We start from the raw sequence: 71,907 nt of genomic DNA on the forward strand, positions 1-71,907 counted from the left end.
TCCTTGGACTTATCGTTTAAGCATATAACATTTATATGAGACAGCTCAAATAATAATGTTTGCCCTTAATATTAAACTAGATTAGTTTAACATGTGAAATGTCCATAAAGTATCATCATATGATTGGTTTTAGGGCACATTTCCAACAGCCCAGCCCACTGCAACAGCAGGCCCAAACTCGAGCCCAGAACATGGCATATGCAAGCAGCCAGGCCGCTCAACAGGCCTAAGCCCAACTTAGCCAACAGACCATGATGTGGTAGCCCAACGACCATGCAGGCCTAAGGCGAGCATGTGCTTGTCCAACTCGCCCCGCGACTCATTTCGATGACCCGGTCCACGACCCAATCCATTCTAAGGTCACCTCTAGCGATTCAGATTCCCATCACCGGTCCTGCGATCGATTTAAGGTTACTTCACCCCACTTTTCTGTAGTAATACCCGCTTTGGGCTCAAGCTTTATACCTGCAGTCCACTATACTTCCACCACATATAGAGAAACCCATTTTTCAGGCTCTTCCAATCCAAATGGCGAGCACCACCTGCCCCAGCAGGTTGCCAATTTGACAAACGCCCTCGCGCAGCAGACCACTTTGGGGAACCAACTCCTCGAGCACATCGAGATGCAGTGCGCCATTTTACTTTGTTCAAAAGAGATGAAGATCTGGACAGACATATGATGCACTACCAAAGTGCCATAACCCTCTATGCCAACGATAACGTTTTCATGTGCAAGATCTTTGCCACGACAGGCGAGGAGCACATCCTGCAGCCATGTTCAATCCAGAATTTTAGATAACTTTCCTTGGTTTTCACTAATGAATATTCGTCTTACCGCTCGATCAAAAAGAAGTCTGACCACCTCTTCAAGATGAAGAAGGACCCGAATGAGTCACTCCACACTTACATCAAGAGATTCAAGACAGAGAATGTGAAGATCATCGGATGCGATAATAGCATCGCATGCTTAGCTTTCCGAAATGAGCTCCCAACAGATCACCAACTTTTAGGTGAATTGATCATGGGTGAGAACTTGATCCTGACAAACTTTTATGCTTTGGCAGAAAAGCATTCCCTTTGGGATGAGGAAAAACGCTCCCATAAGCTACCTAAGCAGACGCACAAAGACACATAACCGACTCAGAAAAAGGCGAGCGATAAACCGCTTAATAACAAAAACAAGCCAGAAGACAAACGAATGGACCGATCCCTAGCAAAGGGAAACACGACACCCAAGACATACACCAAGTTCTCAGTCCCGATTAACTAGATCCTTCACAACCTTAAGGATAAACCGTGGTTCAACCCACCACAACCTATGAAGGGAGACACCTCTAAGAAAGACCAGTCAAAGTACTATGCATTCTATAGAGGTCATGGGCACACAACTAATGACTGCATCATGTGGAAAAGGTACCTTGGACAACTCGTGAAGGAAGGCAAGTGTGATCAGTACATTGACAGACCAGCTAACCGGCCAAAGCGAAAAGCAGATGTCGATGCTGAGCCCCCAACCAAGACAATCTGAATCAACGAAATCTTTACCGAATCCTAACATCTAGGGGCTACTAATAACTCCAAAAAAAGGAAGATCCAGCAGGCGAGATCAATCTATCAGGTTCAAGCCATAGATGTTGTACTTGGACCAATTGTCAGCTTCACCGAGCAGGACGCTGAGGGAGTAGACTTTCCCCACGACGACACCTTGGTTATTTATGTACAACTGTCCTACGTAATTGTTGAAAAATTATGGTGGACAACGACAGCTCAGTCAACATCTTACAACTGTCAATCATCCAAAAGATGGGCCTGAAAAGCACGATCCAACACAAAGCAGAGGTCTTGATCGGATTCAATTGACTCATCTTAACTGCCATTAGCATTATCACACTCGACGTAACTTGCTCACCGATTGTCTCATTGTAGACCTTCATGATCGTTAGTGACCCATCTCCCCATAATGGGATATTGGGCCCACCTTGGCAATTGAAGATTAGAGTTGTGACCTTGTTCGAGTACCAGAAAATCTGATTTCGCATCACGGGAGAAGCAGTCGAAGAGATCAAAGACGACCATGCCATGTCTCGGAGATGCACTGTACAAGTTCTTAAGGAGTTGAAGAAAAAGTCTTTCGCCCCAGCATTAGCAATTGAAGTGTATAAAGACGACTCTACCTCCGCCAAATAGTAATTACAGCAGACAGGTCAAGAAGATGGCGTCAAGGTCAACAATGCCCTGGAAGATGAATCAGGATGGAAACCTAAGGAAAACGCCTAAAACGTCATTCTTGACCTCCACGCGTAAAACATCATTCTTGACACGTGGGCATTTGTGGAACCCAACATAGTACTATTAGATGCTCCCACACGTAGTTCACATCCTTGGAGGTCCCAGCAGTTGAATATTGCTCACCTTCTATTGGCAAGGTATTAAAGATACGGATTAATTACCCAAATCCTATGTTTAATACATTCCTATTTAAAGATTGACTCCAATCAAGTAAGTAATCCTAATTTAAATAAATTAGGGATAATTACACTATTATCTCAAGATATTGTTTCCTATTTAATATCTTAGGAATATTTAGAGAATATCTCTCCATTAAACACTATGGCCGGCCCTATCCTTATAAATACCCCATATTCTACCAGGTGCATTTTCGTCAAGACTGAAGACGACAGAAATTTGCATCGATAATGGTGTTCGTTTATCTACTCTAATCTCCACCTTGGTCTTGTCTGAGTCCTCTTCCTCTCTAACTAATAGTTTCATTAATTTCATAATTTCATGTTTTCATGGGAAAATATCAAACCCAATTTCTTGGCAAGGCCTTTCCCCTCTACCCTGCGATCCCCAACCTCCTCCTTTGTGCTTCAATTTGATCCTAATCCTAGGGGATAAAGACAACACATTATATATTCAAATTAGAAAAGAAGATTTTTGCTCCATTGCCCCCCAAATTGAACCTGTGGTGACCTGATTCCCATCCAATGATAGACACTTGATTCATGTTCGACGACTGTGACATGTCAACAATCGTGTCGGTCGACCTCTTGAACTTATCTCTTCTCTCGTCCTCCTATAACTCTGCTTTTCTTGCACCCTCCAAGATTAGAAGCTAGATCAGGAGCCGCTATAATCATCTAACATCACCTGAGTTCGGCTTCGATACGACTCAAAGAAAAAGGTTGGTGATTGCAAATGAAAGGGGAAAGGGGAAAGGGGAAAATTTATTTTTAACCGTACGATCCATTACAGATGGTCAGAATTCGTTGACCCTGAGGATCCGGATGTAATTGCTCCGGAGATGATCCTAATCCATAATTAAAAGGTCATATTTTTCGATTCCCGTCTAAAACAAATTTGAACCATATTATTACTAAAGTGAAAGATCTTTTAACTTAAAACATTAATTTTAAAAGAACATTTTTGTTATAAAAAAAAAACATTAATGTTAAAAGAACTTTTAGATAAAAAAAAAAAAAAAAAAAAACTAATGAAATAATTTCAAAACTTCGAGTTTTAACAAAAAAATCATCTACTAACTTTATTTAATTGTGACATCCCACATCGCCCAGGGGGTGATCCTTATATGTATATTCTCATTCTTACCTAATACGAGGCTTTATGGGAGCTCACTGGCTTCGGATTCCGTAGGAACTCCGAAGTTAAGCGAGAAGAAGGCTAGAGCAATCCCATGATGGGTGAACCACTGGGAAGTTGCTCGTGAGTGCCCAAAAACAAAACCGTGAGGGCATGGTCGGGGCCCAAAGCGGACAATATCGTGCTATGGTGGTGGAACGGGCCTGGGAAGTGATCCGCCCCGGGCCGGGATGTGACAATTTGGTATCAGAGCATAACCCTGGTCGCGTGTGTGCCGACGAGGACGTCGGGCCCCTAAGGGGGGTGGATTGTGACATCCCACATCACCCAGGGGAGTGATCCTTATATGTATATTCTCATCCTTATCTAGCACGAGGCCTTTTGGGAGCTTACTGGCTTCGGGTTCCATAGAAACTCTGAAGTTAAGCGAGAAGGGGTCTAGAGCAATCCCATGATGGGTGACTCACTGGGAAGTTGCTCGTGAGTTCCCAAAAGCAAAACCGTGAGGGAATGGTAAGTTCAAAGCGGACAATATCGTGCTACGGTGGTGGAGCGGGCCTGGGAAGTGATCTGCCCCGGGCCGGGATGTGACATTAATGATAAGAACAAGAAAAAGAAAAAAAAATACATAACAAAAGCACGCCACTACGCCTCTGTCGGATACTTACAAAGAAGAACAGTATAAGGAAGCAGAGGATTTTTTTTAAACTGTTAATTGGTAGTCTTTTTCCAATCAAAGGTCCATCTCTCATCAAATCTCTTGGAAATTCAACTTCGTTTCAATCTCCAATTTTCGAACATCCAAACGTACCTCAATAATTATAGGGAACTTTAACGAAAAGCTTCCGATACTGTTCACTTTAATGAAAAACCACATATTTACGTTAAAAAGTCAATCATGATACTATTCATTTTATCCTTTATTTTATCCTTGTCGTTAAAACTCAAAGTTTTCAAACTCTTTTAATTAATTTTTTTATAATTATATCTAAAAAACTATTTTCAATTACTAAATTAAAATTCCGAACATCAAACTTCCCACTGCCGGTCGATCGGATCACGTATGCCGCCATCCAATCTCCAATAAAGTTATTAGAATTAGTATGCTAACTCAATAATTATTAAGGTTTTCGGTAGTCTTTTTCCGAACATCCAATCTCCAATTTCATGACTTCAGTTTTTCATTTTTTATTCTTTATTTTTTATTTCCAAACAATCAAGAATTAGACACTATTTATAAAATTTGACCAATAAATAGATAGTATCTATAAAACTAGACTAATAACTAGACACTATTTATGAAACTGGATAAATAATAGACACTATTTATGAAACTGGACCTAGAATTAGACACTATTTCTAAAACTAAACCAATAAGTAGAAATTATTTATGAAACTATACTATACACTATTTATGAAACTAGACCAAGAATTAGACATTTTTTTTATGAAACATGACCTAGAACTAGGCACTATTTATGAAACATGACCTAGAACTAGTGTAATACCGTTCAGTTTCATAAATAGTGTTCAGTTTCATAAACAGTGTCTGTGACGGACGCATGGGTCCTACGTGTTTGATATATTTTTTTTCATTAAAATTTTGTCATTTTCATTAAAATTTAAGTTCTTTTGTCATTTTTATTAAAATTTAAGGATTTTTCATTAATATTTAATTCTTTTTCATTAAATAAAGTTATAGTATGATTTTTTTGTTAAAATAAACTTAAGTCCAAATCCTTTTCATCAAAGCTCCTTTAGATAAACCACCATATGTTTTTTAGATATTAATGGATGGTCAACTAAATATCTTTTTATAAATATATTAAATCAATATTAATTTAATGTTGCCACTCAATTTTATCATGTTTTTTTATTGATCAACTTTTTTCGATGATGGATCAACTTTTGTGGAAGATCGATGGATCAAAGGGGATTTTGTGATTGTAACCGTTCATCGTATATTTGACCGCACGATATACGATGAATAATCACTATCACGGAATCTTCCGGATTCCTAAGAAAAGGATCTGGCGAGGATCCTTTTCCAAATTTTTCGGTCTCAAGGTCTAACCAACAATGACTTTTCAAAAAAAATGTAGCAAGACGAATTTTATCATAAATGCTCTAATTTTTTTTTCTTAGTTTTATTGTGTATATATGGCATCCCATTTGGAACTTTATTGTAGTTTATTTTCAGAAGCAATGAAATTATCAAAATGCACTTGACAGGCCACTGGATTTCCTACGTGTACATTTGAATTCTTTTCACTTTTCGTCTATTTTCTTGCCATATTTAAAATATTACTCTTCAATAAAATGCGTGGGGTGCAAAAGGGACGTATTTTGACTATAAACACGAATTTCTTGCAACAAATGAGACAAGAACACGTGTACAAAACAATATTTGTATAGATGTAAATGTAGGGTTAATCTCTGTTTACAAAGTTTCCTCTGATTCGATCTTCGAAGATGTGTACATGTATATCATTGATTCGAAGGTCACGATTACTTGATCCTAGATGAACGATTGTCGCAAGGGTTTGGCTTGTGGCAATGGAAGAACCGCCACGGGTTTTAGTGCTTGATGATTCTTCAAAGGTTTGACGAAGAACGCATAGAGCTTTCCGTATTCTTTTAAGTGTTTGGGAATTTGGATGCTTGAGAGCTTCAAAGTTTCAGAGCTTCAACGTCTGGGCGTGAATGATTTTCTGGACCCTTTCTTTTTCTTGGAGTCTCATATTTAAGCATTGCGAATGGATGGATTTGGCCTTGATTGTGAGCTTGACTAATTGACGAAAGAAACAGGACTCGATTTGTGGGCATATTCGTGATTTAACTCCATCAATTAACATTTGATTTAATTAAAATCAAATAATTCCTTTTCGCTAAGTGTTGGCGCGTATCCTTCTTGATGACTCATTCGATTTTGATGAGTCACAACATGTGTACAATTTGTGAGACACATGGTGTATGTCATGTATGCCTTGACATGTCGAAATTTTAATGTGTTGGTGAACATTTATTTCACCAAAATTTCGATGTCTACATTGACCTGTAACAAACAAGTTATGCACGTCTCAAGACAGAGGCAAAATTGTAATTTGCGCCTCGGAAATTTGCAATCTATTTCAGAACAACTGTTGGTTTGTGAGCCTCATTTTAGAATATAGATTGTCCTACTTGCATTTTCCAAGGTGCAAACCGAATATGTTCCAGTGGATCAAATCTGAATAGTTGAAAATAGATCCATTCAAATGAGATTAGGGTAAATCCGGGTCACAAATGACCTATCATTAAATAAAAAATGATACCTCGACAACAGTTTTAAACTTTTTCAACTTAAACTCTCCCTCTCCCTGACAATAGTTACCCCTCTTAAATTTGTCGTCTCCGTCGCACAAAACTCCCTTTCTCCCTCAAGCGTTTTCAAACTTCCTTCCCGTTCGAAAACTTCATACATGTTCGAAATCTAGTGAAAGTTGTACAATGCTTGTTGTCTCCGGCCCTCCCTTCTCAACTCACTGCACTTCCGCACGATGGTTTAGAAAATCAAACGAATTTAGTTCAAAAATTTTCCAGTCGGTTCCACAATATTCTCAAAAAAAAAAAAAAAAAAAAAAAAAAAAAAAAAAAAAAAACACGCACGCACGCAAACGTAACAGGCTTGACAATCTCCTCCAAACAATTTCCTAAATCAAGGGTCTTTCAAAACGTGTACCATAAATACACATCCATCATTATGGCACAAAATCTCCATAAAGTTCCAAACAATTACCATTTTCACAAGATCACATCCCACATTTCTCACAACACAAAAATCCAATCTTTAGCCACCTTTTTCTGAGCACCGCTTCGAAATCCCAGATACACCCTCATACTCTCCTCCTTTCCTCAGTCAGTTACTCCGTAATTTCCTCCAACTTGAGTGGCAAGTCACTACCCCTCTTTCAAATACTCTCCCACCACCACACCACAGGCCCTCACCACGAACCCCTCCAGAACTCTTCCCATTTTCCGAATTCCCCAATCGCCAATCCCTACTTTCAAGCTCTCCTCCCTTCTTCCCCCGATTTTTGATCCAAAAAAAGAAAAAATTACCCAGAAAAAACTCCCAAGTTTTGCAAAAAATGGAGGACTACATGCGCGGCTGCACTCGGAAGCTGGCGCTCTGGTACACTCGGACCTTCAAGCCCATGATGACCCACGATGAGCTCGAGCCGATCATGGCGACCCTGGGGTTCGTGGGGCTTCCCCCGTCTTCGTCGTCGTCGGCTGCGACGAAGGAGTACGTGTTCTCCGCAGCCGGAGGGTGGCGGAGCAAGTGGGCTCCTCCGGCGGAGGCGCCGCTGCCGAGGCCGAGGCTGCCCTACCCGAGAATCGACGGGCTTCACATCTATACGTACCGGGCGTTTATTGACGCCGTTAACTGTTCCCTCGAGATGAGCGAAATCTCCGATCTCTTCCATGTAAGGTGAGTGCAGTACCGTTTCTTTTGTTTACTCTTCCCCAATTTTCTATTTTAATTAATTAATTAATTGTATTTTATTTTATTTCTCCTTATTTTTCGCTGGTTTTATTTTTGGTGAGTGAGTTTGTGTAGTGCATGAGTGTTACTTTTTGTTTGTGAGGGTTTGTGGATGAGTGACGTTGATAGATAGGATTTGGGGTGGTTTGTAATTTTTGAATTGACCAAGTCCCCTAATATAAATAGATGAAAAATATATACAAAAATTACGGATTCGACGTGAAGAATAAAATACCGGCTGTATCTGGACTTGACCGGTAGCATAAGATAAATTTACGCATGCGGTGATAAGAATAACAAAAAAATTGACCTGGTTAATTGTAATGTTATGCAACTAGGTTAATCTGGTTGTGTTTAATCTTATCGAGTAATGCTGTTTTAGAACCTTAAATGATTGTTTGTGTTGTATTACTGCTTTGATACGTATGTGAGTCTCTCTTGTTTCATTCGTATTGAAGACGCGATACAATGTAAGATCAGTTGAGATGGTACAAATTGGTTTCTCTGATTGCCAATAAAAATTATAAAATGTGCAATTTTGGAATGGCGTCAATAAAGAGGAGTGCGAAAATTGTGTGTATTTGATTAATAATCATATCGACCAAATTAATACATGAATAATAGGGTGTGTTACTCGCACACATCTTGTTTTTTTTTTTTTAAATTTTTTTTATTTTTATACAAGCAATGTTGTGGAAGGGTTTACAAGTCCTTTCCATATGTATGTACGTAAATTAAAAAGAAAAAAAAGTAAATTAAGAATTACTGTGATTTCTAGGTAGGTAGGGACGGAACTGTTTTCTTTTCTAATTGAATAATTTAATTATAATGTCTGAAATCAACTGCAGATTATGGACTTAATTAATCTTCATGAAGTCAATATTTGATTCATCCATCAGCTTTATATTGCTGCATCTTTGCAGAGTTGTTTGTCATAAAACGCAAGATAATATATTTATTATGTTATCTGAAAAGTATTAACTTATTGAGCTTTTGATTAAACTTGTCTTGTACATTGCAGAGGCATGCCTCTCCATGATCTCCATCGAATTAGCGACAGAAACCGCAAATGGCGCAAAATGGAAGAAGATGACAGTGTGTTTGTTTACAGAGAAGGGACACTGGATCAAGCAACATTCAACCTTTATCACTCTACTAATAAGAACATCAGCAACAGCACCGCCAGTAGTAGCGGCAGCAGCATTACCAGCGATAATTCTATTGTCATTCGGGAGAAAGGGAACAATACCCCTGTCAGCTGCATTGTTCCGTTGAAAGATATCATAGTGTGAGCCTCTTACTTCATCAACATCAAGGTTGTAACTTGGGAAGAACGTAAACACAGAAAACCTCACAGTGATTCATTTTATATAAACCCTAAAGTTTTCCTCTCTAGTCGCTCCTTTTTTGTGCGTGTGCACCCAATTTTTGGCTTTCTCGTTTATTTGGTTTCAAAAGGTTTAAGGTCTATAGAACAAGTGACTATTGCCTATTGAGACTGTCGTGTGTAGCAGCGTCTTACAGGGTGAGGCCGACATCCACAAGTCTCGTTCACAATGAGGAGCTGCCATATTCGGCAGCATTGTATACAACATTTCTCTGAAAGACGGAGAGCACAGGGTCTCGCGATCGAAGAATTGTGTCTGAGTTGGTCGATGGGTAATGGATACCAAACTCAAAAGACAATTCTTTGTTCGTCATGAGCAATGTGTGTCTAGAGACAGTTCCCCTGTGTCCATAGGATCGTATAAATGTTTCAGCTCCATTGGGCTTCCATGCAACGGGCTTATGAAATTAAGGCCTGCAAAATGATATAGTACCCAGTTGGGCAATCATCTTGTGGGTTTGACATGGCTTGATGAAACCATTCATAGTAGCAAGTTAGCAACTAATTCAATCCATGTCAAGGAGAGTAATCTCTATGGTACGGATGCGCTGTCATCGTGATCATCCGTGCTAATAACAAAAAAATATATTCACTCAAGAATCAGTATTACTCTTGCACGAGAAAGACTTTTGTGAAATATGCTTCTTATAGTGTTTTAGTGTAATAATACAATGTCATATATAAGTCTATATATACATGTCTAATAATACGATGAAAAATAAATTTCTATACGTATTACTTTAGAATCAGACACATGTTTCATATAAATTGTTCTTCTCACATAAACCCTTCATCTGATTTTGAAAAACAAATTAAAAGTATCTTCGATATTTGTTTTTATCTTTATAAAATACTTGTTTCAAGGCTTTCCGCTGTCTGCCACCAACAAAGAGTGTAGCCAAATGCGGGCGCCAAACTCCCTTTCGAGTCTCAATTCCTCCCAACAGGATCCTCTCCGGATCATTTTGGTGGGGATCTTGGGGATCCGTGAATCATGTTCGTTCATCGTACATCGTGTTGTTAGTTTTTGTCAAGTACTTTTTGTATTTAATTTTAAATACAAATATTTAACATAATTTCTGACCGTAGATGTACGATGAACGAACAAGATTGACGGATGTCCAAAATCCTGACAAAAAGGATCTGGGTTCCAATTCCTCGGTTAAAAAGCAAGCAAAAGCTTCCATTTTTTTTTCCATGGTTGAGGGTCCAAAACCCTATTGACTCATTGACCAACATGCCCATCCATCTTTTTGCCTCGCAAAATGTGCCCCCAATGTGAAATGTGGACGCCATTGTTTGTCCTCAGTCCTTTGCTTCATCTCAGCAGGGAGATTCCGGTCATTTTCCACAGTAGAAAAGGAAAGCTTTCTTCTTCTTCCTTCTTCAATCCAGTTGCATCAAAAGGAGACAAAAGTAAAAGCAACCCATTTGATTTCAAGTACAAGCCATTGCTTCTGGTAGATTACTAGGCCTCATTTTCTCAAATGGGAGGAACCCTTCAACTTCAAGCTGCTGCATTTCTCCTCTGCGTTTTATTGTGCAGCAACATTGCTGCTGCACGGGATGTAGATGAATGGAAGACTGCCACTGCAACGTATTCCAAAGAAACTGATGGGTCTATTATTACTGGTATGTCTTGTTGCTTCTGCTGCAAAAGTGTTTCAATCTTTCAAGTTTTGACTGAATAAATATGCTACATGTTAACGAGAAGAAACGTGTCGATGTGGCGGTATGCAGGAAAGTTAAATTGTTTGATTGGCTTGGGATACCGCAAGAATGACATCCCAACTATTGAGTTAAAATAACTTACATTGTTTGCATCATTAATTGTGCTCTTCTTGCTTCTGGAGCAAGAAAGTTGTCAACTTTTGAGTTTTTGACTGCATAAGACACCCAAAAACTGTTTCGTGAAATTGCTTGGCACACCTGAAAACCGTTTTTTATTGTGCGTTAATATTGAATGTAAGTTAATCTTACTTTCATAACTGCCGAGGTGCCTGCTGGGAAACTGAACTACTTTACTCCATATTCGCAGTTTTTCTTACTTCTGGTGTGAAAAAAGTTCCAAACTTTACACGTTTTTGACTGGATAATTCCACTCCATGTTTATGAAAAGAACTTCCCTGCAACCGGAATGCCAGTATAGCATGTAAACTAACTTTCCGTAGTGCTTGATTGACGTGAAATCGCCACAATGGCGTCCCAGTTATAGGTAAGCCTTTGTTTCTCTCCATATTTACAGTTTGTCAAGGTCTGTTTTTTTATTTTGTTGCAGAAGGTGCTTGTGGTTATGGGGACCTTCACAGGATCAGCTATGGGAAGCACAGTGCTGGTCTGAGTGGAATTTTGTTCAACAGAGGGAGCACCTGTGGGGCTTGTTATGAGCTGAGATGTGTTGATCACATCTTGTGGTGTTTGCAAGGGAGCCCCTCCGTTATTCTCACTGCTACAGATTTCTGTCCTCCGAATTTCGGGCTCTCAGCAGACTATGGTGGCTGGTGCAATTTCCCCAAAGAACACTTTGAGATGTCTGAGGCAGCATTTGGTGAAATTGCAAAGAAAAAAGCTGATATTGTGCCAGTTCAATATAGGAGGTAATGGAGAAGGTTGGTCAGAAATTTTCAAAGAACTATTATTGGTACTCCAAAAAGCGCATCTATGATCCAACTGCACTTATAAAACATAAGCAAAAATTGCACTTTGAGGAGTGCAAGACGTCTTTTTTGGAGTGCCGATAATACCACATTTTTTTCCCTTGGATCTGATTGTGATACCTGCACTAAGCAAGAAGCTCTGTGACATTTTGTGTGCAGGGTGAAGTGTGAGAGAAATGGAGGGATAAGATTCATGGTGGGTGGGAGTTCTCACTTCTACCAGGTCCTAATCACCAATGTAGGTTTAGATGGGGAGGTTCTTGCTGTCAAAGTGAAGGGTTCAAGAACCGGGTGGATACCGCTGGCCAGGAACTGGGGGCAGAACTGGCAAAGCAATGTCAATCTTAAAGGGCAGCCTCTTTCGTTCGAGGTAACTGTAAGTAGCGGAAGAACACTCACATCTTACAATGTTGCTCCAGCAAACTGGCAGTTTGGCCAGACATTTGAAGGGAAACAGTTCTGAAACAGAGCATACATTACCTCGTGGTCATGTGTCTCCTTGTCACTTCAGTTTTTCTGCTATCCTATATAAAGTTTAGGTTAGTAGTCAAAAAGAAGAGGGAAAATGGTAGGAGAAAGTTGAAAAAATGGGAATATGAGGCCCCAGTTTTGTCTTTAGGGATATGATGATTAGAAAGTGTAGTACTTGATGGAACATGTAACTATTTAAAAGTAAAGTTATGCCCCTCGATTCTTCGCTATAATCCGACTTTAATGGTTATATTTGCTTTGTGTGTTAGTTGTTTTCAGAGGTGGTTTGCCAATTACCATGTGAGAATGCAGAGCATTAGAAAGAGAAGGAAAATAAGCAGTAAAAGTAAAACGAAACAAAATATGAGAAGGGTCGAGAAAATATTAGAGACAACAGAGGAGTTTGGAGAAAATTCTGTATTCAATCAAGTTTTTTGTAGACTGATCTACACAATGCTAACACTTACAGACATTAGTAACAGCAGGCACTTCCGTTGCCTTACCCATGGTCTTCAATACGCTTGAACGATCTTCCAGTTCTCTAATTCTCAGTTCGAGCATCCGACTGTTGCACCCTTACTTTTAGTTTGTCTAGCACTTGCTCTGCTAGTGTTATCAAATCCGTCCAGCTAACCAAACTGTGCAGCACAAGTCTTATGTTCTTGCTCGCGAAAGTACTTTAATTTGGGAATACCCCGACATAGGGAACTAAAGCAATCACACCATTTCTAGCATGCAAACCATTTACTAAGAAGTGTTAATGCAATCCATTATACCTACCGATCACAAAGCTGAAAAGTAGGGAGAAAGAATGAATTCTGGAATGCTTATGTTCCAAGGTATATATTATTCTGTCTACCAAATCGCAACTCAGAGGGAAAAATGACTGAGAACATGCAAGCAATTGCTTGCTTCTCCAAACAAAGTCCTACAAAGAACTAACTTGATCCCAACTGTAATCACATGAAAGATGATATCAAATTTCCTTTTTTTTTTATCACAACGGTTAGAGTTTCTTACATGTTTCCTTACATCAGATATCATATGATCTATCCAACACTCACTGCTGGCTCACTTCCATTTCTTCATTCTCCTCTAGAAACTCCAGAGATTCCCTGTAAATCTTTTGAGCATCCTGCCTTACAATACCCGAACGACCTGTCTCTCCCATCGACTCTAGACCATTAACAAGTATTCTAAAGGATGACCTATCAGGTTCACACCCCACCTCTTTCATCAAGTAATAACACTCGATTGCAAGTTTAGGGAGGTTAAAACTTATCAATGTTGTCATTAGAGCATTAAATGCCTCAATTTCAGACTGTAAATTAGTTTCCTTTTTCAAGCACAAGCAAAGAAGTTCAACTTGTTCAAACAATCCATTGCTAGCCATTACTCTAATCATATCGGAATACAATGAAACCTGTGGCCTGTACCAATGTTCCTTTCGAATGTCTTCAAAGACCTGCAACAAGCAATGAAGCCTATCAAATCGATCACAAGAGTAACAAATTGAAAACCTGAATCCTTCTTCTAGGAAAATGCAAAACAAAACCCAAAACGAAAAGGGTAATGATCAAAACAAGAAACACAATCAATCATCATGAGCCATGTAAATTAGCAGCAGATGATTCTCTGTGCAAGACGTTGGTTCTTTCTAAAGTACAAAACGCATTGATAAAACCTCATGTCTACTCAATTTTCTTCAACCTTAATCCCATTTATTGACAATGTTGATTATTTTGAGTATGGAATGGTCCTCTAGAGCTTCAATTTCGGTTTTAAGTATCAAGCTTTGGGTTTAAAACCTAAAACGAAGCAATTAACCAACCGACAACATAGGTCTAAGCTCGAATCGACGATTCCACATCCTAAAACATACCATGTCAATAAATGGGATCAAAGTTGAAGAAAATTGAGAAGAACTGAGGCCTTCTCAACGTGTAGACAGGACATGGAACACAAAGCCGGACTGGTTTATTGGGATTCTATGTAAATATGATCAAAATTAAAGAAAACAAAAACAAAAAGATAGCTTTTTTGCATCAAAATTATGCAACTGGTTGAAATTGAAGACTACCCAATTCGACATTCAAGGTAAATTCATGGAAAAACGAATCGGAAACAAACATGAAATGAAAGTAAGACTGCAAGAGAAAACCTTGAGGGCCAAGATGCACTCGTTCTGGCGCAGGAGGTCGCGGAGGACAGCCATCATATCGAGCTTCAACAACCGCCGGAACTTGGAATCGAAAACTTGGCTCAAAATGCTCTGATCTTTCTGCGCCCTCTTCAACGCCTGCACGGTCTGGATGGCTTCGATGCTGAGGAACCTCCCCTTCTGCAACGGCCGTGGGTTGTTGCTTCTGTCTCTCATTGTAATGGTGGCTTTCAGTCTCTTGGGATTTGAGAGTTGCAGGGATGAAGAGTGGGACTCTGGGGAGAGGATTAGGGTTTTGGGGAGGGAGGTGAAGAGAGTGAGGGATTGAGTTGTGGAAGAAGGTCCCATTTTGTTGGGGTTTTTGGTGGCAAAAACCAGTCTGTTTTGGGAAGACGATGGACAGAGTACTAGTGATTAGTGAAGGATAAATGCTAGTGAGCATGGACCGTGCATTCGGCAACAATAGTATGAACGACGACATGTCTTCTCTTCGCTATAAGAAACGGGTTATGCTATCCACGCTCATTTTTACTTTTCACACATTTCTTGTTAACTTCTGTTTATTGATCTTTTTCAATTTATTCGATTCGATGAAAAACTAAAAAGGTGTGAAATAAGTAAAAAATGGTGTATGGATATCACACTTCTAAGAAAATTGTAATCGAAACGTTCATTCTTGTTATTATTATCTAAAGATCATATTTGTAAAAAAATCATTTAGTTTGAAAATTGTTTAGTCATCTATACGCGTTAAACCAATTAACACTGTAGCATCTTCATCATAAGCCGTTCACTTGTTTGATGTATATGAATAGCTAAACGATTTCCAAGTTGATGATTTCATGCCATTTTTTAGCCTTTGAAACTTTGTGCATATCTGTCTTATTAAGAAAATAGAAAAGTGTTATTAGCACTAAAAAAATTTCATATACATTTCTCAAAAATGTATTTTTCGTTTTAATCATAAAAGGACTATAGTGTAAAATGAGATATTTTCAGGAACATTAACAATTCCCAAGAAATATTATTATTATTATATTATTGCTTTCCTTACCAAGGTCAATCCCACAAGTCAGAGAAATATTATTATGATTGTATCATACCTTTCCTACTATAGAGGTCAATCCCACAAATTCGAGATCATGGCTTGCGTGCGATTAGGTTTTACAATTTCTTATACGATTCGTTAACTCAACATAAAATGTTACAAAATTAACAAGTTTTAAGTCGATATGTTAACGAATCAGATCATTATCGGGTAATCCAAAAAGTACTTGTTAAGATAACGGGTTGGTCTAAACATAAATGCGGATAACTCGTTATATGATAAGAAAAATATTAATTTAAGAATTTTAAACTGCTAAAAACACATACTATAAAATATATTTATGTGCCAATATGGTATGTGCAAATTCTATAAAATATATTTTTACTGACGGCATTTGATCTAGATGCTTGGTTTTCAAATTTTTTAGACCAAACATCCAAAGTTTTTAGAGATTTGATCAAACTAGTTTCCTACAATTTTAATTAATTTACTAATTAAATCGAAAAATAACAAATTCCTACAATCATGCAAAAGAAGATATTGTTAATTTATGTCACATTAATCTAATATATTTATAAATAAAAAATCTATAATAACAAAAAAAAAAAAAAAAAAATTGAATAGTGCGTGCAAAAAAGACGATTTTTTTTTTTGTTTTAATAGAAGAAAACCAAACAGTGATATTTTAAACATACCTATTGACACATCCCGATCGAGATCAAGGCATGCTGGCCGTCACGTGGAAGTGACGTAGCCATGTGCACAGTGCGGAAGCTAATAAAATAATAATGTAAATAATACGAATAATAAAAACTAGCATACAAAATGTAATGGAAACGAGTGCTAGCGTAAGTGAGACACGAGTTCAGAGCATAAGCCTAAAACAGTCCAAATGAAAGTGATGCGACAACAGTACACCTGAAGGTGGCCCTACGCTGGTGAATATCTGTCAGAAATGCCTGGAAGCCCTCTGGGAAACCACCGAACCTGCTAAGTCAACTAGAACCTGGAGGGGCGCAAAACAAAAGCGTGACAAAAGCGTGAGTGGGCAAAAACAAAGCTTTTCGAAAACCATTTAATAAATATGTTCTAACCCCTCGCCGTAAAACCTGTATACTTCCCAAAAAATAGATATACGTAATATATATATACCAATCATGCTCAAGAATATGTCATGCCAAAACCTCATAATGAAATGCAAGTGCTCAGGTATAAATCATATCGATAACATGTAATCTGGCAGCCGGAGTCACCTAACGTGACCTGTATGGCTGCATCTAGAGCTCAAGTCTCAATCTCACTATCTGAACCTGCACACGAGTCGGAACCACCTAAAGTGGTCTGTACGACAGGCCTGGGTGTAATATATATATACGCTCTAGTGCTACGATCACGTGAAGGTTGGGCGAATAATCGCGGGTCACCTACGAGTCGGAACCACCTAAAGTGATCTGTACGACAGGACTGTGCACCTAACTTGGATCCAAGCTGAGCGTGTGGTGTGGGAGGTGAACATCACGTGAAGGATTGTGCCCTACTCTGGGCGGGAGCACTAACACCGGGGGTGCAGGTTATGAGCTCTCTAAACATCTCAAAACACTACTGAATATAAACGTGAATAATACTTACCTGGCACTTACCTGTGCGTCCACAATACCATATATGCATATAAATATGTATACGATCAATAATGCAACTAACGATGCATAAACAACGATAATATAATGCATGACATATGGCAAATAAAGATTCAAATCGATTTCTGGGAAAATATATGTATATAGGTATATACGGAAAACCAAAAGCCCACTTACTGGTATGTGGAAGGGTCGTAGCCCCCTGCCTCGAGTGACCATGCTCGTCTTCGGGATAGGTATCACCTATATGCGAAACAACTACAAAAACGTCAATTTTAAAGTACATAACCAACCTTTAGAAATAACTTTTCATACAATGCTCAAATGGGGCATATGAATACACCAACGTGATCTACTCAACCTCAGGAACATCCCCATATTTTTAAAATAATTTTTCACCGTCGCACGCGCCGGCCAAGGCATGGCCACACGCAGGCACGCTGACGGCGTCAACTGACGCCGTTAGGAATATTCTGTTATTCCTAACGGATTCCGTTAACGGCGTCAGGAATATTCCGTCAGACTTGACGGAATATTCCGTCGTCTTCTCCGGCGCCGTCACCGGCGTCGAAAAATCGGGAAAACTTCAAACTTCGATATCTTCTTCGTTTTTCAACCAAATTTCACAAAATTGGTACCAAAATGAAGCTTAGAACTAGAGGAACACAATCATACTACTTTTAAGGACCAAAAACCACGAAATCTCACCTGCAAAATCACCCCAATTCCGGCCAACCTCGAAACTCGTGATCCCGACGTCTAAAACCTTCAAACGAACCACCTCGAGCCTCCTAGGGACCTCACCAAGCTTCCTACAAGCTTGAAATTTCCTAAAACGTGAGAAATCACGTGTGCATGAATAGTACTTGAAATCGGACATCGTGGATTCGACGTGAAAACGAAGGTGTTCTTACCTGGTATGGTTGGACTCCTACAAGCCTCACGAGCTCGAATATGTGCTTGGATTCCACGATCTGTGAAGGTTTAATGGAATTTGGGTGTGGTCCGTACGTTTCAAAGGAAATGGGAAGGGAGAGGGGACACGGGATAGGTGCAGGGAAAAGAGGAAAATAGTGAGGGTGAGTGTATGGTGCAAAACCAGCCACACCAAGCCAAAAATAACAACTACACAACGAAAAATCACGCTAGGGGAAAAATCGTCATTTCACGCGTACATTTTTAAATTTCTCAGGACGGGCTATCACAACCTACCCACCTTAATAGAATTTCGTCCCGAAATTCAAAACAACCAAATAACAACCCTTAGTGATCAAAGAACAACCGAGGATACAAATTCCTCATTCGATCTTCTGTCTCCCACGTAGTTTCCTCGACTGAATGATTCCTCCACAAAACTTTTACTAAGTTCACCGTCTTGTTCTTCAGAACCTTTTCTTTCCAATCTAGTATCGTCACTGGCTCCTCATCATAAGTCAAATCTGAATTAATTTCTAAGGGTTGATGAGGTATCACATGAGACGGATCAGCAACATAATGTCGAAGCATAGACACGTGGAACACGTTATGTACTCTAGCCAACTCTGGAGGTAACTCCAACCTGTAAGCTACCTCACCAACTCGCTCTGTGATCATGTATGGTCCAATATACCTGGGACTCAACTTACCATTCTTTCCGAACCGCACAACTCCTCTCCACGGTGAAAGCTTCAGAAATACCCAATCTCCAACCTCATACACTCTGTCCGTATCATGCCGATCTGCTAAACTCTTCTGCCTGTCCTGGGCTGCCTTTAGGTTAGACTTGATCACCTGAACATTCTGTGTAGTCACCTCAACAATTTCTGGACCCACTAAAACTCTTTCTCCGACCTCTGACCAACACAACGGCGTGCGACAAGATCTACCATACAATGCCTCAAATGGCGCCATGCTGATACTCGAATGAAAACTATTATTGTAGACAAATTCCATCAAATCTAACCGCTGGTGCCAAGCATCACCAAACTGTAGCACCGAAGCTCGCAACATATCCTCCAAAATCTGAATGGTTCCCTCTGACTGTCCGTCTGTCTGAAGATGATACGCCGTACTATACAGTAGTCTCGTACCCAAAGCTCCCTAAAAAGCCACCCAAAACTTAGATGTAAATCGTGGATCACGATCCGAGACAATACTCACAGGAACACCATGGTATTTCACAATCTTCGAGATAAACAACTCCGCTAATCGGCCCAAAGAATACTTCTCCCTCACAGGAATAAAATGTGCTGACTTAGTAAGCCGATCAACGATCACCCAAATGCCATCAAAACCATTATGTGTACGCGGAAGCTTGTACACGAAATCCATAGTGATATTTTCCCATTTCCACTCTGGAACGGGAAGCGGCTGCAATAACCCAAACGGCTTCTTCATTTCCGCCTTAACTTGCTGACAAACAGCACACCTACTCACATACCCAGCTATCTCCCTCTTCATACCCGGCCAATAATAAAATGGTCGAATGGTATGATACATTTTAGTAGCTCCTGGATGCATGGCGTAAGCCGAGATATGTGCTTCATCGAGAATTTCCTTCTTCAAATCCAAATTATTAGGCACGATCATTCTACCCTCCTGCATTAACATGCCGTCCGATTCACGAACTCTGAGGTCTCTCCTCCTTCCTCGGTCTCGAGCTTGGATTAGTTCTTGAGTCTCCCTATCAGCTACTTGAGCTTCGAGCACACGATCAACTAAAATTGGTCTAACTTGAAAATTAGCAAGTAAAGCCACATCTCGGTCTTCTGCTTCCAACCTCACTCCTGTATAACGTAAATCTGCCAGAAGAGGAATACGACTCGCATACAACACATTAATGCGGCCCTGAGACTTCCTGCTAAGTGCATCAACAACTACATTTGCACGACCAGGATGATAATCAATCGTGCAGTCATAATCACTGAGCAATTCCAACCACCTCCGTTGACGAAGATTAAGATCTTTCTGCGTAAAAAGATATTGAAGACTCTTGTGATCTGTAAAGATCCTACATTTCTCCCCATAAAGATAATGTCTCCATATCTTCAACGCAAAAATGATAGCTGCCAACTCCAAATCATGCGTAGGGTAATTCAACTCATGAGGTTTCAACTACCGTGAAGCATAAACAATCACCCTACCATGCTGCATCAACACACATCCCAGACCATTTAAGGAAGCATCACTATAAACCTCGAAGTCACCACTATAGTCCGGGAGTGCCAAAACAGGTGCATGAGTGAGACAATACTTCAACTGCTGGAAACTCTGCTCAAACTTATCATCCCACTCGAATTTAACGTCTTTCCTCGTTAATCTCATCAGTGGCAAAGCAATCACAGAAAAATCCTTAACAAATCGCCGATAATACCCTACCAAACCAAGGAAACTCCTCACCTCTGTGACGGTTCGTGGTTGTTCCCAATTCTCCACTGCTGCAACCTTCTGAGGGTCCACCAAAACACCCTGAGCCGAAATGATGTGCCCCAAAAACGCAACTTGGTCTAACCAAAACTAGCACTTGCTAAACTTAGCATACAGTTGGTGTTCCCTCAACCTTTTCAACACCAAAGTAAGATGTCGAACATGCTCTGCCTTCGATTTAGAATACACCAGAATGTCGTCGATGAAAACAATAACAAACCTATCCAAATACGGCTGGAACACCCGATTCATCAAATCCATAAATGCAGCTGGTGCATTCGTCAACCCAAATGGCATAACCAGAAACTCGTAATGACCATAACGAGTCCTGAATGCTGTCTTAGGAACGTCATCCCTACTAATCTTCAACTAATAATACCCAGACCTCAAGTCAATCTTGGAGAATACACAAGCACCTCGAAGCTGATCAAACAAGTCATCGATACGCGACAACGGATAACGGTTTTTAATCGTCACCCGATTCAATTGCCGGTAATCAATACATAGCCTCAAAGTTCCGTCTTTCTTTCTCACAAACAATACTGGAGCACCCCAAGGTGAAGTACTAGGCTGAATGAAACCCTTATCCACTAATTCCTGCAATTGAAATTTCAATTCCCTTAACTTAGCGGGAGCCATACGATAAGGAGTCAAAGAAATAGGATTAGTACCTGGAAGCAACTCAATAGTGAACTCCATGTCTCGGTCTGGTGGTAAACCAGGTAAATCCTCGGGGAAAACATCGGGAAAGTGCCTGACTACTTTCACATCCTCAACTCTACTAGGAGTGGCCTCATCCAACACCACATGAGCTAGGTACCCCTGGCAACCTTTAGACAACAACCTTTTCGCTCGCAAAGCTGAAATAACGCCATGTCTCACCCCACTCTGCTCGCCCACAAAAGTAACCACAGGTAGTCCAGGACGATGAAACGTAACTATTTTCCCGTAACAATCTATATTGGCACGATTGAAATGCAACCAATCTGTGCCCAAAATCACATCAAAGTCAACAATATCTAACGGGATAAGATCAGCTGGCATAACCACATCCTCTACAATCACTGGACATCCTGGGTACACACGATCTACAATACATCTCTCCCCTCTAGGTATAGCGAACTCTAAATCATACCCTAGAGGTGTGGGGCGAGGTTGCGTCACTTGAGCAAATGTATGAGAAATCACAGAATGTGTAGCACCACAATCAATTAATACTCTAGCAAAATAACCAAGGATATTTAACGTACCCATAATCAAATCCGGATTATTCTGAGCATCCTACAGAGAAATATTATGAATACGCCCCTAGGTCTGCGATCGTCCACCTCGACCTTTGCTCGTCTGGCCACCACGACTCTGAGTGCCACGCCCCTCACTGGGCAGACCAGACTACCTCGAAGACCCCTCACTACTCGTAGCAATCTCTCCCTGCTGGAACTGGCCTCCCTGAAACCACTGAGAACCGCCTGCTGAAGATGGAGGATACGGCATATAGCTGCCAGAATACGGAGGATAACCACCCTGGGAATACGGGTCCTGGGGATACTAATACTGTCCCGAGGCATAAGGAACAGCATCGCCCTGATAGTGATAGGCACCACCTCAACCTGCTTGTCCATAACTACCCGGACCCTGAATCTGCTGAATCGGCGCAGGTGGCGGCAAGAAAACCTGCTGCGGTTTTTGCTGCTGACTCTGGGGACAATTTGCAGCCCGATGTCCCATCTGCCCACACGTAAAACAACCACTGCTGCCACGCCTACACTCACCAAAATGTCGGTTATTACACCTACGGCAAACTGGGGCCCTGCCTCGACCACCATCACCCTGTCTCTGGCCTCTAGCACCACCAGCAAACCTACATCCTCGTCCCTGACCAGTGGCACTAAAACCACCGCTAGAAGAGCTAGAACTAGTGCCACCCCTCTTGAAGTTTTGCGTCCTACGAGGTCCGAGCGACGCCTGACCTTTACCCTTATCATTTTTCTTCTGATTGCCATCCTTCTCTTCCTCCTCACTCTCGCTCGGCATGTTCTCTGAATCTTCAATCCTCAACAATATCTCGTAGAAATCCTGGTAGGTATCACAGTGGGTAGTGGTCGCCATCAAACACCACTTCTTCTTAGTACCTAGGCGGAAACGACGAAGCATTTTCGCTGGATTACTCGCAACATCTGGATGGTAGCGAGACAGATCAGTGAACCTCCGATAGTACTCATTCGCTGTCATCTTCCCCTGTTTCAGCTCAGTGAACTCCTGCTTCTTACGATCAATGTACTCAAGAGGCACAAACCTTCTCCTGAATAACTCTTGAAAAACATCCCAATCAATCCTCTCAGCTGGAGTCAAACGACGAGATTCCTGCTCCCATCAAGCTGCAGACTCCTTGCCCAGAAACCAAGATGTCGTCTCAACCCACCTCTCAACAGGAAGGTTTCCCTGATTGTGCAACACACGAAAAGTCTTCTCAATATGCTCCAACCATCTCTCTGCACCCTCGTGACCCTCACTACCTTCAAACTTATCCAATTTCAAATTGTACATAGTCTCCAGAGGAGTCCTCTGGGAGGGCGCATCATTGACTGAATGGCTGTAGCAATAACTTCCCCCAGCTGAGCAACATCGGGGAAGCTAAGCTCAGTAGAGCGACGTGGTTCCCGACGAGGCGGCATACTTCTGACAGAAGACACCAAAACCATTAAAATACTCACAAAAACACAGGACTGCCAAACCTAGGCTCTGATACCAAACTGACACACCCCGATCGAGATCAGGGCATGATGGCCGTCACGTGGAAGTGACATAGCCATGTGCACAATGCGGAAGCTAATAAAATAATAATGTAAATAGTACGAATAATAAAAACTAGCATACAAAATGTAATGGAAACGAGTGCTAGTGTAAGTGAGACACGAGTTCAGAGCATAAGCCTAAAACAGTCCAAATGAAAGTGATGCGACAACAGTACACCCGAAGGTGGCCCTACGCTGGTGAATATCTATCAGAAATGCCTGGAAGCCCTCTGGGAAACCACCGAACCTGCTAAGTCAACTAGAACCTGGAGGGGCGCAAAACAAAAGCTTGAGTGGGTAAAAACAAAGCTTTTCGAAAACCATTTAATAAATACGTTCTAACCCATCGCCGTAAAACCTGTATACTTCCCAGAAAATAGATATACGTAATATATATATACACCAATCATGCTCAAGAATATGCCATGCCAAAACCTCATAATGAAATGCAAGTGCTCAGGTATAAATCATATCGATAACATGTAATCTGGCAGCCGGAGTCACCTAACGTGACCTGTACGGCTGCATCTAGAGCTCAAGTCTCAATCTCACTATCTGAACCTGCACACGAGTCGGAACTACCTAAAGTGGTCTGTACGACAGGCCTGGGTGTAATATATATATACGCTCTAGTGCTACGATCACGTGAAGGCTGGGCGAATAATCGCGGGTCACCTACGAGTCAGAACCACCTAAAGTGGTCTGTACGACAGGACTGTGCACCTAACTTGGATCCAAGCTGAGCGTGTGGTGCGGGAGGTGAACATCACGTGAAGGATTGTGCCCTACTCTGGGCGGGAGCACTAACACCGGGGGTGCAGGTTATGAGCTCTCTAAGCATCTCGAAACACTACTGAATATAAACGTGAATAATACTTACCTGACACTTACCTGTGCGTCCACAATACCATATATGCATATAAATATGTATACGATCAATAATGCAACTAACGATGCATAAACAACGATAATATAATGCATGGCATATGGCAAATAACGATTCAAATCGATTTCTGGGAAAATATATGTATATAGGTATATACGGAAAACCAAAAGCCCACTCACTGGTATGTGGAAAGGTCGTAGCCCCCCTGCCTCGAGTGACCATGCTCATCTTCGGGATAGGTATCACCTATATGCGAAACAACTACAAAAACGTCAATTTTAAAGTACATAACCAACCTTTAGAAATAACTTCTCATACAATGCTCAAATGGGGCATATGAATACACCAACGTGATCTACTCAACCTCAGGAACATCCCCATATTTTTAAAATAATTTTTCACCGTCGCACGCGCCCCCACGCGCCGGCCACGCGCAGGCACGTGCCTGGCACGATGACGGCGTCAACTGACGCCGTTAGGAATATTCCGTCAGACTTGACGGAATATTCCGTCGTCTTCTCTGGCGAGCCTCCGGCGCCGTCGCCGGCGTCGAAAAATCGGGAAAACTTCAAACTTCGATATCTTCTTCGTTTTTCAACCAAATTTCACAAAATTGGTACCAAAATGAAGCTTAGAACTAGAGGAACACAATCATACTACTTCCAAGGACGAAAAACCACGAAATCTCACCTGCAAAATCACCCCAATTCCGGCTAACCTCGAAACTTGTGATCCCGACATCCAAAACCTTCAAACGAACCACCCCGAGCCTCCTAGGGACCTCACCAAGCTTCCTACAAGATTGAAATTTCCTAAAACGTGAGAAATCACGTGTGCATGAACAATACTCGAAATTTGACATCGTGGATTCGACGTGAAAACGAATGTGTTCTTACCTGAAAATGGTATGGTTGGACTCCTACAACCCTCACGAGCTCGAATATGTGCTTGGATTCCACGATCTGTGAAGGTTTAATGGAATTTGGGTGTGGTCCGTACGTTTCAAAGGAAATGGGAAGGGAGAGGGGACACGGGACAGGTGCAGGGAAAAGAGGAAAATAGTGAGGGTGAGTGTGTGGTGCAAAACCAGCCACACCAAGCCAAAAAGAACAACTACACAACGAAAAATCACGCTAGGGGCAAAATCGTCATTTCACGCGTACGTTTTTAAATTTCTCGGGACGGGCTGTCACACCTATATACTCCAATGATATTACACACATACAGACACACACACACACATGCCCATATGTATTAAAAAAATTAGCGTACCAGTAATTTGGTACATTATGTAATTCACATTTATGTACAAATTAGTATTTTGATATGTCATTTATTTTTTGTTTAGATAAGTACTAAATTATTGATACGTTTATATTATCTTAGTTTTAGTATGTAAAAATCTAATGGCAAGTTATGTGCAACCCTAAAATCTATCGGTACGTTTCAAGCCCATATGGATAAGTTTCAATTCGCAAGAGTACATTGCAATTTAGTAAGCATACATTTTAATTCAATATGAATACGTTTTTAAATTAGCATAAGTACGTTTCAATTTGAGAATAAATTGTGTTGGTACATGTCAATGTTTCTTTTTAAAGAATGATGATACATTCCAATTCAATTATACCTGAATTTTTAGTGATGAAAATAAAGAATGAAAGATAAACGACAATAATTACAACAATGAAAAACAAAGTATGACACAACTTGTTAATTTTAATCTTCTATTTACTTAACAGGTCCTAATCGCTTGGGTCATTTTATTTGTTAATTTTAACAGGTAAAATGACATAACCTGTTAAGATAACAGGTATGACATGACATGATTCGTTCAGATAACATATATTACAAGAACACAACAACACGACCCGTTTGCCAGACCTACATGCCATTATTGTAGATATGTATTGACTGTGATATATTGTATATAACATCTTGTATGAGGAATAATTAGTCAATTGAAGAATTCTATTCAAAGCAATTACGTCTCCTACTTTCTTTGCATTATATACAGGGCATAATCCTGGTACTTGAGTTCCTAGCCTTCAAACAACATGAGTCATGGCAGGACACGATTAAACACCACCACAAAATTCCCAAATCCTATCAACCAACACCACAACAGAAAATCAAACACCAACAAAACTTTCAAGCGACAACAATATCAACCTCGGTATGGATCCATTAAATCCTTACAACGCCCCATCACTTAGATCACCCTGGCCATATGCTAGTTCTCGAAAAATTGAACGGCTCCAACTATCCATCTTGGAGTAAATCATGATTCATGCTCTCACCGCAAAAAACAAGATCGACTTTATTGATGGCTCCATCGAGCTCCCCATCAGAGATAACAAAGCTAAAAGAATATGCACTCTGGAAATAGTGCAACAACATGATTTTATCATGGCTTGCACACTCCGTGGAGAGCAGCCTATCCAAAGGTGTCGTTCACGCCAAAAGTGCTCACCAAGTGTGGGACAATTTCAAAGATTTATTCTCACAAAAGAATGCGCCGCCAATCTATCAACTCCAAAAATCTGTTGCCTTCTTTCACGAGGCACCACGATAGTTTCAACCAATTAAACACAACTCAAGAGCCTCTGGGGTGAACTGGACGCCTATCGCACTCCTTCCAGATGAAACCAAATGAAGCAACACAATGAACAAACAGAAGAAGATCGAATGATGCAGTTTCTCATGGACTCAACGATACCAACAGTGGAGTTCCAGCAATATCCTCATGATGACACCGCTACCGTATGTCCGTCCAGTTTCCAATTTCTGTAGAAAACTGGACAGCCGTCTTATGAGTACCGAAACTCCTTTGCAGTAGCTCAGATCAAAACTATTTCTTCACGAAAGTTGTTTGGTATCCTCTTATCCATATCATACTAAAATTTGAGCTAAATCCAACGGTTTGATCTTCTCATAAATTGCAGACACTACTCTTGACTACAAAACTTACGGGAACCGTTTTGACACTTTCGAAACTCACCGGAGGAGGAACACAAATTAAGACTTATTGTTACTATCACTTCTTGGGTAACTAAAAAGACTTAAGAGTTGTAAAAATAAAATAAAATAAAAGGGATGAAACAAAAGGAAGTGGCATACAAAGAAAAAGAAAAGAAAAAAATGACGGAAACTTAATCATCATTCTTTTCTATTATTGCTTTATTTATGTGAAAAGTATTGGTTTAAAACCCTTTCACAAGTTCCATTTACTTAAAAGCAATTTATTTACAGTGGGTTGAATTATCGCCCCTTGCTTTAAGTTTTGATTTATTTAATGTGAATGGGGTTGAATTAAAGCTATTGTCACAAACTTTATTTACTTAAAGACAATTTATTTACTATGATTGGAATTACCGCCTATTGCTTTAATTTATTTATTGTACTTCTTTTTGTTACGATGAGTATATACAGGACCCGAAGTTCCTTGATCAGGTCAAAACTTGCAGTTTCTTGATCTTTATTATATAAAATGATTGGACATGAAGTTCCATCATGTAAAAAGATCGGGCACGAAGTCCATTGATCCTCAAGATCAGACGTGAAGTTTCTTGATAAGTAACATAAGTTTGAAGTGTCGCAGTGCCACAACGTAATTGTAATAAAAGACATAAGAGTCTTAATCCATAGACTATTAAATAAGGACCAGAAGTTCCTTGACTTAGGGTTGCATATAGTCGTCTGGACTAAAAGTTGCCAAACCTCGTCCACATACTTAGATCAGTCTCTGCAAACTGCTCAATCTTGTGTTTCTTCCCAAAAAACGCGCTTTCAGCAACTTATTTCAAACTATCTTATATATCTTTCTTCATTCGATCCTGATTCCTGAGGTGCAACTTAATCCTGGTTAATATTTCATCTCTTAATCCTTTTTAGTATTTCATCTCTTAATCAAAACACGGATGTCTTTTGATGTGTGGTTCTGCAGGCAATGAATATGGCTTCTTCTTCTTCTGCTACCATCTTCCCTCAAGAAAAACATGATGTGTTTCTGAGTTTCAGAGGCGAAGATACCCGCAATACTTTTACAAGCCATCTTTATGCTGCTTTGCGGGGGAAGAAAATCGAAACTTACATTGATTACAAACTAGAGAGAGGATATGAAATTGCGCCTGCCCTTGTCGAGGCAATTGAGAAATCAAAGCTTTCCGTAATCATTTTCTCAAAAAATTATGCTTCTTCCACTTGGTGTCTCGATGAACTTGTGCATATCTTGCGATGCAAGGAAAGAGATCGGCAGTTTGTTATACCCATTTTTTACGATATCGATCCATCACATATAAGAAAGCAGCAGGGGACTTATGCTGATGCATTTGCTCAACTTAAAGAACGTTTCAAGGACAGTATGGACAAGGTGCACAGGTGGAGGGATGCTTTGAGGGAAGCAGCAAAAATATCTGGGTTCGATAATTCAAACAAAGCCGGGTAATTAACTAACTCTTAAAGCTTTTATTAATTTCTACATACGTACTACTTGTGACCATTTGATTCATTTTAATATCAGTTCAGGTATATATACGTACTAAATAACTATCGGTTGTCCCCTTCGTAATGATATATGCCAGGTCGGAGGCTGATTTAGTTCAGAAAGTTGTCGATGATATTTTGGCCAAACTAAATCGCGAAAAGTCAAGTGATTTGAAGGGATACGTTGGAATTGAAAGCCACATCGAGGAAATTGAATCATTATTATCCATTGATTCACTAGATGTCTGCAGTGTAGGTATTTGGGGCATGGGTGGTATTGGCAAGACCACCCTTGCTGATGCTATATTTCATCGACTCTTTTCTAAATTCGAAGCTTGCTGTTTTCTTGCAAATGTTAGGGTGAAATCAGAGGAAAAAGATGGACTAATTCACTTGCGAAATAAACTTCTCCGTAAGTTACTAGATGATAAGAATCTAGATATTGACACTCCATCTATTGGATCAACCTTTGTTCGTTAGAGGCTCAGTCGTATGAAGGTCCTCATTGTTCTTGATGATGTGAATGACTCAAGCCAAATCGAACTTCTAGCCGGAGGCAGAGATCATGCTTGGTATGGCCCTGGAAGTAGAATCATTATAACAACTAGAGACAGGAGCCTACTTAAGGAAATTGTTGAAGAAGATAAGATATACGGGGTTCAGGCATTACAACGTGATGAAGCTCTTCAGCTCTTTCATTTGAATGCCTTCAAATATAACACTCGTATAACAGATTATACAGAATTGGCGGAAAAGGTGGTGGATTATGCTGGTGGCATTCCATTAGCTCTTAAAATTTTGGGTTCCTCATTCCTTTGCTGCGAGAGCAAAGAAGATTGTTTAGATGAATCAATCACAATGAAAGAATTTCTAAGGAAAAACATTCAGAAAGTGTTGAAAATAAGTTACGATGGATTAAAAAACGAGAAGGAGATATTTCTTGATATAGCGTGTTTTCATAAAGTCGAGACTATGCCTATTGTAAAAAGAATGTCCAATGCTTGTGGTTTTCGTGCAGCAGGAATTAGGTCTCTCAGTGATAAGTCCCTCATATCAATTTCCGAAAGCAAGTTAATAGAAATGCATGCTCTGGTCCAAGAAATGGGCAGGGAAATTGTTCACGAAGAATGTACTGAAGAGCCTGGAAAACGAAGTAGATTGTTCAGTGCGGATGATGTCTATCATGTACTAAAAAATAATACGGTAAGAACTATAATTATTCACTTTCTTATACAAGAAAAATCGTGAACTTCCTATGAAATGATAACATCTGATTGAATTTGTTGTGTGTCAGTATATCAATATTGTATTCACATTTATACTTTTGCTCTTGATTGTCAGGGAACTGCAGCCGTTCAATGCATATCCTTTAACATTTCTAAGATTGGACCGTTGGATCACGCAGACTTCAGAAAGATGTTTAATCTAAGATTGCTTAATGTTGATAGCTATGGCTTTGACAAGAAGTTAGACGTTTCTCTTCCCAATGCTCTTAGGTATCTTTGCTGGATGGGATACCAACTGAAATCTTTGCCATCAGAATTTTCTCCAGACAATCTTGTTGAGCTTCGAATGCCCTACAGCAGTGTTAAACAACTTTGGAATAAAGGCCAGGTATATATATACATATTAGTATGTATATGTGTGTGTGTGCGCACGCGTTTGTGTAGAAAATGTGGTGTGGCAAAGTTAATCAGGCTGACTTGTTAATGCTTGCCGTTTCTCTTTATTTTGTTACAGAAGCTTGAAAACTTAAATTTGATGGATCTTAGTCACTCCATACATCTGACTGAAGTTCCAGATCTCTCTCAATGTCCGAAAATCAAGCATATAAATCTTATGGGATGTACAAGTTTGGTTGAAATTCCTTCATATTTTCGGCAACTGGGCAAGCTTACTGTTCTTAACCTGGGATACTGCTCACTTCTCAGAAATCTTCCGGAGATGCCAGGAAATATTGAATACATAGATTTAAGAAAGACTGCGATAGAGGAATTGCCTTCATCAGTTTGGTCTAGTGCAAACATTTCTACCTTGAATATTCAATGGTGTAAGGACCTTAAGAATCTTCCAAGCAGCGGTTGTGAGTTGAAGTTACGCAATTTGTCTTTTTGGGGCTGCTCATCTCTTGGCAAGTTTTCGGAGCTTCCCCGGAACATAACAGAGTTACAGTTGACTGAGACAGCAATAAAAGTATTGCCCTCATCAATCGAGCTTCTCTCTCATCTCAAGAAAATTGAACTGGAAAGTTGCAAATGTCTTGCGAGTCTCCCAACGAGCATTTGCAAGTTAAATTTTCTTGAGAGACTTAACCTCGCTGGTTGCCTAAAATTTCAATGCTTCCCAGAAATATTGGCGCCTATGGAGCACTTAAACTTTCTTAGCTTGTCAGGAACCGCGGTAAAAAAGCTACCCTCGTCGGTTGAAAATCTGATTGGGCTTCAGACATTACAGCTCTACCGGTGCAAAAAACTGAAGTCTGTCCCGAATAGCATCTACAACTTAAACTCACTTCAAACTCTCACGTTTGGTGGGTGTTTAAAGCTTAAAAAGTTGCCTCAGTTCCGGGTAGGTTTGCGCTCTTTGGAAGAACTAAACCTCAGTTACTGTGGTATATTAGAAATCCCTGATCACCTTGTTTGCTTAACCTCGTTACGAGAGTTAGACCTAAGTGGGACCATGATCCGGAGCATACCTGCAAGCATCAAACAATCTTCTCAGTTGTCTGTCCTTCGTTTAACCAAATGCAAGAAGCTACTGTCTATACCGGAGCTCCCAGCTGGGCTGCAAATTCTTGAAGCACAAGGTCTGCGCTAATACAATTATGTCATGATGGATATGAATTTTCGCTACGCCATCTTTAGCAACTAAAATTTTCTAATTGCCTAGGAGGTTGTTGTGAGTTCGGATCAAGTAGAAGTAAAGGCCAGTTTGAGATTGATGTGCATTTTTATAAAACTGCTTTGATGTGCTTTAAAAATATTAATCTGTAAAATAAACAGAATCACCTGTGTTTTGAAGGCCTAGCAATTTAAGCGAGTTCCTTTTTTTTCAAAGGCGGTCTTTTTCTTTCCCCATGACTCGCTTGTTTAGAGCGTTTGATAACTGTATTTTTAAAAGTATTGTGAGTATGAAAAAGCAATGTAAAAACATCTGATAAATTTTATTGTAAGTGATGTATTTATGTATGATGGCAAAATAGACATGGTATTGCAAGTTTTGGTGACGACAACAGTGACAGTGGTGGTGATTCTGGCAGAAATAATGGCAGAGGTAATGGTAGTGTCATTAGTAGGATGCGGTAGTTAGGGTGTAAAGGAAGCGATGGTGGTGATTGTTGTGGTGGTGGTGGTGGTGGCGGTGGCGTCATTGGCAATGGCAATGGCAACAATGGTGGTGATGATGTCGATAGGGGTGTCGGTGGTGATGATGTCGATGGGGGTGTTGGTGGTGATGGCAACAACAATGATGTGTATAGTGTGGTGGTGCTAATAGCGGGGTGTGGTGGTTGGGGTGGATAGGTAACAATGATGGTGGCAATGACAACTCCACTTTTTATGAAAGTATCTAATAAAAGTACCCTACAAGTTATTTTTTAAAAGTTATTGTTTGGAGACCATTGATTTTAAAATAATCAGGTATTTTAATTTTACTGAATACTTTTTTATTACCTAACTTTAAATTTAAAAACTTTTAATGGAAAAAAAAAGAAAGAAGCAATACCAAACAGTGCCATTTTTGGCTCTTATGTAAGGCACAACTAGAACTACTTAACAGGAAAACAAGAAGCTGCTTTTCAAAACCTGTGTGCAAGGTATAAGTCTTTATCTTTGTAATCTGTTTGGTATTCATAGCTTCTGGATTTCGAACATTGGCTTTTTTCTACATAATTTAGTAGTTATAGTTCTATAATAGTAATGTATTTGTATTCTGTTTTTTTTTTTTTTTTTAGTACATCGATATTTTTACATTAGGAGGAGAGAGAGCACGGCTAAGCCACATAATTGGCAGCCTAATTTGATATCGAATTCGTCATCCACAAGATTCGAACCTAAAACCTCTCACTTTCCAGTGAAGAGGAATACCACCAGACCGTAGTACTAAATGACATATATAAATGTGAGATACACATCTTTACAAGTTGAATATGTAATTTTGGAAATTGACTATAGTACTTACAAGTACTTAATATTATCATCATCAACTAACGATTGAATATGCTCAATAAATGTCAGCACATTATATATAACCATCAGATGGTGATAATGCTAATTACTTGGTATTGTAGCCTAACAAATCTTGACAAATTGAATCACTTATAAAGCACTCATTCATGGTTGGATATCCCATTCAAATGGATAAAAGAAAATTTGGATTTCAATGGAAGGTGGAACCTTCCTACTCCTGAATTGTTGTTGCATTTAGATTTTGCCACTTGTAAAATGTATATGGCTTGCAGTATCATCATAATTGTGTTGCATAAAACCATCTCCTTTTTAAACATAAATTTTAAATTTGACAACCTTTGTGGCACTTTGAAGTCTTTTAAAGTTTTTAACTTCACTCAATATGTCAAATTTTAAACATAAATTTTAAGTTATAATGAATGCTTTAAACCAATAAAAAGCACAATCAATTGACAGCCATTTATAATAAATGTTTAAACCAATAAAAATTTAACAAAAAACATTTAACAATTAATTGAAAATTATTTGAAGCTGCTGTCAAATTTGACAAGAACCCTTACTTGCTGTCAATTCATGTCATACCACATAAGAATTGAAATTTTGGTTGGAAAACGCTTGTGTTGTCTTTTTGTACTGTTATTACTGATGTGGATGAACTTTTTGACATTTTTTTTTTTTTTTTTTCTGAAGATGCTCTAAGTTTTCATATGAAGTAGGAAAAGGTTGTTAGCAATGAGTTTGTCTATCCTTGGTTGCATGCACTATTAGAATTTGATGCCAAAACCTATCTTAGAAGACAAGCTTTTTGATTCCCAATCCACACACACACACAAATATGAATAGTACCTAATAAAAACTGACCGTACGATATACAATGAACAGGTGAAATCACGAGATCCCTAGGAAAAGGATCCGGCAAGGATCCTTTTCCGCCAAAACCTATCTTAGACGACAATCTGTTTGAGTCCCAATCCACACACACACACACATATATATAGGAATATTTTAACAAGAGGGATCCCCATTTTTTGTACACACACACACACACACACACACACACACATATAGGAATCCTTTAACAAGAGGGATATAAAGGGTTTGGAGTAAGATTCTTTCTCTTCCTATTCTCATCATCTGCTCTCATATCCTCTCACACTTTCCTTTTTATTCTTATCTCTCAATTAAAAAATCAATATAAAATACTGACATGACTTAATTGTAACCGTTTAAATAGGAGAAGAGAGAAGGGAAGAGAATCCTCCCTCCATATATATATATATATATTGCATGTGACAGTGAACTCCTTGCAGTAAGAACAATTTAGGTCCAACAGGTTTAGCACTATTTTGGCAGTCTTGAGTTAATAAAAACATTTTCAATGAGAGATGCAAAATGTCTAGGAGTTGACATTTTTGTTGGCCAGAAAAGAATCGACTAGACCGGGTGTAAATAACCATCTTGGCCTAAAATGCAAATGAAAATATATTTACATTTTTTGAAGGTGAACCATGTCAGCCAATAAGAGAAATTTAAATAGATCAAATTTACATCTTTTTCGTTGTAGTATACATAATTATACATGTCTCTAAAATGGAAATGAAAAATATAAATATAATTACATCTGTTATAAAGAGGCAAAAGTTAGAAAGATAACCTTTGCTAGGAACAAGAACGGGTGCAAAATATCACACTGTTTAGTTTTGTAACTATAACAAAAAAGGATTGTAGATAAAAAGAGAAAGGGAAGGATACTGATATTGTTGCTTTCAATTCTTTTCTTCCATTTGTTGTGTGTTGTGATCACACACGAAGTGCTCTTTAAATATAGCCATTCCTGTGAAAACTTACAAAGATGAATGATTGTTCTTTGAAAACTTCATACAACAACAACATGATCACTATTCTAAAGTCTTCTCACCTTTTGCCAAAAGCGTGGGGCATTCACCCCACTACTTTTACAACACTCCCCCTTGGATGCCCACATATCAACATTAGTTGTCTCGTTAAAACCTTGCTCGGAAAAACCCAGTGGGAAAAAATCATAGTGAAGGAAAAAGAGTACAACTTTACCTAGATTGTTGATATAATGTTAAGCATGCTTATGTTGCCTCCTTAAAATCTTGATAGGAAAAATCCAATGGGAAAAATCCTAGTCAAAGGAAAATGAGTACAACAAACATGTATCTTGGATGCTCCCCCTGATGTGTATCTCCCCCTGATTCCGCATTCTTCAAATTTGACTGATTGGTAAGCCAATGTAATCCGATACCTGCACTAGCTTCTGAATCATGCACTTTGGTAGAGATTTGGTGAACAGGTCTGGTAGATTTTCATTGGAACAAATTTACCTGACTTCAATAACTTTAGCCTTATGAAGCTCATGTGGATTGAAAAACTTTGGAGATATGTGTTTAGTCTTATCGCCCTTGATGAATCCTTCATTCATTTAGGCAACACATGATGCATTACCTTCATGAATGACAGTTTAAGTGTATGTCTTTGAAAGTAGACCACATGAATTCCGGGTATGATGGATCATTGATCTTCACCAAGAACATTCATAACTTGCTTCATGTAAAGCAAGTATTTTCGAGTGATTGGAAGATGTAGCTACTAATGTTTGCTTTGTAGAGCGCCATGAGATTGTTGTATCTCCATTAATGAACACATATCCAGTTTGTGAGCAGACTTTATGCAGATCAGAGAGAAAACCAACATATGCATATCCAACAAGAATCTGGTCATTTGTTGTATTCTCTGAGTAGAAGAAACCCATTTTTGTTGTCCCACGAAGGTATCGTAAAAATCTTTGACTCCCTTCCAATGACGAATTGTTAGAGCAAAGCTATACCTTGCTAACAAGTTGACTGAACATGTCAAGTTTTTATGAAACCACCAAACTTATTAAGCAACGAAACGTAATTGCATCCCTTACAGGAGAGTATGTCTCCTCATAATCAATTCCAAGTCTTTGTGAAAAACCTTGTGCAACGAGTCATGCTTTATATGTTGCAATCTTGTTTTTCTCATGCGTTTTCTTGTGAATACCCATTTGTAACCCATGGGGTTTACACCTGGCGGGGTTTGGACTACAGGTCCAAAAACACTTCGTCTTTCCAAGGAATTTAATTCTGCTTGGATTACATCTTTCCACTTAAGCCAATCTTGTCTCTATTTGCATTCATCAGCATAGCGGGGCTTAATATCATGCTTAATATGATTTTAGTGGCTACTGTGATTGCGAACATGTCGTTGATGATTATTTCATTTTGATCCCATAATTCGTTAGTACATGCATAATGTATGGAGATTTCTTTGCTTTCATGTACTTCTGTCTCTTTAGGGATATGTGTCTCATCAATGATGTTTTCTTTTTTTAAAAGTACAGAATCATGAATTGTGGATTTGACATTCATTTTCTTTTCCTGAATGATTTTATTTGGATTCAGTTGTTCTCTCATCTTTCTTTTTCGAGGGGCTAAATTTTTTGAACTTGGGCGTGCATCGCTGCCACTTTATTTTGTCCAACAGGGACATCAATTCTTGCAAGCGCATTTGCAGCGAGTATATGTGATTTTGTCACTTTCGTAGCATCCTTAAATGCATCTGGCATTTGATTAGCAGTACTTTGAAGAGGAACGATCATTTTCACTTCATTTTCACATTGAATGCTTCGTGGATCAAAATAAGATAAAGTGGGTACAACCCATATCAGCTATTGCCGTTATTCTGGAATGGTCTTTTCTCACCTATCACGGGTTCCAAATATCTAATGATAGATGACACACCCCGACCCAGAAAGTCCACTTGGACCCTGAATCGAGCTGTGCTGGCCGACACCTGGACGGTGACGAAGCCATAAAATGTGACAGAGTGTAGAAAAAGTGAATAAATTTGAATCTAAAAGTGTCTAAGTACTAGAGTGCGCTATGAGTGGGAGCGAACCCATTTCACACGTGATGTCAGAGCATAAGTAAGGTACAGTAGTGTGGGTAAGAATCATACCCTCAGAAATATTCATCAATACTAAGATTCGCCACAGATTCTTGTCGATACAAACTCAGCAGCTAAAACCTGGAGGGCACCAAACAGAAGGTGTGAGTAAGCAATAAAACCAAACTTCCCAAAGTTATTACCTCTCTAAGAGTAATGCCCCTAATTGTAAAACCCGTATCGTTTTCCATAAGACAGTACAACATATATACATATATCCAAACCATACTCAGAAATGACCAAAACCACGGTTTGCCATCAACTCCACCATACATTAATAAGTAGGCCAAATGAACTAAATCAATACAAAGTGATATATCAGTCAGAGTCATCTAAAATGACGTGTACAACTTATCCATATCTCATCAATCATGGCTAGCATATAAGTCGGAGTCACCTATAGTGACCTGTACGACTTATTCATATCTCATCAATCCTGGCTAGCATATAAGTCGGAGTCACCTATAGTGACCTGTACGACTTATCCATATCTCATCAATCCTGGCTAGCCAATAGCTCAATAAGTATACCTGCACACGAGTCGGAACCACCTAAAGTGGTCTGTACGACAAGACTGGGTGTAAATAAATACGCTCAAGTGCTACGATCACGTGAAGACTGGGCGAATAATCGCGGGTCACCTACAAGTCGGAACCACCTAAAGTGGTCTGTACGACAGGACTGTGCATCTACCTTGAATCCAAGGTGAACGTAAGGTGTGGGAGGTGAACATCACGTGAAAGACTGTGCCCTGGCCACGGGCGGGAGCACTAACACCGGGGTGCAGGTTTATGAGCTATACTATATCTCAACACAATCGTACTCACTATCATCATTAACATCAACATGTACTCACCTGAAGCTTACCTGGGTGTCATGCGTCCACCTTTGCACTTGAAAGCATTCCCAATAATTATATGCAAGTATAATACATATGAAGATACCATGATGCAATCTAACACTCAACCATGTTGTAGCATTTTCAATTATAAACTATACAATGTGAAATGTACAATCAATAACGCTCTACTCCCGAACTACTTATTTTCAGGGATAATTATCCATAATAACCCAATTAACACTAATTAACTAACTAATTCACAAAACTAAAACTTGTCTTTATCAATTTCCTTCGCATTACTCCATTTCCTAAATAAGGCTTTTGTCTCAAATATTTTATGGCTGCATCTAACGTCTCGTTAGACTGCCTACGTACCCTAGACAGGGATCAAGCCATTCGTAGTTCATATAGTACTTCAAGCATTCACAATAATTATATATGAAAGTAATATGCCTAATTAATTTAAAAGTGTCGATAGAACTCTCAACAATATGTACGATAAAAAGGAAAAGATCCACTCACCAGGAGTCCACGCTATGATTCTCTAGTGCACGCATCGAGGCGTACTGAATGATTGGTCCCTGTGACCAATTATCAAATCATATCTCAGAACTCTTATCCGTAGAATATGTAATTCACATAAAACACAACCTCAACGACATTCTAAAATAGTTTGAGACCCATTGACCACAAGTCAACCGTCGATCAAAGATCGGGGGTAGGGTTTACAACCCTGTATAACTTGACCCGGAAGATCCGCATATCAGATTTCCAATCCGCAACTCCCAATGATCCACAATATGTTTCTACAATAACATATTAAAATTTCATTACGATCCAACGGTCAAATCTCCGCCAATTGCCTAAAACAAGTGGCCGTGAACATTTATTTTACTAACTTACAAATCCAAGTCAGGAAGATCCGTAAGTCGGATTCCCGATCCATAAATTCCTACGATCTTTAAATATTACGTATTATAATGTATCCAGTTTTGGTGACGATCCAACGGTCGGATCATCGATTCACATTTTTATCAAGTAACGTATCATAACGAATTTAGGTTCCAATGACAAAACTGAATTCAAGACATTTAACATAGCCTAAAAATAGCATTGGCGGCCCACTGGCCACGCGCCGCCGCGGGTGGCGGTCGGCCGTCCCGACTCGCCGGAAAATTCAACTATTTCAAAAAATTCTCAAACTTCACAGAAATGAAGATCTCAGTGAGTGGAGCAACTTTCATACCTGCCACGAAGTCCAAAAGTGGACGGAAGATGGTCAATTTTTCCCACAAAGCCGGCGGGTGCCTAAAACTTCCCGATGTCGATTCGTCGTCTACGGTGGTCCAACGGGGTCAAGGTTGGTTGGGTTTTGCTCCTGGGATGATGGGCTACAAAGCCCAAGTGGTGGCATCGGCCATCGCTTTGCCGATTTGCCGAAAAATCGAAAAGGGTGGCCGGAGCACCATTGATTTTCGTCAACTTTCGTGGCCTCAAACCGCCTCATACCATGGTTAATCAAGGTGGTTCTTGGGTGGGTTTTGTAGAGGGGAATGAGAGCTTCAAGATGGTGGTGGTGGCATCGAAAAACTCCACCGGAGTTGGCCGGAATCGGCCTTGGAAAATGGGTGGTCGTGCATGTCGGGTCACGGTTTTGGGGGAGCTTTCCCATTTTTTTTTTTTCTTTTCTTTTCTTCTTTCTTTTTGATTGGCTGCCAACTTTACTTCTTCTTTCCTCCCTCCATTTTCTGATTGGGCTTCCCCCACAAAGTGGGGATTTAATTTAAATAAACATTAAACCTTGAATAACCAATTTCGAACGTCCGTAACTATACCGTTATAATCCGGACTCGCAAACGGTTTTCGCCTCTGCGTTCACATCCACGAGTATTATGAGAATATATTAAAAGAATAAGTCATACGTCTCTCTAGACGATGCTCAACATAAGTCAAAGCCTTTGCCTCTAGGGCAATTTAGTAAATTCACGCTTTTAAAATAAAATAAAAACGTAAAATTTGGAACGGGTTGTTACAATAGATGATCAATCAAAACCCACATAAATTCCCAGTCTACACTGAGGTCCCATTTTAGTGCATTGTGGTTGTGCATTAGGCACATAAACAGCACAACCAAAAACTCATAATGTGAAATGTTTGGTTGATGCCCATACACGAGTTGTACTGAGGAGTATTGGTGGTTGGCTATAGGTCTCAATCGAATCAACAATGCAGCATGTAAGATGACATGTCCCCATGCAGAAATTGACAATTTTGTTTTCATGAGCAGAGTGGGAGCTATTAATTGAAATTGCTTGATAAATGCTTCTGCTAGACCATTTTGAGTATGGACATGAGGAATAAGGTGTTCAACATCAATGCTTAGTGTCATGCATTAATCATCAAAGGTTTGAGATGTAAACTCACTAACGTTATCAAGTCGGATTGACTTGATAGGGTAATCTGGAAACTGTGCTCACAACTTAATTATTTAAGCAAGAAGTCTCGCAAAAGCTACATTTCAAGTAGACAAGAGGCAAACATGTGACCATCGGGTAGATGCATCAACCAAAACCATAAAATATCGAAATGGTCCATAAGGTGATTGAATAGGCCCACAAATATCTCCTGAATTCTTTGAAACAATGATGGGGATTCAACATCAATCTTTAGCTTTGATGGTCTAATTACTAACTTCCCTTAAGAACAAGCCTTGCAAGGGTTATCATTTGAGATAACAATGTGTCTACTCAATAATGGATGTCCATTAGAGTTGGTAATGATTCTACACATCATGGTGGATCCTGGATGACCTAGACGGTCATGCCAAAATATGTAAATTTTTGGATCAATGAACTTCTGGTTCATGACAATATATGCTTCATTATGTATGTATAATACAATCCATTTGATAAACCACACAACTTCTCCAATGTACACTTCTGGGTATCATTGGAGGTAATGCATAGATATTCCACATTTTCTGCACTTTTTATTTCAATGTGGTATCCATTTAAACATATGTCTTTAAAACTCAACAAATTTCGAGTAGATCGAGTAGCGTACAATGCATTTTGTATAGACAATATTGTTCCATTTGGTAACATGATCTAGGCTTTTCCTAAGCCTTCAATTACATCTAACTGGCCTGACATTGTTGTTACCTTTACTTTTGTAAGCATAAAACTTGAGAAATATTTTCGATCTCTAAGTATTGCATGCATGGTTACGCTGTTTGCAAGATAAATATCTCTGTCATTGATATTGTTTTGAGAATAACCATAGTTTTTATCCATTCTCTATAAGTAAGGGAATCACAGTTAAAAACAATTTATTCATAATCAAAGGAAATTGAAATGCAACTTTTATTGAATTGAAATGCAAGCTTTAAACTACAAGTTTAGATAATAAGAGTTCATCAAACATAAATGTTTCAATCAGATCGATACACTTCATTCCCTCTTTCCACAATGAAGTCTAAGACATCTATACAGGTTGTGTTCAATTACCTTGATAAATAGAACATTGGATCATGTATATCCATCAGTTTAGCCTGGTCGAGGAAATTGGTTTCGACACCTTTCTCCTTGAGGGAGGCTTGATACAGGTCCACTAGATATTTTAGGGTACGACAGGTACGCGCCCAGTGCCCATTGCCACCATACCTATGGCAAACCCTTTTAGGGTTTCTAAGAGTGTAATTCATGTAAGCTTTACCTTTGTGGCGATTTACATTTTTGAAGCTCGGGCCTGAATTATGCCTTGAAACCTGGTTGTAAAATTGGACACCATGATTCTTGTCTTTCCCGTTCCACCGGCCTCGCTTCTGGCCATGTCCTCGTTTGTAATTATTGTCATGAGAGGATGTGGTGTTCACTTCGAGGGAAGCAACATTCACTTTTGGGAATGGTGCTGATCCAGTAGGTCGGGACTGATGATTTTTCATTAGAAGCTCATTGTTTTGTTCAATCACAAGGATCATAGATATCAACTGGTTATATTAGTAAAGTCTCGCTCTCTATATTGCTGCTGCAAAAGCACATTGGAGGCATAAAAGGTGTTGAAAGTCTTTTCTAGCATATCTTCCTCAGTGATGGTCTCCCCACATAGCTTTATCTGGGAGCTAATTTTGAACATTGCAGAGTTGTACTCTGCAACTGACTTGAAATCCTAGATCTTTTAGTGTATCCACTCATAACGAGCCATTGGAAAATTTTCTGGTGATTGTATCTATTTCTCAATGCCTTTTAGAGGGCTAATGGATCTTCAACCGTTAGGTACTTGCTCTTTAGTCCTTCATCAAGGTGGCGACGGATAAAGATCATGGCCTTGCCTTCGCCTGATCTTGAGAGGATGCATTGTTTTCCTCCTAGATGGTTTCTCCATGATTCCCTGCCTCTAGATGGATATTAGTATCCACTACCCAAGTAAAGTAGTTCTTCCCAGTAATGTCTAGTGCAACAAAATCAAGTTTTGTCAAGTTCGCCATTTTCTTTTTTGGGAAAAAAAAAAGAAAAAAAAAAGATGTGTAAGAATTTGCAATAATATGTATTCTGGAGGAATGTAGTGTTAGAACTTCTGGTTCTTACAAATTTTTCATTTTGATCTTCAAGCCAAAATGATAAGCACTTGAAACTTCAAGCTCGAGATTTACATGCTTAATGAGGAGGATGATTGTATCACACCACTCTCATTGAAACAAAATAGCATAGGATGAGAGATTATACCACACGACTCAAGTAGCAGGAAAATTTAAATATGCAGAGAAGGGTGGGCGATTATACTGCACCATATTTGATCGCAGTAAAATTAACATAAATAGACATTGAGTTAGTAATCAGGAGCTACACCAAATAAGAAATCAAAGATATAAGTAATTGTTATATTGAGAATTAGAAGCAAGCATGATGCTAGCAGTTCTTCGCGATGGCACATTAAGCAGGTGAGGCAGCAGAGAAAGAAGAAGAACAAGAAAATCCTTGGAGGAGGCATTTTTCAGCAAAGGGAGATGAGAACTGATTAAGGTTAGGGAGTCGTGTTGATAACGTGTTATAAATAGGCAAAAGTTAGAGAGATAACCTTTGTTAGGGACATGAGCAAAACGAGTGCAAAATATCACACTTTTTAATTTCCTAACTATAACACAAAATGATTGCAGGTAAAAAGAGAAAGGGAGGGATACTGATATTGTTGATTTCAGTTCTTTTCTTTCCTTTGCTGTGTGTTGTGATCAACACAAAGTGCTCTTTAAATAGAGCCACTCTTGTGAAAACTTACAAAGATGAATGATTGTTCTTTGAAAACTTCATACAACAACAACATGATCAATATTATAAAGTATTCTCACATTTTGCCAAAATCATGTGGGCATTCACCCCACTACTTTTACAACAACATATCAATTTTACATCTATCTGTTAAAGATGTTCTAATATAAGGCCATGTGTAGAACTTTCCTTGTATAACCTTGTACAAATGATATGAAAAATACCTTTATTTATTTATTTTATTTATTTGTTTGTTTTGGTCAAGGAAGATCTATTAACTCCAAAGATACATATTACATACAAAAGACCCATAAAAAGAGAAACATAAACAAGCAAAAAAAGGGGCCAATCCTACAAGAACCTAACCAAACAGCTAAGGCCTAACGACAAAATCCACTGTAACTGTCTCCATTGGAATAGTACATCTCAATCTGCACAAATCCACACCCATCACCGAGCATTGCCTCACCAAACTCATCATCCAAACTCAAACAGCTTCTTCGAGCACATCCACAAAGTAGAGATAACCAACTGAAAAAAGTCAGTCGGCTAACAAGAGAAAGAAGCTTATGGAAAACCATAAGCAACATTGCCAAAAATGGCAAACATCAGAGAAGAGGTGGTGGTGTTGGAAACACCCGAGTTGATTGAAGAATCGGAACTCTACACACCATCTCGAGAAAGTATGGCTAAAAAACGAATCTCAGAAGAAGGAGATCGAAGCCCAGATGAACAATAGGAAGGGATGTCAGAAAGATAAGATGAGGATGACAGATTGAAATGTAGAAGAGTGGTAATACACAGCAGAAAAGGGGAACCAAAAAGACAAAAAAAAGAAGGGGAAATGGACAATCGACTCCAGCTGAAGCTAGAGTTGGCGCCACTAATTTTGAGCAAGATTGGAAACCCTTACAGTGAGTGGTGAAAAACTCTCAGAGTAGAGAGAAGGTCTCTCACGGAAGGAGAAAAGTCTAGAAGCTGGGTAGTGTTTTTCCATGAAAATACTTTGACAATTTGAAATCAACAAACTTTGTGCTTGGTATGTATCAGTATCAGCTTTCAAATTGCTGGTATTAGTCTTCCATCACACACCATTTCTTTATTATTTCTTCAAATATTTATAGTGGGACAGATGGTTGAGTTTACCAATAAAAAAAGATAGTTGAACAAAACAACCGTTATTGGTAGTAACTGTTAAATCAAATTATGTTTGATGTTGATGGTAACTGGTCCATATTTGAACTAGAGCTGGTATTTTCTGAATCGAATACTAAAATTAAATCAAAATTTACTGAAACTAAAATGATCAAAATAAAAAATTATCAAACTTTACGGTTCGATTTTGATAAGCAAACTTGGTTGGTTCGGTTTTACCGTAACCGACCTGAAATTTTTATTAATGTTAGAAATATATAAAATATTAGTGTATTTTGTTGAGATTAATCTTAACCTTTGAATTTGGTTGCGACTATTCTTAATCATTGGTTCATAAAGACAAACTCGTTCGGTTATTTTCTCTCTTCTCCGTCGACTCATTCTCTCTCCATCTCAACTCATTCTCTCTTATCCCTCTTGACTCACTCTCAGGCTCTCAGCCAACATCAACACTTAGCAGCGGCGGAAGGTGAAATGCCACTTCCACCACCTCGTCCAACGATTCAACTATGTCCACCCCTACATTCGAAGACTAGTTCAACTTCAAGAGGAAGAAGTTGGACTTCTACAAGAGGGAGGGACCAAATGAGTCGAAGAAGCTGAAGGCGTTAAGCTTCGACATCAAGCTCTTGAGTTTGAACTTTAGACTCTTATTTTGAATAATTTGGAAGCGTGATTTTTAGGAAGGATTAGTCCCTGAAGTTCCACCTCACTTCAGATTTTGCCCCTAGACTACAAATTCATAATCATTAATTTACGTCCTTGAATTTAACAAAACATGCACCATTGGTCCTTGCTGTTAACTTTCGTTAAAAAGTCTGTTAAACCGATGACATGGACATATGTGAGTCTCACATTTTATTTTATAAATGTAGTTAAGTAATGATGTGCCGAATGGGAGTCTCGTATTTCCAATGACATTGAGACAAAATTTAAAAGTTAGAAAGTATGCTTAATAGTTTTGTTGCAAATAGATATGGGCGTAACCACATTATATATATATATATATATATATATTTTTTTTTTTAATTTTATTTATTTATTTATTTATCCGTACTATGATATATTAGTATTTATTTTCACTTATAAGTAAGATGTTACTGATTTTATTTCTCTAATACAAACAATAGTATGCTGTGGAGGAATCGAACTTTGATATATCATGTTACAAACTTATAGTACCATATTTAATTCACTTAAATAATGAATTGATACTAATTATTGTGTCAGTCTTTCATTTCCTTGTATGAAAAAGTTGTTTGTATTCAAAATGTAGTCACCAACAAAATAATATTATTTAGGAGAACTCGAAGCCCATAACCCATTGACGAAAAAGCAAATACAGCGAACGGAGGTGGCATACTCTTAAGAATTTTCCGATTGCGCAATTGTCGGCTCAGCACTTCCTTCCTTCTCAAACCATAAATACTCTCCCTCTTTATTTTTCTCACTCCAAAAATAACCCAAATGAAACGAAGAGAGAGAAAGAGAAAGAGAAAGAGAGATCCGATCGAATTCGAATGCATAATCCACTGACAATCCAATTCCCAAATCAATGTCCGCCTCCCAAACCCTAGGTGGCCCCTCCCGCGCCGGCCGCCTGCTCGGCCCCTCTCTCGACAAAATCATCAAGAACGCCGCCTGGCGCAAGCACTCCCATTTGGTCTCCGCCTGCAAATCCGCCCTCGACAAGCTCGACTCCGTCACCGACTCCTCCATCATCGATCCCAAGTCCCCCGTCTCCGGCATCTCCCTCGCCGACGCCGAGTTCGCCCTCCGCCCCGTCCTCCTCGCCCTAGAATCGGCTTACCCCAAGGTCGTCGAGCCCGCCATCGACTGCGTCTTCAAGCTTTTCTCCCTCGGTATCTTCCGCGGTGAGATCGACACTTCCGATCCCAAATTTGTGCTTTTCAAGCTCGTCGAGTCGGTGTGTAAGTGCGCGGCGATCAGGGAGGAGCCTATCGAACTCGGCGTGCTTCGGGTATTGCTTGCCGCCGTGAGATCGCCGCGGGTTTTGATACGCGGTGATTGTTTGGTGAATATTGTTAGGACTTGTTACAATGTGTACCTTGGTGGAGTGAATGGGACCAATCAGATCTGCGCCAAGTCGGTTTTGGCTCAGATTATGGTGATTGTTTTCACCAGAGTAGAGGAGGATTCGGTGAATGTCAGCATTTCTAGGGTTTCGGTGAACCAGTTGTTGGAATTCACTGATAAAAATTTGAACGAAGGGAGCTCCATTTTGTTGTGCCAGAATTTCGTCAATGAGGTTATGGATGCAAGCTACGGCGGTCCGGATGGTATCAAAACGGTTGCCCCCCCAGGTCCCAAATTACAAAACGGCAATGCCAGTGGTGAGTCTAATAATGATGGAGCTGAATCCGGCGACGGTGCTAGTAAGATTAGGGATGATGGGTATCTTTTGTTTAAGAATTTGTGTAAGTTGTCCATGAAATACTCATCACAGGAGCACTCTGATGATCAAATTCTCTTGAGGGGTAAAGTATTGTCCTTAGAGCTTTTGAAGGTGGTCTTGGACAATGGGGGTCTAATTTGGCGCAACAATGAGAGGCAAGTGATCGTATGCTAATCATACTCGAGTCATTTCATGCTTATAAACGGGTATTTAGTGTACTTTTACTTTGAAAGCATAGCAGAGTAGATATCTGGAGAAGTAAACACAGTTTAAATTAGTGACTAAAGAATGTTTAAGACTTTAGATATTAGCGGTATACAATGCAGGTGCTTTGAGTGGCATTTTCTTCTTGTTAAGGACTTTAAATCTGATATGCAGTATTTTTGTTATTGTACTGTTTCTGATATATTGTTGCTGAACATATTGTTTACTTGAGTACACTTTTGCAATATTTTCATGAATCACTGTGAGGAAGCCAATAGTTTGCATTAACTTGGCACAGGTTTCTCAATGCTATCAAGCAGTTCCTCTGCTTATCACTGTTAAAAAACAGTGCGTTGTCAGTCATGGCCATTTTCCAGCTTCAGTGTTCTATTTTCACCAGCTTGTTATCGAAATTCAGATCAGGATTGAAAGCAGAAATTGGTATATTTTTTCCGATGCTTGTCCTACGTGTGCTTGAGAATGTTCTCCAGCCTAGTTTCTTGCAAAAAATGACAGTCCTCAATCTATTGGAGAAGATCTCTCAGGATTCGCAGATTATCATTGACATTTTTGTCAACTATGACTGTGATGTCGATGCCCCAAACATCTTTGAAAGGTACTGCACTTGTCTGTTACTTTTTTACTTTCCATGCCTTTGATGCCATCAGAACATGAAGTTCCTCTGGGTATTCCTTATTTTCTGTTTTGGTATTAATTTTCTTTGAAGCTTGAAGCTTACATATCTGAATGAAAATATTTAAATTTGGAGGTAGTTGAATTCTACTTAGGAGATAATAACATTTATCTCGTAGTTTAAGGCTGCATATTTAGGACACTTTTGTTCCTGAGCTAGGATTCAGGATTACCACTTGGAAGTTTCCAAATTACTCTAACCCAATAAGAGCTTGAAAATGGGGCTACATTCTTTTAGCTTAAGCCAATGTGAACGATTGATTTTTCCAAAAACTCTAGCTTGAACCCAGTTTTTTCGCTCTGGGTCTATTTAGCTCTCTCTCTCACACACACACTCAAAATGCATGCATATTTTTTTTTTTTTTTTTTAACATCATTCCTTTGTAAGCGTTGTGTTTTTGTAAAATGTATTAAAACCCTTATAATTCCATCAGATATTTGCAGGATTGTCAATGGCCTTCTGAAAACTGCTCTAGGACCTCCCACTGGTTCAACAACAACATTGTCTCCAGTCCAAGATATCACTTTCCGGCATGAATCCGTAAAGTGCTTGGTTAGCATCATAAATTCAATGGGATCTTGGATGGACCAACAGCTGAGTATGGGAGACTCCTATCTACCAAAGACCAATGAAAGCAACACCTCAACTGAGAAAACAGAAAATAGTTCGACCCCAAATGGTGAAGAAGGTGCTGCTTTTGATAATGAAGTACATCCAGAAGGAAGTGCTGAAGTTTCAGATGCTGCAACTCTTGAGCAACGTCGAGCTTATAAGCTTGAACTTCAGGTTGAGCTCTGCTTTGTTTGTATAGCGAAATACAGTATACAATCATCAGGAATGCAATATGAATTTCGTGTTTGTCCCATCAGTTGATATGTCTCTGGCTAAATATGGCTCTTTCTTTAGTGACATTTTATTGTTTTTAATACAGAAAGGTGTCTCGCTGTTTAATAGGAAGCCTAACAAGGGCATTGAGTTTCTGATAAGCACCAAAAAAGTTGGTAGTTCCCCAGAAGATGTAGCTTCTTTCCTGAGGAACAACACTGCCGGCCTAAATGAAACCATGATTGGTGATTATTTGGGTGAAAGGGAGGAATTTCCTCTAAAAGTTATGCATGCTTATGTCGATTCCTTTAATTTCAAAGGGATGGATTTCGGTGAAGCAATAAGGTTTTTCCTGCGGGGCTTCAGGTTACCTGGAGAAGCACAGAAAATTGACCGCATCATGGAGAAATTTGCTGAGCGCTACTGTAAATGCAGTCCAAATTCGTTTACAAGTGCAGATACTGCATATGTCCTTGCATACTCTGTGATAATGCTCAATACAGATGCCCATAACAACATGGTGAAAGATAAGGTTTGCATGCATAACATGTTCCTTTGTGTTTTATGTCAAACCGCAATGAATTTTGAGCCCTTTTTCTCTGTTGATAGTGTGCAGTAATTATTTGGGTGAGCTTTGTCTTTTCTGTTTTTATTATTCTTAATTTGGATCATATGTAGGTGAATAGTCAGGTTATATTTTTTACATTCCCCAGATGTGGTTTGTCTAAATATAAGAATGTTGCTTTCTGAAGTTATGCCTAGATGTTCACATTACAGGAGTTGAAATCCTTTTGGGAACATCATTTATCTCATTTTATATATTTTTTTAAATGTTCTGTCATTTTTTCTTTCCCTTTTTGTTTTATTTTGGAGGAGGGGGTAATTGAGGGAAATAACATTCTTTTTCTGTAGAATTTTAATTTTTTTTTGAAGTGTGTAACTATAAATCAATAAAATCTTGTGTTGCAGCCTCATTTTTATACACATCGTATAGCATTTTAGTGTCTGTCAAAATCTATCTTCTGTCTTCTGACATCTGTGTTCTCCGGTTATTCAGATGACCAAGGCTGACTTCATCCGGAACAACCGAGGAATAGATGATGGAAAGGATCTACCTGAGGAGTATCTTGGTGTCCTGTATGATCAAATTGTTAAAAATGAGATTAAGATGAGCGCCGACTCTTCTGTACCACAGAGCAAGCAGGAAAACAGTTTTAATAAATTATTGGGCTTGGATGGTATCCTGAATTTGGTAACTGGGAAGCAGACTGAAGAAAAAGCATTGGGTGCAAATGGTCTTCTTATAAAGCACATTCAAGAGCAATTTAAAGCAAAGTCAGGAAAATCAGAGTAAGCTAATATAATATACAAGATAGAATTATCTTTCTCTTATTAGTAAGATATTTTACCTATGACACTGATGGAGCATTGAGAAGTGGGTTAGTATGGTCATGGTTTAATGAGTATAATATTCTTTTTTAATATCTTATGACACTTGTTTTGACTATGTAGAAATGACAATCACACCTTCCATTGTTGTTCCTTCTACTGCCAAATACTTAGGTTACTCAGATACCGTTTTGGTACTATACGTTAATGTAGTTGGTTGGGGGAAAACTGAACTCTGCTTGATCATACTTAATCTCATACTTTTATTCAACCAGTTCCAAGCCAGACAGAGGAAGACAGTTGTAGGAGGTTGAAAGCCAATGTCTACATAGTCACATTCTATCAACATCTTTCATTTATTACACAAAATAATTAAAGTAATTACCCCAATTAGGTCTAAGGCATTGTCGAGTTGGTTTGGGACTTTAAGATCAATTGATCTGATCAATGTGGGATTTGAGCTTGCCTTCTGCCTATTCAGAGTTTGGCAACGTTTGGGGATTCATGTTTTCTTGGTGCTGCAGGTCTGTCTATCATGCTGTGACAGATGTGGCAATTTTGAGGTTTATGGTGGAGGTCTGCTGGGGTCCTATGTTGGCTGCATTTAGTGTGACTCTTGACCAAAGTGATGACAGGCTTGCTACTTCTCAATGCTTACAAGGTTTTCGGCATGCTGTTCATGTTACTGCTTTGATGGGAATGCAGACCCAGAGAGATGCATTTGTCACTTCAGTAGCAAAGTTTACTTATCTACATAATGCTGCAGATATGAGGCAAAAAAATGTTGATGCTGTGAAGGTAAGTGCATGCTCAGTATATTCATTGAAGGAGCATGTTAAGCATGTATCTGGATTTTCACATGTAACACCATTCCCCACATGTATTATAATTGTAAAACAAATTTGATCAATTTGCATTACAATTTTCTTTCTTGACCCTTTTCATATAACAAATGATACCATAGAAATTTAGGGCTTAGGGTTACTGTTGGCAGAATATAGCACCAGACTTTTATTGCTTGCATTCTTTGGATAGTACAGGTGTATGCGCTCAGTATGTTTCTGTGCAATGTCCTTTTATATCAGTTTTACCTATACATTTACTGTTTGCAGGCAATAATATCAATTGCCATTGAAGATGGTAATCATCTTCAGGAAGCATGGGAACACATATTAACGTGTCTTTCCAGAATCGAGCATTTGCAACTGTTGGGAGAAGGTGCACCCACTGATGCATCCTTTTTTACTGGATCAAAGGTCGAAACAGAGGAAAAATCACCAAAGCCTACTGGACTTTCTTCTCTGACAAAAAAGGGAACTATACAGAATCCAGCTGTGATGGCTGTTGTTCGTGGGGGTTCATATGACAGTACTAGTGTCCGGGTGAACACTTCTGGACTGGTAACTCCAGAACAGATTAATAACTTCATTTCAAACTTGAATTTGCTGGATCAGATTGGGAATTTTGAGTTGAATCATGTATTTGCTCATAGCCAAAGATTAAACAGTGAAGCAATAGTGGCTTTTGTGAAGGCCTTGTGCAAAGTTTCCATGGCAGAGTTGCAATCTCCAACAGATCCTCGCGTATTCAGCCTCACAAAAATAGTTGAAATAGCGTACGAGTCTTTTCTCCTCTGTATTAGATTCTGTTGCATGAGAACAATGATAGCAGAATTTATATTTTATTATGAGATTACGCATGAAAACTTAAAATTTTCAAGCTCCCAAATGGCATGCTAAGCATGAAGTCCATGCAATCTTTTTCTCAAATTCAAACTCTGTAGTACTTCTCCATGTTCTTTTTCTTGCAGATATATTCATTGCTTCTTGTCTTCGCCTTTCTCTCACATTGATGATTAATTTTTCCTGATAATCAGTCATGCAACTTCATCTGAACAAAATGAGAACTTGGGATGGATTTTACGATCACGAAATAAATATGTTTCTTTGCAGGCATTACAATATGAACCGCATCAGATTAGTGTGGTCTCGCATATGGAATGTTCTCTCAGATTTCTTTGTATCAGTTGGCTTGTCAGAGAACCTCTCAGTTGCAATATTTGTGATGGATTCATTACGTCAGCTTGCTATGAAATTCTTAGAGCGCGAGGAGCTGGCAAATTACAACTTCCAGAATGAATTTTTGAGACCATTTGTGATTGTTATGCAAAAAAGCAACTCTACAGAAATTAGGGAATTAATTGTTCGGTGCATTTCACAAATGGTCCTCAGCCGTGTCAATCATGTGAAATCTGGCTGGAAAAGTGTATTTCTGGTATGCTATTGTGTTACAAGTTGAATGACTTAGCGTTACATTTATGATAAGTGTTTGCTGAATGTAGGCTATATAGGGGAAATAGAAATTCCCCTAGTGTAGATGAGTTAAATTTTGAAGATTTGTGATCCAAATTGAAATATTGCCACTGTGAAGTTTCAAATGATAAATTCAGGCAGTAACACAAAATATTGGTAATAAGTTCCTCTATTTCTCTTGTTAGAGCTGTAAAGTTTATTTTTAAGCCTTTGTGTCTTATCATTCTAATGATCTCGAAGTAGGATTGGGTGTGTTTTCCACAGCTTTAAGTAAAAAAATTCTTGCTATTGCAAAATGACAGAAATAATGCCTTGTTTCTCACGTCAAGCTGTTCTTTCATCAGGTTTTTACGGCAGCGGCAGCTGATGAGCGGAAAAATATTGTCTTGTTGGCCTTTGAGACCATGGAAAAAATCGTCAGAGAATACTTCCCCTATATAACAGAGACAGAGACAATGACTTTTACTGATTGTGTTAGATGCCTCTTAACCTTCACGAATAGCAGATTCAATAGTGATGTTAGCCTCAACGCTATTGCATTTCTCCGATACTGTGCTGTCAAACTTGCTGAAGGAGGGCTTGTATACAACAAGAGGAGTGAGCTTGATGTTTCATCCCTTCCAACAGCAAATGAGGATGCTTCAAATGGAGTGACTTTCAATGAGAAAGATGAACATGCATCCTTTTGGGTTCCATTGCTAACAGGTAACTTGATTTTAATGCTAGCTTCCAGGAAAGTGCTACAACTTCTTAGCTTTGTGTATTGTGATGTGCACCCACACAATCAATGCTTTGCCACTTAATCTACACCTAGGCCCCAAGCATTAAATGCAAGAGTTTATAGATATAAACATCCAATTTTTGGGTAGTCGGTTTTATTTCTCTTCAATTCTATTTTGGATTTTAGAGAAAGGTCTTGTTGGTCTTCAGTCTTTTCAAATTGATTCATCCTTTTCTTTCTTTACTTAAATATTCTGTTGTTGTCACAGGTTTGTCAAAGCTAACATCAGATCCTAGATCAGCAATCAGGAAGGGTTCTTTGGAAGTTCTTTTCAACATTCTAAAGGATCATGGTCATCTCTTCTCACGCTCCTTTTGGACTGCGATATTCAATTCTGTTGTTTACCCCATATTTAGCTATGTCTGCGGTAAGAAAGACACGCATATGGAAAAAGACCAGTCTTCGCCAGTTTCAGTATCTCCGCGTCCTGATGGAAGCACATGGGATTCTGAAACTTCTGCAGTTGCAGCAGACTGTTTCATAGATCTATTTGTCAGTTTTTTCGATACAGTAAGGCCGCAACTACCAGGTGTGGTATCAATTCTGACAGGACTCATCCGAAGTCCTGTTCAGGGTCCTGCTAGCACTGGGGTCGCAGGTTTAGTGCGTTTGGCTGGTGAAGTTGGTGACAAGCTTTCAGAAGATGAATGGAGAGAGATCTTTCTGGCTTTAAAAGAAGCAACCACATCTTCCGTGCCTGGATTTATGAAGGTGTTAAGAACCATGGATGACATCAATATTCCCGGTCTTTCTCAATCTTATAGCGATATAGATTTGTCTTCTGATCATGGGTTTACAAATGATGATCTTGAGGATGATAATCTGCAAACAGCATCATATTTGGTTTCAAGAATGAAGAGTCATATTGCTATGCAGCTACTTATCATACAGGTTTTCTTCCTCCCCTTTCATCCTTCACATGCATTCAGGCATGATTTATGTTTGTAGTTCTTCCTTCCCCGTGCTCATAAATACAGCATACATGCAAATATGATGTTCGTGTGATTGCTTAATTGCTCCTTTTTTTATGTCTGTTGTGTCAATGCTTATGGTCACAGTCACACTTATGACATAAGGAACTCGGAATTTGATTTTTTTATTTCTAGCATATGTATGGTACCAAGTATCCGTGCTACTGATGCTACTTAACTGAGACCTTCATGTATATTTTATTAACTTATAATATTGTAAACATGTAAATTACAGTTTAAAAGTTAGAGCTATGCTTGCGAACTTTGTCAAAACTGTGGAATTTTCATTATTTTCTCTTGTTTCTTCTCTCTTCAGGTTGCTACTGATTTGTACAAGTTACACCTTGAATCGTTATCGGTTGGCAACATTTCAATCCTCCTTGAAATATTTTCCCTCATTGCATCCCATGCTCACCAACTGAACTCAGAGACAATTCTGCACAAGAAGCTGCAAAAAGTGTGCTCCGTTCTGGAACTCACTTCCCCACCTCTGGTTCATTTTGAGAATGATTCTTACAAGAACTACTTAAGCTTCCTCCAAAACACCCTCGTGGACAATCCTTCTCTTTCGAAGGAGATGAACATAGAAGCCAAACTCGTTGAAGTGTGTGAAAGTATATTGCAGATATACCTAAAGTGTACCGAGCTTCATTCTGCCGAGCAGAGGCCTGCCGATCAGCCGATTTTGCACTGGATTCTTCCCTTGGGCACAGCAAAGAAGGAAGAATTGGCCGCGAGGACCGACATAGCCGTGTCAGCGTTGCAGGTATTGAACAGTCTGGAAAAGGTTTCGTTTAGGAGGCACGTCTCTCGGTTATTTCCGTTGTTCGTAGATCTTGTGAGGAGTGAGCACGCATCTGGGGAAGTTCAGCTTGTTCTAAGCAACATATTCCAATCATGTATAGGCCCAATAGTAATGCAATAATATCTCTATTTTTTGTGAGACACTTGATTAATACACATTGCCATCATCAAATCACAATTTTCTTCTCCTCGAACAGACTGGAGCCAGAGAGAGAGCCATTAATATAATTTCCATTAAATTTTGTAGTTTATACAAAATCAAGGCTGGATTTTCCCACCTTTTGAAGAGTGTATCATCTAATGTGTCAATAATATCTACATCTATTATAGTAAGAGGGCCAGTCGGTGAGACCCAAAACTGTCTCTGGCATGATTTTCGTGACGGGTTTTGTTTTAAGTTATATCTCCAAAATGGTCATCGTGCATTTTTTGGGATTCGACAGTCATAACGATTTTGAAATGCCCATAATAACTCCTGTTATTGATTTGATTAATAGTTCATTTTCAAGCAGTGTTTAAAGTATCGATATAGATGGAAATATTGATATGCAAATATATAAATCAGACAAATCAATCGATTATTAATTAATACATAATCGTTCGAACACTAGTTGAAAATGAAAACGGCTCTTTTTCTCATAAATGAAATGTTTATGCTTTTAATTTCTTTTTCTTTTTTTCTTTTTTTGGGAAACTATGCTTTTAATTTCACACACAAAAACAAAAACCAATGAATAAAAAACGGAAAAAAGTATAAAACTTTTAGTCTTATGCAAGATATGCCAATTTTGTAGATCCACAAAAACAAAAACCCAGAAATCCGATCTTACCCTAAACTTTCTCTATCGAAAGACTTGTCTCTCACTCTATATAGGGATGCCGATGTCGTTCAAATCAACTAAACAATGAAAAAATATGAAGTTTTATCTCGTGTGAAGCATTCGAAACGTCGATTTCGTGTTTCATTCATCAAAAATAATTTTTTGCAATCAACATGTTTGTAGTTCATTGGTTAGAGTTTTATTCTACAATGAAGGGTGAGTGACACGCCCCGACCCCGATATCCCCAAATACAAGGATTGGCATGTGCTGGCAGACACCCGGGGGTGACGAAGCCATTTTAACATGCATGCAAGTTATAAAGAAAGAACAAAGGTAACTAAAATAAGTAAATTTAAATATAATGAAATATGCAAATGCAGGAACATGTACAGTGTATATAACTAATCGAGATGTGAAAGGAAAATTATGAAATAAATGAGATTACAAGGAAAGTGGGTTCTACATCAAGGGAAGTCGAAGATACTGTTATGGGAGTGCCTCGATACCAGGATTGTATGGGCTGGAGATGGCCGAAAAATGGCCTAAAAGGCGAAATGTTCGCGGGAAAACTAGGTTCTTTGCCAGAAACTCGGAACGAGACAAACAGATTGGTACCCTCCTCAACGGCTAACTCATCGTGGTTTGGCTGGAAAATGACCTCTCATCGTGGTTTGGCTGGAAAATGACCTGGAAGGTCGTGGGTTCATCGAAAAACTTTCGTAACGGCTGACTAATTGTGGTTTGGTCGGAAAAAGGGCTTGAAAGCCATCAAATAGTTCGCTGGAAAACTGAGGAAGAGTCCCCTCGTCGTTTCTGGGTTTCGCCGAAGTGCAGGGGAGGTGATGATCGTTGTCGTCGTTGTTGTTGTTGTTGTGGTTGTGTGTGTGTGTGTGTGTGTGTGTGTGTGTGTGTGTGTGTGTGTGTGTGTGTGTGCACGCTCAGAGGAGAAGAGAGTGCAGAGGGATGAGGGTGAGAGAGAAAGGGAGAGAAAGGGGAAGGAGAGAGTTTCAGAAGATTGGGGACTCCTCCCTAGGTCCCACGTGGCACACATAACAATGCCACATGTGCCAATTAATAGCAAAAAGATCAAAACGCCCTCGAAGTTCCAAACTTCGTAGAATCTTCGTTATAACTCTAAACTACATTCTGTTTGCGCCTATGGATTCGTAGCGATGAGTACTACAAGAATAAGCTAACATAATAGGTTATACATTGCATGGTACGAGGGTCAACAAAAGTCAATGATTTCGTCTCGAAAGGCATTTTTGTAAAATCACACATTTAAAAATTATAAAATCGAAATTTTAGGAATGGGTCATTATGGTGAGGGGTTTTGAGAATTGAAGATAAATAATACATTAAAAGTGATTTGGGGTAAATTTAGAATTTTTTTTTTAATATTATAAGATCAAAATTGTCATTGCATAGTATGATACATAAGTCATTTAATATTAAATTTTAATGTGTCATGTATTCAACATTATGCGAGTTGAACATTGTATTCAACATTATATTAAATTTAATTGTTTAGCTTTTGTTAATGTTTTGCTAGTTTAACAAATGAACACTATCAAAAAACTACTTTAAGTAGTCTCTTTTAACTTTTCATCTCCAACAACACTTTCTATTTTAACAGCATTATAACATTTTATTATTAACAATTCATTCTATTTAATATTTTATTATCAGTAATTTTAAATTAAAAAAAAATCAACCTACTCATTTTCTAAAGGGTATATTATCAATTTCCCCCCTGAACTTGTGACCATTAGCCAATTTCCCCCCTCAACTTTAATTTTGGCCAATTTCCCCCCTGAACTCTCATGATTAGTCAATTTCCCCCCTCAACTTTAATTTAGCCAATTTCCCCCCTCAACTCTTATAATTAGTCAATTTGCACCCTACTGTTAATTTTTTAATTTGATCATAATTAAACAAGTGTGTGTAAGAAACTAAATAAGATGTATGTTAATCATGTTCCTATATCTTTATCCTATTACAAATAGATTAAAATTTAGAATTTTACAATTTATCATAGATAGTATTATTAGTCATAATAAATCAGTATGGAGTAATTTTATTATTTGATTTTTGACTATACAAAATTGATAACAAAAAGGATTGATGTGTAAATTTTTGTATGCGAATACAATTTTCTTTATAAAAGTGAAAGCTATGTTCAAGTAAATTGCGGAGAATCGAGCTTTAGTAAAAAAATGGCTAGTCTATTCATAATTTTCGACTCCTTATTAAGAATAACCCATTTTATTGAAATAGGTTTGATCCATGAGTTTAGGATTATTATTTCTTTTTGTTATTATTTCTTCTTCTACATGCTTTAAACCCGATTCATAACTTTTTCTTATAATCAACCCATGTCACATACTAACTGTATTATGTTTTTGTACATTTTACCCTATATTATGCAGGTGAGTTTATGTTAATTTTAGTACTTTGTTGGAAGCTATTAGAAAGATTGAAAATTAAGAAAAGAATAGATGGAAAATAAAAAAAAAAAAAAAAAAAAAAATTAACAGTAGGGTGCAAATTGACTAATTTTGAGAGTTGAGGGGGGAAATTGGCCAAATTAAAGTTCAGGGGGGGAATTGACTAATTATGAGAGTTGAGGGGGGAAATTGGCCAAAATTAAAGTTCAGGGGGGAAATTGGCCAATGGTCACAAGTTCAGGGGGGAAATTGATAATATACCCTATTCTAAAACCACATTCTCTCTCTTCCTTTTCTCCTTGGCACACGGATGCCTCATTAAGTTTTATTAATTTTTTAACATTTGAATGTTATTTAGTATTATAATCTAGTTGTATTCATCTTCACTTTTAACTGCAAGGTATTAGGTTTGATTTTCGCAAAAGCAAATTTTAACCACGTTATTATGGCTTGCCCATTGTAAGGTTTAGCCTACTCCTTCACCCCCATAGTGTAAATAATATTGCTTGTTAAAAAAAAATTAAATAAATATGAACAGTGAGTCCATAAACTTAATGAGAAATGTTAAGGAGACTCTCTATGGACTCTCAGCCACCTCATAGTTTAACATAAATTCTCGTGCCAACGTTATAAAACATTATACCGAAAACATGAAGTGACAAAAAGTCTATAGAGAATCTCACTTTTGAGAGAGTCTCGTTAGCATTTCTCAAACTTAAAAGACAAATGTTTACTTTGCTATTATATAGAGTCTCTTAGAGATGATTTTTTTTAGATTTGACTGTTTAAACTAGCAATAATATGGTTTAAATTTGTTTTTGGCGAGAATCTAACATAAGACTTTTTACTCACAAGTAAAAAAAAAATACTACTAAACTGTAGTACTAAGTGGCAAAATGCTCTAAGTTGTTAAATTATGTCTTGTACACCTAAACCTATTCTTCGTGATGTTTCAGTTCTTTGTCTGTTATCTAACACCATTGACCGGGCTAGTCAAAATATTATATGCTTTGAAGTTTAAACAATTAATCAGCGATAATTTAATTTATGTTTAGATGCTCTATTATTGAACAAGCATGAACAACGTTGTCAACGTGAAAAATAATTAAAAACTTTTCAATATTCAGTTCATGCATTTTATTTTATTTTTTTTAATAAACAATATTATCTATCTAAAATAAGAAAATACATTTTATTTATATATCTAAAAAATAGAAAACAAGAAAGATGGCATGGGGATTCCGTTCATAAATAGTAAAACCAACGTAATGGGTTTCTTAATTTATTTTTTTATATTTATATTTTATTAAAAAGCATAATTATTCTACTGCTCAAAAGTTTATCTTTTTGTTTAGTCGGTACCCAAAATTTATCTGAAATCATTTCTTGAAAGCTACGTTATATATCAACATGTCACGCATATATTGTTTTTTTTTTTTTTTTAATTGGAACAAGTCGATGGCTTCACCACAACAATTTGTTCGGAAGTAGAGAAGATTCACAAAATAATTTCAACATCTTTCTGACCATCATCGTATGTTTCACCAACACCAAATATTAGACCCAAAACATTCCGTGTAAATAAATTCGTCCCCAAAAGTGTCATGCATATAATCCAATGAGTCATGTCACACTTCCATAACCCTACACGTACTATAATATTTTCATGGGAAAATATTAAAACTTTCAATGTTTATCTCAATTCTTTCATGGGATAGGATCAAAAATATATATTATTTTTGCAAATATATAATTGTAAATGAAGTCACGAGGCTTCAGAAAAATAATCATTCACCTTCAATCTTAATATATTTTTTTTCATGGAATAGGACCAAAATTTATACGCATAAATATTTCCATACATAATATATATAAACCAAAGGTCCTTTTGGAGTCACCAGCTTCACTAAAAATTTTAGGACAAAAATGCTCTTCAAACAAAAAATTTCAAAAGCAATCCAAAATTCAAAATAATGCACCAAATAAGGCAGTAGTATTTTTATCATATAAACAGTATTTTTTAATAATTAATTCTTTTTTTACAGTTTTTTTTTTAATTAGTACCTCACAATAGGCAATAATGTGAATCAATCAGTTGTTTATTAAATATTATTTTCTCTATTTTTAAACACGTTCAAAATATCTTCAGAGGCGTGTAATGCCAGTTATAAAAAAGATCTTTCGATATGCATCGTTTTCTGTTGTATCAAAACAAAAATCATTTTAATCAAGGATATTAATATTTGGACTTACAAAACAAAACAAGATTAATTATAATTAGAACTATTATTCGCTGCTAAAAAAAAGTAGCAAGTGCTGCTGAAATCCAATCACAAATGGACAAGTGTCCAAGCATAATTTTCAATTTCAAATATTCGAACACACGTTCATTTTAATTTTTCAACGACACTTAATTGCTACTCTTCTTTTAGCAACGAAGCATGGTTGTATGATTATATTTTCTCACTGGATGGCTGTCTTAAACCCCCAATAGTATTAATTAGTAAGTCCATTTTAGGAGCCACTTTAGTCCCTATCAAACCTCCAATATGCATTATTGAACAAGAATGGTTGCAACGATTAATCATAATTCAGTGCACTGCCCTCTTTGTCCTCCTATACTCTGCTCAAAATCTATACGTTTCCTCTTTATCTTCCATCCACAATAATCATTTCGTTTTGTCGAATAATTAAAACGACAGGACAGACACTCACTAATGCATCCTTTAATTTTGACGTCACTCAAATGTGTACTGTTTAATTTGTTTATTTCAATGTTCGTACAACCATAGCTCATCGTTGATTCTTGTCTATGCAAATTTTTGTTTTCGGGTGTGATTGATACACATTTTTTATGTATAAACTAAGAAATTTGAAAGGAAAACAACAACATTTGTGTACCAAGTCCTAGATGTTGACTAAGAAATAAGAAGAGAAGTACGGATATATGCACAAGTCACTATACCACCAATATTGTATTTCATGTTCATATAATTGACGGTGTTCATTGAATTTTTTGGTCCTCGTAAAAGAAATAGGCGCCAACCACTTCAGACTATAAAAATTAATAAAATGATGGTAATATATAATTAATTACGTACGTTTCAGATTCAATTATGATAAATTAATTAAGCATTTAGAAAGGAAATAGGGAGAAAGGGTCATCGTTGGATAAACAAGTTGAGCTAATGACTCCAACAATGATGACAACAAAATTCAATAATTAGTCATTTTTTATGCTTTTGTTTTTGTATTTCATTGTATTTTTAGCTAATTAACTTAGAGCTTGTTTGGATGTGCTTTTAAAATGACTGAAAGCGTTTTTAGTGAAAATATTTTTAGAAACAATCCTTAGTAAAAATGGTAGTAAATCTTGAAAAAACACTTAAAGTGTTTTCTAGAAGAATCACCTAACTTGTAGAAAGCACTTTAAATGCTTTTGGAACCCAAAAACAATTTCTCTAAAAGTACTTTCAGTTATTTTAAAAACACATTTAAACGAACCTTTAGAGAAATTAAAGAGACTAAGATTCCCATAAAATAGAGAAGTAGGAAATTAATGAGAGGTGGTACAATGTATGAAAGTTGAAATATAAAAATATGGTAAATAAACAATGAGTCAAAATGATTTGACAAAAATTGAGAGTATTTTTTTCATTTTCTCTTTATTTAAGAAATATTTTCACGGAAATACCAAACTGATTGGCATTAGCTAGACAAACTTAGGGATCAATTTAAATCTCAGAGATCATTTTCTTGTTTCCTTTTTTTTTTTTTTAATTTTTTATTATAAGGGATATCCTATAGGAAATAAGAGGTTTTAACCCAAAACATAGTGAATAAAAAAAGTTAAGGTTTCACAATAAAATAAATTAGTAATATGAAAGTATCACAATTCCTTATAAATTATTGCAAAATTTGATCATTCACTGATGTAAGACTTTATCCTTTACATTTTCAAGATAAATTACATAGGAACGCTCTAATCAATAAAACAATCAATCACTATAAATTACGTAAGAACACTCTAATCAATAAGACAATCAATCACTTATTTAATCTACATCAAAATCCTTCAACATCAACTGGTTTTTGCATGTCAAAATGCACGTGAGAAGCATTTTAGCAAGCTAGGTCATGACATGCACACGTCTCACACTATCAATGAATATATGATTTTGTGTATGAATTTCGCATATGCGTGAAACTCGTTTTGCACAAGCGGTCCCAAAACAAAAAAACAAAGCTCCTTGCTCCACAAATTCTAATTAGTAACTAGTAGAAACTGTTGAAATAAAAGCAGCAAGTCCTGCTGCAAACTCATTTGAAAACAGATACGTGCTCACACTACTAGAAATTTTAACTTTACTGACCAAATTAATTTGTCGGTAAAAGTCAAAATTTGTCGTCAAAGTGTCTTTGCCAACGAAAAGTTTGTCGGCAATTTTGTCGCTAAAAGCATGTCACCTAGGAATTTTTCCGATAAAATTTGGTATTTCGTCAGCTATGATTCAACTTCCCGACAAAATCCTTTTTGTCAGCATTTCCATCTTTCGAGAAATATTTTTGTCGGTACAAGCCTTTTTAGCCGACAAATAATACGTTTCAACCTACAAAATGTGTTTGTCGCTATGGCTATTTCGTCGGCACAGTCTTCTCTCTCTCGACAAATTGGTTTCGTCGGGAATACATTTGATTTATAAAATAAAATAAAAATGCTTTAATGCTCAGCTATTACATATGCATATCAAAATACAATACATAAAATTGTTAAGAAGTTATGTTTTATTGAATTATAAATGTTGAATGTACAAAAGCATATCTACAGTGCTTATACAAAAGCATCATAGGTGAAATCATAAAAACAAAATTGAAGGAATGTTACAAATGAACCAACCAACATATATCAAAAATCACTCTGTTTGGAGTAATGTTGGTTTACATTTTCACCTTTTTAATTGTTTAACCACATGTCTATTTGTGATTGGACACTTATTCATTTTAGCAAAACTTGATGCTCTTCTTTCATCAACCAATCACCATTCTTACGCAATTAAATCTTCTCCTGGCATGTTACCGTGTTTTAGACCAATTGAACCGTTAATTGAATGAAATTGTGCCCCGACGTGTAGTGTTAGATTAATATTCTATTAACTTGGCATATTAGGACATCTTCATCGGCTAAAGAGCGTGGAGGTTTATGTTTTAGCCTTCTAAAATATTATATTTTAAAGTGTAGTCTCGAATGTATTTTTTATTTTCAGCAATATACGTTATTCTTTTATGAATACAACAATATATTTATCCTAAAGTTTAGGAAAATAAATTTGTTTCGAATTTATCATTCACGATATTTAAACCTAGAAACTATCGGATTTGGATCCTCTTCGGATCCCCTCCCTGGGGATCCCGGGGATCAAGGCACAAAGATCATTCATCAAAGATCGTGCGACCACAATTAAATGCTTTTTATATTTCTAAAAGTAAAACAATCTCGTTTTGCGTAAAAAACATTTAATTATGGTTGTACGATCTTTGATGAATGGTCCTTGTGTCTTGATCCCCAGGATCCCCAGGGAGGGGATCCGGAGAGGATCCAAATCCGAATCTATCACTCATAAGTGAAGATGAATACTATTGGACCGTAGTACTAAGTGACTTTGGTATTACACACTATTAATTACTGTATTTGGATAGAAATAGAGAAGGATAGATAAGAAGTCCACCAGAGCTCCATAAAATGCTCTGTAAGAGGGTTAAGTATAACCCGTTCGAGACTATAAGATGCCTACTTGGAGACAGTCCTGTTTGCAGACTAGAATATAACCTTGTTGCTGGAGACGAAAACCGCACACATTTCAGACCAAAAATGACCTACATGCATATTATGCTAGTTATTGTCCCGTTAGTATATATATAACCTTGTTATATAAAGATAATATATAGCATATGATTAACAAAAGTAAGCTATAAAGTAGTTGTACATTATTAACAAAACCAAGTTGGGAACCTTGTGCTTGTTTGACTTTGATTTTGCGAATAATTGACTGCCACTTCTTAATTCAACTATTCTCCCTTGGTTGGCCGATATAAATACAACAACTATCTAAATATCTTTTTCAAGTTTTGGGAAATAAATAAATATTTTTTTTATCAAGTAATGAACTATCTTGGACGTGAAAAATGTTAATGAGATTCTTTTAAAATGGGACACTGTCACATCCCGGCCCGGGGCGGAGCACTTCCCGGGCCCGATCCACCACCATAGCACGATATTATCCGCTTTAGGCCCCGACCACGCCCTCACGGTTTTGTTTTTGGGAACTCACACGAGAACTTTCCGATGGGTCACCCATCCTGGGAATGCTCTCGTGCGCTAGTCGCTTAACTTCGGAGTTCCCATGGAACCCGAAGCCAATGAGCTCCCAAAAGGTCTCGTGCTAGGTAGGGATGGGAATATACATATAAGGATCACTCCCCTGGGCGATGCGGGATGTTACAATCCACCCCCCTTAGGGGCCCGACGTCCTCGTCGGCACACCACGGCCAGGGTTAGGCTCTGATACCAAATTGTCACATCCCGGCCCGGGGCGGAGCACTTCCCGGGCCCGATCCACCACCGTAGCACAATATTGTCCTCTTTGGGCCCCGACCACGCCCTCACGGTTTTGTTTTTGGGAACTCACACGAGAACTTCCCGATGGGTCACCCATCCTGGGAATGCTCTCGCGCGCTACTCGCTTAACTTCGGAGTTCCCATGGAACCCGAAGCCAATGAGCTCCCAAAAGGCCTCGTGCTAGGTAGGGATGGGAATATACATATAAGGATCACTCCCATATACATATAAGGATCACTCCCCTGGGCGATGCGGGATGTTACAGACACTCTGCCATCTTAAATTTTTGTGTCAATTTCTATGTCAAATTTGACTTCAAATCACAAAACCTTCAAATCCAGTCAACAAATAACATTTCAGTTGGAAATATTTTGGATGTCAAATATGCATAGTGGCATTCCACCTAGGATTTTGACATTTCCTTTGGAGATCCTCTTATAACATCTCTAAAGGAGGTGTCAATTTTAAAACATCATAATGATATTTAATGACTTATGTGGCAATTTGACATTTTGAACAATTTTTTGCTATACCTTATATGTTAAATAATAATGTTATTTTATAAATTTTTCATCTCCTTGTGAGGTGCAATTATTGAGACATCCATTCAAATACTTAGAATACACAACAATAGTTATTATATATTGCATCAAATCTATTAAAAAATTATTAAACAATTTTGTTTGTTGCAGTCAAAATTTGACAGATTGACTCAGAGCCATGTACAAATCTGAATGCTCAGTTGAAGAGAATTTGTTGCTATTTTTTACTATTGTATGTCTATGTAGTATTCTTAACATCTCCTTTGAAGATGATCTTAGCATTTCTCCTTTGACATATTTGCTTGATCACACTTGATTAATATTAATAGTAGTTATCATTCGTAGGAAAATAAAAACATGTATGGGAATCTTATATGTATTTTATTTTAGCTTATGAATAGTGATTAGAACGAGAGAGACTACTTTCTCAAGAGATCTTATTTTTGGGCAAACAAAAAGAAAAAGAAGATTTCTACACAACTTTGCAAATTAAAAAGGAAAATTAATAAAGGTAGCCTCCTATATATGCATATGATATTTTTTTTTCGTAAGAAGTTTACGATATTTCATTCATTGATAAATGGGTATTACAAATACATATCATGAAGAACTCAGCCTAAAAGGGTCCTTGCAAACTAGATGTAAAATATTATAATAAAACATCACTAATCGCAAAGCAATTAGTAGACTTAAAGCACTCATCCAAGCTCACCCAAAACCACGCATTTACACAGATCAATAAAACTGTTAAACTTTGCAGAGAGATCATGTGAGAACAAAATTTCAAATCATTAATTGAGATAGGGAGTACGATGTATGTGAGTCGATCACATCACCTAATCACCGTCACAATCCCAAAACAACAAATGGAGTAGATCTAATAAATCAAACAGCTCCACCCTTCACACATAGATCCAAAAGAGGTATAGCACACCAAAACGAAAATTAAAATCATGCACTATCCTATAGAGAGCAATTAAACTAGCAAACTCTCATACAGAGAGAAATCAAACCAAACTCCAGGACAATTCCTGAAAATTATTAAACAAAAACAAATATAACTTTTTTGGCCTGCAGCTTGTACAATTATAAAAGATAACTTCTAATATGATCTAATTGTTTCCAAAATTAGGAGCATGATTCTCTCCCCTCCAATTCCCATCATCTTCCCTCCTCTCCTCTCACACTTTGCTTTTTGTCTCATTATCTCTACAAAAAAAAAAAAAAATCGATATAAAATGTTAACGTGGCTTAACCGTAGCTGTTCAAGTAAGAGGAGAGGAAGTGGGAGAGAGTTTAGAAGGGGAGAGAATCCTCCTCCCCAAATTTATGAGCACTACTAAGATTTAATAGAAAGTTGGCATGCTAACCATCATGCATGTGTAAAGATAGGTTTGCATTTTACAATACAATTCACATAGGCAATGCCTTCTGGAAGCGCTTTGCTATGAAGTGTTGTTGAACCTGGCAACCTGCTAGGGTTTAATTGCTATTAAGTAGTGTTCAGTTCTTTCTGCTTTCCCTACACAACCTACCTATAATCAAATATTGATACACTCAATGCATATACGACTGACAGTCACACACTCTTTTTTTTCATCCAACTCTTAAATGTAAGCATAAAGGGCTGCACATTAACTCAAATTACCTAAAAAAGCCACCAAACCTAAATTTAGCTTCCATGGAGGATATAAAGATAGAACCTAAAACCCTAAAAATAACTAAACAAAGATAGGGATAAAGACAAACAACCAACCATCCAATATAATCGGAAACACAAATATAATTTTCTTACAAAAAAAAAAAAAAACTTGTAAGAAAATGAAAAGTAAAATAAAAGAAAGAAAGAGGTAGGAAAGATAAAACAAGAGGTGTACTCCTTTGACTATTTATTATACTGCAACTGCGACACGTGCCGACAGGACACTCTTACTTACTCCCTCCCTTCTGCGTAGCTTCCCCTCCCTCGCACGTGCCAGTCCCTTCGCACGCGTACGCCAGCCCACTACCTATATAAACCCCCCTAAACACTCGCTCCACCATTCAAACAGACTCAACGGCAAACCTACCAGCAATTTTAAGTTCAAAAATTCAATCATTTTTGTGAGTTTCCCGTTTTGCCCACAAGCCTCTGTCCTCGCTGTCCTTTTCCTCTCGATCTCCTCCTCCGCTCGATCGCCGGCGGCGCGTTTTAGCATCACCAGCCGCGTCAACACACCCGATGGACGTCCGAAGGCGATCGACGATGGACACACCTGCCACCAAGGCCAGAAGTGGGCCGATGAAAGTGAAAGTGGTGGACCACGAGAACGACGTCGTCGTCGTCGGGGCCAAGGCCTCCGACGCCCTCCCGCTGCCGCTGTACCTGACTAACGCTGTCTTCTTTACTCTCTTCTTCTCCGTCGTCTACTTCCTCCTCACTCGGTGGCGCGAGAAGATCAGGACCTCCACGCCGCTCCACGTCGTGGACCTCTCCGAGATCGTCGCGATAGTCGCGTTCGTCGCCTCCTTCATCTACTTGCTCGGATTCTTCGGGATCGATTTCGTGCAGTCGCTCATTCTCCGCCCCAGCAACGACGTCTGGGCTGCCGAAGATGAGGAGGAGCACGAGCGCTTGATTTTGAAAGACGACGCACGGAAAGTGCCGTGTGGGGCAGGGCTCGACTGCAGCCCAATTCCCCAAATTGCCCCTGTTGCTGCCGCCCCCAAAGCTGTTGCACAGAAGGTGTTTGATAAAGAGGTAGTCCTCTCCACTCCCTGCGATTTCACCACCCAGCCGTTGACGGAGGAAGATGAGGAGGTGGTCAAGTCCGTCGTGGCGGGAACCATCCCTTCGTACTCTCTGGAGTCAAAGCTCGGAGATTGCAAGAGGGCGGCAGCTATCAGGCGCGAGGCGCTGCAGAGGATTACAGGGAAGTCTCTCACTGGTCTGCCATTGGAGGGTTTCGATTACGAGTCAATTTTGGGTCAGTGCTGCGAGATGCCAGTTGGGTACGTTCAGATTCCGGTTGGGATTGCCGGGCCTCTTATGCTCGACGGCAGAGAGTTCTCCGTGCCAATGGCCACCACCGAAGGTTGCTTGGTTGCCAGCACCAACCGTGGCTGCAAAGCTATCAACTTGTCCGGCGGAGCCACCAGTGTGTTGCTGAGAGATGGGATGACCAGAGCGCCTTGTGTGAGGTTCAACTCTGCTAAGAGAGCTGCCGAGTTGAAGTTCTACTTGGAAGACCCCAACAATTATGACACCTTGTCCACGGTTTTCAACAGGTAATTTGAACTTTTCTGTACTGATTTGTATAATTACCTTGATCGGTTTGTTTGATTAAAGCTTGAAGTTGTTGCTTTTTAATAATATTTTGGGTTTGAACTTTTAGTTAACTGGGTTTGGGTTTGACTCTTCAGGTCGAGCAGATTCGGTAGGCTTCAGACAATTAAGTGTGCCATTGCTGGGAAGAACTTGTACATGAGATTCACCTGCAGCACTGGTGATGCTATGGGAATGAACATGGTCTCCAAAGGTGTGCAAAACGTTTTGGATTTCCTCCAGAACGACTTCCCTGACATGGATGTGATTGGAATTTCGGGCAACTACTGCTCAGACAAGAAGCCCGCTGCAGTGAACTGGATCGAAGGCCGCGGCAAGTCAGTGGTCTGCGAGGCTGTGATCAAGGGCGATGTGGTGCAGAAGGTGTTGAAAACCAACGTGGCGTCCCTCTGTGAACTTAACATGCTCAAGAACCTTACTGGGTCTGCAATGGCTGGAGCTCTTGGTGGCTTCAATGCACATGCCAGCAACATCGTCTCTGCAATCTACATCGCCACCGGCCAAGACCCAGCTCAGAATGTGGAGAGTTCTCACTGCATTACCATGATGGAACCCATCAACGATGGAAAGGACCTTCACGTGTCTGTCACCATGCCTTCCATTGAGGTAAATTGATTGTCCCTCGATGTTTTTTTACAGTGCTTGGAAATTGGAATCTTGGATTGTTCTTACATTGATGTATTTTGATGCTAGAGATGAAGTCTTACATTGGTGTTTGATTGTTCTGTCCAGGTTGGTACGGTTGGAGGTGGGACGCAGCTTGCCTCGCAGTCAGCTTGCCTGAACCTGCTCGGAGTGAAGGGTGCTAACAGAGAGGCACCAGGATCAAATGCAAGATTGTTGGCCGCTGTTGTGGCTGGTTCTGTTCTTGCTGGAGAGCTTTCTCTTATGTCTGCTATTTCAGCTGGACAGCTTGTGAAAAGTCACATGAAATACAACAGATCAAGCAAAGATGTCTCAGCTGTTGCATCCGCTTAAGAACTCGAAAGGCCCAACTTCACCGGCTTACAAAAGCCGAAAGTATGGCCGGAAAGATGTCGAAAGAATAACGGCGGCATGAATCAGTTATCGATTTGGCATGGGGAGGAAGAGGATCGAGAAATAATGAACAGAACAAACGTACAGCAGGGCTTAGGAAAGAAGGATTGTACTATTTGTATTCTTTTCTTTGTTTACTTTTTTTATTTCTGTGTTAATTTATGACTTTTCATGCCTTTGTATGAAAGAAATCGTGTAAATTACGATGAAAAGTTTTAGTGGCAATTATTAATTTACTCGAAAGTTCTTCAAATGCAAGTTCTTTTTCTTTTCATCTTTTTATTTAAGCGTGATGTCTCGGGCCTATAATATAACGTTTTGTAATTTAAATTTTTACAAGATATTGTGTTATTTACCGATGCAACAAGTTTCTCTTTTATTTATGTGAAAAATTAAATTACCGATCCAACAACTTTACTGTAATGGCATCTAGAGGTGCTACAAGTTTCTCTTCTATTAATGTAATCTCTTTTATAATTGGGGTGTTATGTGCATTGTTATTTTCACGTGCTTAATTGTGAAATTTGAATGATTTCTTTCATTGTTTGCTTGATTTCTCATGGGATCAACATCAATGACGATGATGTTTTCTGGTTGATTGTTATTAATGTTTTAAAAGGCGAAAACGAAGCTAAGGTGTTTCATGAATAGGGACATGTCTAGACGAAAGTTTTGAGGTGTCAACCAAAACCACAAGAGACCTAAAATTATTAATATAAATATTTTAGGAAATTATTATCAGCACTTCAAATATCTTATTCTAAACTCCTCACAAGTATAATTTTCTTTTTAATTATAGAAAGTTTAGAGTGCAAAATGAAATTTTTATAGTGTCAATAACATTCTCATATTTTATATATAATATAATCAACAATAGAGTCGAAATCAAACATTGTAGAAGAATAATCAACAATCAAATAAAAATTTCTTCATTGTAGGTGAGAAACCCTAACTTTAAAATAAATAAGGGAAAATTAGGTTCACATCTTTCTTTTTGTTACTCCATTGATTAAAATCCTATTCATTTTGAATTTTTGATTAAGGTCCTTGGGTATTAATAACATCATTAATTATTTGAATAATAAAATATTTTTATTTTTAAATATATTCCTTTAGTGTTAAAAATGTTACAATTAGTATATTTATATTTATGGCTAAATTTTTTATCATATATTTTTATTTTTAGTTTGTACCTATTTTTAATTTGCAAATATTTTTTAATTTGTACCAATTTTCTTTTCATTTTTAATTTGTACCCATATATTAATTTCTTTTTGTGCCCCTATTTTTCAAAGTTTTATTTGTGTTTGTACCCATGTGTATACCGTCACGTGACATTGTATATTTAATCAATGATAGAAAAATTACATATGGTATATTTATGTTTTATGCCTAAACTTTGTATCATATATTTATATTTTTAGTTGTACCCACTTTTAATTTGCAACATTTTTTTTTTTTAATTTGTAGTATTTTCTTTTTAGTTTTATTCTGTACCCATGTATTAATTTCTTTTAGCGCCTATATTTTTAAAAATTCATTTGTACTCATAATTTTTAATCTTTTATATGTACCCTAATTTATGTAAAATGTACCAATTTTTTTTAATTTACCATTTATTATTTCTTATTTTTACATAGTTTTTATGCATTTATTCAATCAAAATGTTTGAATTTTTTTTTTATTGTAACCGTTTCTAATAGTATTATAATGATGAATTTTAAATTTATAGGATTATAAATCTCATAAAATATCAAACAATTAATGTCAAAACTATAAAAATATAAATAGTAATATAAGGAGGTGTACAAAGTCAAGGGACATTGATCAAACTTTGAATACTATTAAGGTTTTAATCAAAAAAATGTTAAAGATTAGGGACCGCATCCGAAGTATCCCAATAAATAATAAAAAAAAAGTCGCACATGACGCTTCAAACGCGTCTTGACCACATCTAAATAAGTTTAAATCTACTCCCACTAAGCAAAGAATCCCCGCCTCAAAGGCCAGCTAGTCATGCCTCAATGCTATTTTTAAAACACTGATTGTTATGTCTGTTTTTCTCTCCAACTTTAGGCTATCCACTAGGCATGCAAGTTGATAACATTTTTTGTTCAAATACAGATGGCTTGTGAATATTTTTTTTCTTTTCCTACTAACCTTTAAAATTGTTTTTTTTAAAGTATTCATTTTCTTTTGTTGGTTTAGCACGCAGAG

General features: G+C 38.2%; 6 protein-coding genes across 7 annotated transcripts; 5 read left to right on the top strand and 1 right to left on the bottom strand.

Annotated features, from left to right (window-relative positions):
• The first annotated feature begins 7,195 nt into the window (after positions 1–7,195).
• Positions 7,196–9,526, top strand: LOC137727549 (uncharacterized). Its single transcript, XM_068466396.2, has 2 exons — positions 7,196–8,077; positions 9,153–9,526. The coding sequence occupies exons 1-2, from the start codon at positions 7,734–7,736 to the stop codon at positions 9,421–9,423; spliced, it is 615 nt and encodes a 204-aa protein (XP_068322497.2). The 5' UTR covers positions 7,196–7,733; the 3' UTR covers positions 9,424–9,526.
• A 1,220-nt stretch (positions 9,527–10,746) lies between these two features.
• Positions 10,747–12,879, top strand: LOC137727351 (expansin-A20-like). The gene is made up of 3 exons (XM_068466216.2): positions 10,747–11,150; positions 11,797–12,115; positions 12,335–12,879. Exons 1-3 carry the CDS (start codon positions 11,006–11,008, stop codon positions 12,636–12,638), a joined length of 768 nt encoding a protein of 255 aa, XP_068322317.2. The 5' UTR covers positions 10,747–11,005; the 3' UTR covers positions 12,639–12,879.
• A 129-nt stretch (positions 12,880–13,008) lies between these two features.
• LOC137730186 (protein THYLAKOID ASSEMBLY 8, chloroplastic) lies at positions 13,009–15,279 on the bottom strand. The gene is made up of 2 exons (XM_068469245.2): positions 14,808–15,279; positions 13,009–14,111 (listed from the first exon to the last, which is right to left on the bottom strand). The coding sequence occupies exons 1-2, from the start codon at positions 15,153–15,155 to the stop codon at positions 13,707–13,709; spliced, it is 753 nt and encodes a 250-aa protein (XP_068325346.2). The 5' UTR covers positions 15,156–15,279; the 3' UTR covers positions 13,009–13,706.
• A 13,016-nt stretch (positions 15,280–28,295) lies between these two features.
• On the top strand, positions 28,296–32,279 carry LOC137729371 (disease resistance protein Roq1). Its single transcript, XM_088678795.1, is given in 5 exon segments — positions 28,296–28,426; positions 28,525–29,021; positions 29,162–30,266; positions 30,405–30,677; positions 30,804–32,279. Coding segments are annotated over 4 exon segments (2,949 nt in total). The 5' UTR covers positions 28,296–28,426; positions 28,525–28,527; the 3' UTR covers positions 31,881–32,279.
• Positions 32,280–45,777: 13,498 nt separating this feature from the next.
• Positions 45,778–55,093, top strand: LOC137728068 (SEC7-like guanine nucleotide exchange family protein). Of its 2 annotated transcripts, none has more exons than XM_068466954.2 (11): positions 45,778–47,074; positions 47,422–47,739; positions 48,261–48,603; positions 48,749–49,174; positions 49,700–49,992; positions 50,556–50,829; positions 51,144–51,646; positions 51,984–52,305; positions 52,688–53,048; positions 53,333–54,015; positions 54,412–55,093. In XM_068466954.2, the coding sequence occupies exons 1-11, from the start codon at positions 46,059–46,061 to the stop codon at positions 55,018–55,020; spliced, it is 5,148 nt and encodes a 1,715-aa protein (XP_068323055.2). In that variant the 5' UTR covers positions 45,778–46,058; the 3' UTR covers positions 55,021–55,093. The 2 variants fall into 2 exon arrangements, with proteins under 2 accessions (XP_068323055.2, XP_088533748.1); XM_088677622.1 differs by having other exon boundaries at positions 45,830–47,074; positions 48,251–48,603.
• Positions 55,094–67,367: 12,274 nt separating this feature from the next.
• Positions 67,368–69,943, top strand: LOC137727986 (3-hydroxy-3-methylglutaryl coenzyme A reductase). The gene is made up of 3 exons (XM_068466852.2): positions 67,368–68,594; positions 68,730–69,258; positions 69,385–69,943. Exons 1-3 carry the CDS (start codon positions 67,549–67,551, stop codon positions 69,628–69,630), a joined length of 1,821 nt encoding a protein of 606 aa, XP_068322953.2. The 5' UTR covers positions 67,368–67,548; the 3' UTR covers positions 69,631–69,943.
• Positions 69,944–71,907: the final 1,964 nt, after the last annotated feature.

This window comes from Pyrus communis, chromosome 10 (genome assembly GCF_041283825.1).
Source record: "Pyrus communis isolate YQ-2024b chromosome 10, ASM4128382v1, whole genome shotgun sequence".
NCBI lineage: Eukaryota > Viridiplantae > Streptophyta > Magnoliopsida > Rosales > Rosaceae > Pyrus > Pyrus communis.

Bases quoted from the DNA above. Each gene is read 5' to 3' on its own strand.
- LOC137728068 (XM_068466954.2), top strand. From the start codon at position 46,059: ATGTCCGCCTCCCAAACCCTAGGTGGCCCCTCCCGCGCCGGCCGCCTG. The intron at 47,075-47,421 runs GCAAGTGATCGT...AACTTGGCACAG, and splicing joins ATTTGGCGCAACAATGAGAG to GTTTCTCAATGCTATCAAGC. The intron at 48,604-48,748 runs GTTGAGCTCTGC...TTTTTAATACAG, and splicing joins CTTATAAGCTTGAACTTCAG to AAAGGTGTCTCGCTGTTTAA.
- LOC137727986 (XM_068466852.2), top strand. From the start codon at position 67,549: ATGGACGTCCGAAGGCGATCGACGATGGACACACCTGCCACCAAGGCC. The intron at 68,595-68,729 runs GTAATTTGAACT...TTGACTCTTCAG, and splicing joins TTGTCCACGGTTTTCAACAG to GTCGAGCAGATTCGGTAGGC. The intron at 69,259-69,384 runs GTAAATTGATTG...TGTTCTGTCCAG, and splicing joins TCACCATGCCTTCCATTGAG to GTTGGTACGGTTGGAGGTGG.
- LOC137727549 (XM_068466396.2), top strand. From the start codon at position 7,734: ATGGAGGACTACATGCGCGGCTGCACTCGGAAGCTGGCGCTCTGGTAC. The intron at 8,078-9,152 runs GTGAGTGCAGTA...TGTACATTGCAG, and splicing joins TCCGATCTCTTCCATGTAAG to AGGCATGCCTCTCCATGATC.
- LOC137727351 (XM_068466216.2), top strand. From the start codon at position 11,006: ATGGGAGGAACCCTTCAACTTCAAGCTGCTGCATTTCTCCTCTGCGTT. The intron at 11,151-11,796 runs GTATGTCTTGTT...ATTTTGTTGCAG, and splicing joins TGATGGGTCTATTATTACTG to AAGGTGCTTGTGGTTATGGG. The intron at 12,116-12,334 runs GTAATGGAGAAG...TTTTGTGTGCAG, and splicing joins GTGCCAGTTCAATATAGGAG to GGTGAAGTGTGAGAGAAATG.
- LOC137730186 (XM_068469245.2), bottom strand. From the start codon at position 15,155: ATGGGACCTTCTTCCACAACTCAATCCCTCACTCTCTTCACCTCCCTC. The intron at 14,112-14,807 runs GTTTTCTCTTGC...TGCTTGTTGCAG, and splicing joins AGTGCATCTTGGCCCTCAAG to GTCTTTGAAGACATTCGAAA.